The sequence below is a fragment of the Melospiza georgiana genome, chromosome 11 (genome assembly GCF_028018845.1).
Source record: "Melospiza georgiana isolate bMelGeo1 chromosome 11, bMelGeo1.pri, whole genome shotgun sequence".
Classification (NCBI taxonomy): domain Eukaryota; kingdom Metazoa; phylum Chordata; class Aves; order Passeriformes; family Passerellidae; genus Melospiza; species Melospiza georgiana.
The window spans coordinates 14,764,956-14,835,436 of NC_080440.1; the positions used below are offsets into that span (position 1 = coordinate 14,764,956).

Here is a 70,481-nt window from a genome sequence, read left to right on the forward strand (position 1 = left end):
TGGTGGCAACTAACTCTTCTCCTTTGCCTGTTTTAGATCCTCTACTACTATAACCCCAGCTTCAACAGAGCGCACCCCTGGCTGTCAGAAACGTGCAAGAGGAGATGTGTCCTTAAAGGAAGGGGCCTATATGCAGAACAGATGGAGGAAAGGCCCCTTTAGAAGCTCAGATGGTCAGCCCAAGCTTTGTGGAGAGGCAGATCTTGGCTCCACACAGGCGCCTGTTAGAGAGCAGTCAGTGTGCAGTCCATAGTGTCTAATTAATAGTACTGTTCCTAGAGATGAACAGAGTTGGAAGAAATTTGAGTTAGTATTAAACCACTGGAAGAATAAACCCTTCTCGGTTGTCCTGTGCTCTTTGCACAACCCCGGGGTGAGTTCCTATTTGGAACACTCACAGACCAAGCAGAAGCAACTCATCTCCCAGCAGCTGAACCACTTATTGGCAGTGAGCAGCCCAGCCTCAGCCCTGGAGAGCACGGCTTTGGGGTGCTCCCCTGGCTGCGATCCGGACACCGCCTCACCAGGCTCGGGAGCCATTCGGCCTCAGAGCAGCAGTGACAAAACGAGAGGGGTGGTGGGCACTGAACGAGAGCGGCACCAAGCCTGCCAGGGTAACGGCTGTAACAGCGCCGGAGGGGGCTTTCCCAACGCCCCCCAACGTCCTGAGCCCCCTGACGGGGCCGGCCGTGCTCGGAGCAGCCCGCTACCACACTCGGCCCTGAGGCGCTGCCGGGCTCCCGCCCCGGGCCCGCCACGGCGCCCTCAGCCGGGCCCGCCCCCGCCCGCCCCTCGCTGGGCGGGGCCGTTGCTACGGGGCGCGCGCGGCGCGGGAACCGAACGGCGGCCGCCGGGCGTCATGGCCGCCCTGTGCGAGGTGAGCGCCGGCCGGGCGGGAACGGAACGGACCAGCACAGCCCGTGTGGGGCTGCTGAGGCGGCACCGGGGCATCCCGCCGAGCGGGGGGGAGGCGGCGGCAGCTCTTGGGCCGCTGTGTCCCAGCCGGCAGGGATGTGACACTGCCCGGAAGAGTGGAAGGGGAAGGCAGGGCTGGTGCAGTGTCTGGTGCTGTGGGGGGCCCTGAGGCCGCGGTGGCGGTGGGAGGCAGTGCTGGGCTCGGAGGGGTTCATGCAGGTGGGGCTGTGGACAGAGGAGTTCGGGGAGCTTAATGCTGGGGTGTAGCCCTGGGTGTGGGGTGCTGTGCAGCCGGGGTTGGTCTGTGTGTGTTTGTTTGTGGAGAGCGGCACCTCCGGACTCTTGGAAGGGTTCTGGGTCTGCGGGGGGCCGGACTGAGCGGGGAGCGCTGCCTTGCTCTGGGTCTGGGTGCTGGGCTCTGGTCAAATCCTGAGTGTGGGATTGCCAGGGAGGCAGTGGCAATGTGTGAGAGCAAGGACTGAAGGCTGACCAGCCTGTCCTGAACGATTTTCAAGTGTTAAAAGCTCTTGTAATAGTTCTCTCAGGTCTTTGTTTTTTTTTTGCCTGGCCTCCGGCTTTTGTTGGCCTTTGCAGCAGGGTGCTGTGGGTGGGGTTAGGTGTCAGTCTGTTTTGCTGCAATTCTCATTTGTCCTGCCTGTTTCAACAGGTGTGTTAAATCTTGTGAGTTTGCCTCTTCTGTGCAAATAATGGCCTCTTGGCTACACCTGAGCTGAGATGAGCAGCTGTCAAAGCAAAGCTGAGCTTGGCTGCCTGCTCAGGTGATCATGGACATGGCTTATCTGTTCTACAGTCAGCTTTAGAGTCTCTGTGCCAGCAGCGTGTTGTAAAAGTGCATGAGGGATTTGTGCAGTCACTCAAGATCCAAGCTAATAACAGCTTGGATAATTTGCTTCTTTTAAAATTTATGGTATATGTGAGATTTGTGTTTTGTGTTGTGCAGTTGCCTGCACAATGGTTCTTGCCTCTGCCTGTTTTTTTGTGGGGTAAATATGTGGCTTGGTTCACTTCTTCTAGAAATAAAATGATTTTATTGTACAAAGATGGTTCTTAAATCTGTACTGTCTGAACATTCTTGTCTTCTAGGAAGATCCATCCCTGGAGAGGCACTTCAAAGGCCACAGAGATGCTGTCACTAGTGTGGACTTCAGTCGTGCTAAGAAACAATTGGGTAAATTGTGTTTTGGTGGCCAGAGGATAAAGAAAGAGCTGTTCTGCTTTAGTTAGATGGGAGGAAGAGTGGAAGTGACTGAGCTCTGCAACAGCAAAAGGTCCTGCTGCTGCTTCCTGCTAACAGCAAGTTGAGCACTGCTCCACTCGCCTTCCAAGCTTGTGTTTTTAGAATGTTGTGAAGAACTGCTGAGCTGACTTTGGTCAATGTTTTGCCACAAGGGAGAGGTGTTGGAGGGAGGTGTAGCCAGCGTGCTTTTAAGACACCAACTCAGTGGTCTTCTCTGCTTAATCTGAAGTGACATTTAACCTGCTGCAGCTAATGCCTTTGCCCATCAGAAAGTGAAGAGATAACCTTCATTTCCTGAGTGTGTGGACGATTTGCAACCTGTGGCTGTTGCATGTCGGGACTCTTGGAATTAAATTGTCAGTCCAAAGTAATGCATGGCCGGCCTTGTTTTCTTTGAATTACTAATGAAATTATATGCATGACAATAATGAAATCCACAGCTTGCAATAGACTGGTGAAACTTCAAGGGCAATGTATTGAGACTGCTGGAAGCTACGATGGAGAGCTGAGTGTGAAATGTAGTTTTTCTGTAATTGGAGGAGAGCTAATGCAAGTTTGGTTTTGTGTGGTTTTGTTTTTCCTTTTCTATTTCAGCGAGTGGCTCAATGGATTCGTGCCTGATGATCTGGAGCATGAAGCCTCAGATGAGAGCCTATCGCTTCTTGGGCCACAAAGATGCAGTGTTGTGTGTCCAGTTCTCACCCTCTGGTCACCTCGTGGCTTCAGGCTCTAGAGACAAAACAGTTCGTTTGTGGATCCCTAGTGTGTGAGTACCTGTCCCTTCTGCCTCTCTTTGTGTTTAACTGTGGCTTGGAATTTCTCCTTAGTGCTTTGTAGCAGTTCTCTGGCTATGGGTCAGGGATCTGTTGGAGGGAAAGAAGAACCACTGTGTCTTTGTCTTCTCTTCAGTCTGTGGATATGGAGCTCCTGGTGGTACAGTACATGCTGGAGGACAGATTTTGGACTGAGAGTTCCATAAACCTGTTGGATCTCTAAATACACTCTGCTTTGGATCTCTGAATATGTCTTGTGCTTATTAGCCAGAAAAATGCATCTTGCATTTATTTGGAAATGATGTGTAGAGAAAAATGAACACATTTGAATTGTCTTGCCTGGCTGAGTTAATGGCAGATTGCTCACAGCTGTACAGTATCAGGTGTGCTGAATTCGTGTGTGATGTGGCACTGGAATGGCCAGCTGGGCATGGGCCATTACAGGAGCAGTTGGGAGGTCGTTGCCTGCTTGGCTCTTGTTTGAATGAGCTGTGAAAACACCTCACTCTTTGCCTGCCTTGCAGCAAAGTACCTGGCAAGAGTACAGAACCAAAGTGTCTTCTTTTACATTGATCTTTTTGTGTTTAAATGGTTGCACAAATGAGCTGTGGCATTTTTCCCCTTTATAGGAAACATGGGTTGTTTCCTGTTGGATTGGCCTCCAGTATGGAACTGGAGCAACTGGTTTTAGCTGTGTATTCTGTACTGCTCATGAAGCATGAGCAACTTTGGGGTCGATCAATGTTTTTATCCTACTGTGGTCACATGCACTTCCCATAGAAGTGATGGTTGCTAGCGCTGCTCAGCATGCAGCAGCCCTGTGCTTTCAGGTACAGAAAACAAATGCATTTGCTGCCCTTTGTGCAGTTTTAAAGAGCTCTTCCCTTTTGTGTAGCAAGGGAGAATCGACTGTGTTCAAGGCTCACACAGGAACCGTGAGAAGTGTTCATTTCTCCAGCGATGGCCAGTCCTTAGTTACAGCTTCTGATGACAAAACCATCAAAGTGTGGACGGTTCACAGGCAGAAGTTTCTGTTCTCACTGAGTCAGCACATCAACTGGGTTCGCTGTGCCAGGTGAGTGCAGCCCTCTGACAGACAGAGATGGAGATTTATCCCTCAAAGCAGAGGCTCAGTGTCATGCTCTGGTGCAACACATTTCTGTTCAGGGTGGTTCACGTGTGTCTAGTGACTGAAATACATTGCTGACCTGCAGAGACATTCTTTGAGTATTTATCTGTACCCACGTTGTGTTTCTCCAGTAATCTGTCAAGCAGAGGCTTTCCTGCTTTGTGATTTGTTCTGTGTTTTGTTTTTATCTGGTAAGGAGAGTTCTGTGTCTTGAAGTTGCTAATAGGAAAAAAAAGGAGAGGTTTCTGCTGTTATTTCAGCTTAGTTTCTTTAGACTTGTCATGCCCCTTGTTAAAATGATCACCAGTGCTACCTCTAAAATGTTTTAAGTGCTGCCATGATAAGAACATTATTTCCTGATAACGGTTTCAGATTTGGTTTCAAGGAGTTATTTATGCATATGTGTATCTAGGCTAAAGCCATGGTTCCTCTGTAGGTGAAGAGTTCATTACAGTTGTGGAACATGGTGGTGGCAGTGGCTGGTAGCACTCTAGATGCCCACAGAAGAGCAGAAAGGATGTTTTTAAGTATGTCTGATGATCTGGAGTTAGGGACTCAAGTCCTGATTCTGTAATGTGTATACCTGTGAAGAGAGGTCTGGATCTGTCATGTATGTGATATTTTGAGATGGGAACTTAATATATTCTCCTAAGTCACTGGAATGGTGAAGGCTCTGCTGCAGCTGTTTTCTTGTGAGTGGCTGTGTTGCTCTGAACTCTTGTGGCAAAGGCAGGAATTGTTTTGCAACTTGAGGTACACTTAAATTGAAACAAGTAAGACACAAGATCTTAAGTCAGACTCAAGACTTTGCTGAGGGTTATTTTATGTGCTCATGGAGTTAGGGATAGTTTGAGTACTTAGGGCTTGCTTTTCCCTCAACTTAGTGATTGGATTTTCAGTATCACTGATGCCTCTGTGACTTTTTGAGAAGCTAGGTGTGTTTACCAACATGTCAAAACACCTGGCCAAATTCAGTCGACCCTGTACTCCTTTCATTTGATGGCTTTTGTTAATTGCTGTCACTCTTGCCTTAGATTCTCTCCTGATGGACGATTGATAGTGTCATCCAGTGATGATAAAACTGTCAAGCTGTGGGACAAAACCAGCAGAGAATGCATCCACTCCTTTTGTGAGCATGGAGGGTAAGTACCTGGTGGTGATGTCTGAAGGGGGGAATTCACCTGGGGAATTTACACCTGGTTTGTGAGGTTCAGAGGTCCCTGTCCTGGCAATTATAAAACTGCTTGAAAAACCATCAGCACCTCTTGCAAAAGCAGCCAGTGTGAGGGCCCAGTCCAGAATTGCCCTGGCCCCTTTGACTGCTCAGGGTTAGAACTGTGAGGGTTATATTTCAGTAACTGTCCAGCACATGAAGCCTCAGTTTCTTTGTGCTTATTTATTTTTGGAGATGCTTAAATTCCTTATCTCTTCTTTTATTTTGCTCTGAGTTGACGTAAATTAAAAGTGCAAAAGTGTACAGACAGAATGGCACTTGGATGCTTTGATTCATCTTCAAGTTTTTAAATAATGAGGTTATTCAAACCCTCCACTTTGCATTCAGAAAAATAGCTGTTAAATTTGGAATGTAGCAAAAGATAATTTACCCAGAAACATAAAACAAGTCCTCAGAGAACTGAGACTGGAATCTCCCTAATTCATTGCTGCACTGAATTTCTAGTGCAATATTTTCTTCTTTCTAGGTAATATACAGCGATGGTAAGACAAATTCAGACATTTATTTTTTTCAATGCTCTTAAGTATGTGTCTTGTCCAAACAACCTATTGAAATAGCTCAGTTTTTTTTCAGCACTTGCTACAAGAATAGTCAAAAGATAATTAATTTTATCCAATTTGTTTGGTGAGGAGTTATCTTTTCCTGAAGGGTCTGAAGCTTTTATTGTAATTATGTTTTCAAACTAAGAATTGATTGGATTCAGGTCCAGGAAGCAATTTGGCCTCAGCCTTGCTACTTTCCAAGGGGCAACATATGATTTCAGGCACAAATTCACTAAGTTCCATCTTAAATTTAATTAACAGAAGAAAAATCTCTGTTCAGTGTTGTACGCATCACTCTGGAAATAATGTTAATATAGTAGAAGACATATATTATGCAAACATTAAATGAAGGCTTGAAAATGTTGTTGTGACAGTTGGATCCATCAGATTTCAGGAGGTTTGTGTCTGCAGCTCCTACACCTGCAATGTGAACTACTGAAGATATGCTTAGGTAGGAGCCTGCAGTCTGGCTGGGGTTAGAAACAAGGTCTTAAGAGAAATTCAGCAAAATCAATATTCAGGTTATTTCCTCGTTTCTTTAATGCTCAGTGAGTCATGCTGTAGCACCCCTTGTTGAAGAGGCACTTTTGGTGTGCAGCAGTTGGGTTTGGTGCTGTTGCAGGTTTGTGAACCACGTGGATTTCCATCCCAGCGGTAACTGCATCGCCGCGGGCAGCACGGACAGCACCGTGAAGCTCTGGGACGTCAGGATGAACAGACTGCTGCAGCACTACCAAGGCAAGTCAACAGCTTACAGCAGCTGAACCTTTCCAGCTATTGATGCCAGTTGCTCTGAAATCCAAGGATTGTTTCTCCATCAGCTGCTGCTTTTCCAGAAAGGCACTGGGTTAGGCCTGCCAGCAGGAGCCTTTCTTCACCAGATGTCATGCTTTGCTTTGTGTTTAGCTCCAGAGCTAATCCTGAGGCTGTCCCACGTTACAGGTGGGCATGGGTCTTACCTGTGATGCCATTTGGCTCCTATTCACTGTTACTGAGAAGGTGCTGTGCAATAAAAAGGATGTGGCCTCTGCCTCTGAATAAGCCTATAGGAGGAGTCAGAATTGTATTCCAGCAATTCAGAATGTTAGGTTCTTTTATAAGAAAATCAGGAAAAGTTAACAAAAAGGAAAATCAAAATCAATCAATTGCAATTCTATACTATGATCCATGTTTATGGTTCCTTTTCCAAACTCTGTTTTTCAGCTTCCATAATTAGCTTTGATGATGCCAAATGACATCTCTTCCCATTACATGTTCTTGTCCCACTGATTGGTGCTGCTCTTTGGTAGATCTGGATAGGAAAAGGGTGCTTTCCCTTCCCTGCCAGCTTCTGTGAGACTGATTGACCTATTCTGTGCATTAGTTTCTTCAGCCAAGATGTGGCTTTTCTTTGCTAATAACAGTTTTTAAGGCTGCTGTGATATTTTAAAATGAATGCATTCTCTAGCACTGTTTTCAGTGTTGGTAGCTTATTAAACTTAATTTTGCTAACTTTTCCCTGAGGAACTGCTTCTGGCATGCTCATAAAGCAGATCAGAGACATGGGGCTGGAGCTTGGTGTGTCCTTTCTGCCCTCAACATAAGCTTTTGTGCATTCCTGCTGTGACAGCCTCCCAGCTTCAGGCATTGTTGTGGATCACAGTCACTCTCAGCTCTCTGATAGTTAGATATCTGTTAGATTTTGTTAACTTTTTGGTGACTTCCAATTCGTCAGTATTGAGCGTGCAACTTGTGTAATAAGTATTGTTAAATTGTGGCCCATATCAAGACTTGGAAATGCCTTCCTGAAGTCTTGTTGCTAAAATCAGTAGTGTTTTTTTAATACTTGGGCAGTGTCAGGTTGTCCTTTAACCTGCTTTATCAGCTTTTCAATGGTGGCAAGATCTGCAGTGCATGTTTCCAGCCACAGTATAACTTGGCTCAAAAGTTGTCTCTTCCTGCTTTCCACTTACTGCTATTAAATTGTCCAAATCTGATGTGGTTTAGGCTTGGCTGCCAGGTTTATTTTTTGCCTTACAATGACATATTTCCCTGGTATCCCACCCTTTCTGAATGGCATTTTAGTGTGACACCCTTGCTATTGAAGTGATCATTTTCCTGGGGCGAGTGTTATTTTTAACAGCTACTTTGTAAATCCTAACTGTGGATTAAACCTTTAACTAAAAATAGTAATAATAGCTGAAGAAACCTTAAATTGCAGTGGTGGTTTTTTGCAATCACTTCATGCACCTGTGGCTACAAACTGATGTGTTTGTAACATGTTCTGGGGATGTTTATAAATCCTGCCTTTCTGAGGGTTTATACATCTCTCATTTTGACTAAATCTGATTTAGTTTTGTGTCTCCCCTGTGAGGCTGCCACTCCTGTCCCACTAGATGGCATCTGTGCCTTCAGAATGTGCTGATGCTGCCTGATTGCCAGGGACTCCATTTTAAACATGGAGTTAATTGATGAGTGGCCCTGCCTCGGGCTCTTGCGTCTGAAGTTGGGCTGCTTTCCAGCACTGATTAGTCTTTTAGCAGCGTTGCTCTTGTTGCCAGCACTTGTTCCAACTGTGACATTTGTAAATGAAAGTTGGAAGTAGAGAGCAAGCTGCAAAACCTTTTGTATGGTGTGTTTTTCTTTGAGCCAAGCAAAGTATGCTCTGGTCACGTTTACTGTACAGGAGAACACACAGATGCTTTATTTGGTTCTCTGCTTGGCACTGACTCTTTTGTACAGCCCCTACAAAAATGGCCAGTGTTTACTGCCTGACATTTTTTCCCTGTCCAAAGCTGTGTGGGGGACACCTCTGTAGCAGGTCTATGGAAACAGCTCTAACCTGTTTTTTATTCCTATTTAAAAAGAATAATTGGTACTTCTATTCAGTTTGGATGGGACTGATGGTGGTTATCTGTTCAGTGGAGACTGTGGCTGTTTCAAATTCATCCTAATTTATCTACTTGCTGGTGTTACTGAGGGTTGCATTACATAAAAGAAATGCTGTGGGGCTTGGGACAGTTTTGAGCAGGCTGGGAGGACTCAGTTTTAGTATAAGTCCCCTAAGAGGCTCTTCTTACTTTGCTAGGGCTTGGCTGGCAGAAGGATGGGCTTGTAGCAATGAGTCACTGGGAGAGGCCACCTGGTGCTGCACTGGATTTCTTGCTCACAGCATGAAATCAAGTGAGGTGGCAGGATGTGTTGGCCCTTTTTGGAGAGGTGTTATGAATGGTCTTGTGGGAGGTATGAGCTGCCTTGACAGTAGAGATGAACTTTACTCTGAGTTTAGAAGAGCCAGTAACTCCTTGGGCACAGAAGCTGTGACTACTTGTGCAGCTACAGTCTGTGTGACTTTTTTCCATTATGGAAAGGATTTTTTGTGAAGCTGGAAATCCTTTATTTACCTTCTAGAACTTGGAAATGTGATACATTACTAATCTTGTCTATTTCTGATGTGATTCCTTTCAGGACTTTCCTTAGTTGACAAGATACGTTTACATTTATCTGAATATAGATTCTAAGGGGGTGAGGAATACTACAAATTCCTCAGAATAAGATTTTCAAGGGAAAAAGATATTTATCACTCTTTCATAAGAAAAAACTCCACACAGACCTTTTTTCCTTCAATAGGTAGCATGATACAGGGTAGGGGGTAGAGGAATATATAGCTGTGTGACAGAGACAGTATTTACCAAGAAGAAGAACAGTTTAGAAGTTACCTGTGTTAAGGTTTTCTTCTGTTTTGTAACAGTCTGGGTCAAGAAGAGTTGTTTTCAGAGCTTAGCTGAGGTATTTAGTGTTCCTGAGAATTTCAAAAGTAGAGACATTCTGTTTTACAGTTGAGCAAGGTTATTTCAGCTATCTGCTTCAAATCCACATATGCAAAAAATATTTGCTTCTAATGTACTTAAAATGGTATTTTAAGGGATTTCTTAATATGCAGTGTGGATTCAAAATGCACAGTAGACTCTCAACAGAATATAAATTTAGTTGGGTGTGATGTATCAGAAGTAGTAGATTTGAGATACCAGAACATTTGGAGGGCATATAGTATAATTAGGAATAATTGGATGGTTAAATCCCTCCTCAGGCATATTAATATTCTGCAGTGTCACATACACTCAGGAAGCTGGGCATATGTGAGGTACTGCATGTTCTCATAAATAAATATGTTCAATAGCCTGTTCTGCAAGAGTTTGGGGAGGGAAAAAAGTCATATATTAAATGTTTAATGTTACTGAACTTCAGTGAAGTTTGACTTTTTTCCTAGAACATTTTCTTTAGCTTTTTTCAGAATAAATCTTGGGCTTCATCTTCATGCAGGGAAAATGGCTTTATTGCAAGTTCACACTCTTGATAGTTTGGCTGTTTGTATTTGTTCTAAATTTTTGGCGAGACAAATAGGATGTCTGAGGAAATAATGCTTGTACTGGACCATTTTCAAGTTGCTCTTATTTCCTAGTTTCTCTTAACCCCAGTCCTGGCTAGAGTCAGATAGTAAACCAGAAGAAGTTGTGCAGTGTCAACTCTGAGTGTCTTCCATTGTAATTTCAGTCTTCTCAGTGTCCTGAGATGCAGATTTTAATCTAGAATGACTTAGGAGTGAGACCAGCAGCTCCACAGTAGCAAAGTACATCAATGTCCAGCACTTTCACAGAATCCTGTAGTTCACTTGCACATACAGTACATTTTTGGCTATACTGGAAGCTTTTGTAACATTAAATCTCTCAGAATAATTGGCAAAGCTTCCTTTTTCCTTTCAGTAAAGTAGTGCCTATTTTTACAAGAATTGAGTTACTGTTATTGTTCTCCAGTGCTTTGAAGAGTTTTTGTGGAATGTTTCCCCCATGATAATTTTCCTGTTAAATTTTATAACAGAAAATTGCAATGTGCTTGTGCTTTATTTTGTTTTTTTTTGCCTTGGGCTTATGTAAACTGGTCTTGGTGACTATTATACTTTTTTTTTCCATCCTTAGTGCACAGCTCTGTGGTCAACAGCCTTTCCTTTCATCCCTCTGGAAACTATCTGGTTACTGCTTCCAGTGATTCAACTCTGAAGATTCTGGACTTGTTAGAAGGAAGACTTCTCTATACTCTGCATGGTCACCAGGTGAGGCAAAGCCTTTTTTACAGTAATGTACAGACTCACAATAAACTGAGCAAATGCATGCTTGAGACTTTCATTCTTCGTGACCAGAAATTGTTTGAAAGCTTCCTTGTGTAAAATCATTATTATAATGCTAATAATCTTTGAGATCATCACTGTTTTGAGGGGAAGGAGGTGGAGGTGAGGCAGGAATGGAGAGAAGAGAAAGCAAGACTAAAAGTAAGTTCCAATACTGAGGATTCAAGTCTGAGGCAGAAGGAGCTCAGAGCAGCACCCTTGACTCTGACTGACCCTGTCAGCCTCCAGTGCAGCTCTGTCTCCCTCCCTCTAGAGCTGCAAATAACACTTGGCCCCCTGACACAGGTGTTCTGAAGATAAATGCTGTTCACCTGGCAGGAGACTCAAGAACAGTAGCAGTAAAATAGAGGATATCTATTTTGGGATTTGATTTGGGAACATCTTGTTAATGGACTGAATCATACAATTGAAGGTGATAAATGGTGCTAGTTGGTTAAGTTTAACTGATTGGCCTATTAGTATTATGCTGCTGGATGTGTTGCTTGTAAGGTTAACTTTATGAATGCTTGGAGCTCTCTTTCTGAATCTTAAATGAAAATAAATAGACTAATTTCATTGTCCATGCAGAGTGGAGTGTGAAAAAGCAGAACTGCCTTAAGGCATCCCTTTCCAAAGGGACAAAGAGAACAGAAATTCTTAACCCACTTGTGTCTCTTTTAAAGTGGGGGCTGAATTTTAAAGCATAAAAACTGTCAGGGAAAAACCTCAGCCTGAAGCTTTTTGGAGTTGGTGGGGATTGTTGTGGGCAATAATGGTATCTGTGTAAGCTGTAAATCTGATAATTCTGTCTTCTTGTGGCTTTGTTTAGTGACTGCCTTGTTTGATGTCTAAAAAGATCACGTTTCTTCTGTAACTTTTCTTTTGCTGTATATTAATAATATTTTTTTTGTGATATTAATGGAAAAAAATAGGAAAACCTTATGCTTAAATCTTTCATGAAGTAGAGCTTTGATTAAAATTGACCAAAGGGTTCAGCTGTTAAAAGAATGGGGAGGAGATAAATGCTGGTTATCCTAACATGTCAGTCTTGGCTGTATAAAACTGTTCTTGGAAGACTGGACTGAGTGGATATTCCTATCAGATAGGGGCTGCAAAGCTTCTGTTGCTTTAATCTTGTTTTCATATTTGTCTGTTGTGTTAATCTGCCAAGTGAGTTCTTGGGAAGAAGCTTCCTGGAAAAGGGTGAGTGTTAGAAGCATGGGAAATCTTTACACTTCCCCCCTTCCCTCAGGAAGGGATGTGCCTGGTTATGGTTCAGCAGCAGGCTGAACCTGCTTTCCATTTTTCTCCCATTTGAGCTGCTAGCTGTGCCTCACTGACTGCAGTAGCACACACACAAAAAAAGAGTTTAGCATTGAATGAGAGTCCAAACCTGATTATGGTGATGGAGATCTTCAGAATGAGCAATAGAAAGTCCCTTTAGGCTAATGTTGTACTTCACTCGAGGCTTTAAAAGAACAGTTTGTGGATCATCTATTCAAAAGCAGAATTAAAGCTCCCTGTTCTTCCTCCCTGCTGCTTCAGATCAATAAAAGTGTCTGCCTCTTTCTCCTGGGCATCTAAGTGGCATTGGAAAAGCTTTGCCTTTGGCACAGATGAAGAGTAGCTGCTGTTGTGGCATTTACAGCTTCTTCAGTTTGGAAACAAGTGCAAGTATTGAAGTGGCTGGTGGAGCTTTCTGGTTGCCTTTAAGGGTATTGCACTGAGATATCTGTGCCACCAGTCCTGCCTGGCATTCCCTGTCTGGCACGTGCTGTGTTGTTGTGGGGTGGTTCTTTTACTGCCTGATTGAACTTATACCTTGCTTTTCTGTTAAAAGCATATGGCAACCTGTGCTTCATTCCCACTTAGCCACTGTCAGTGGCTACAGGCTGTGCTGTCTCCAGGGGTGGATTCCTGAACTGGCTGCTTCTCCAGTCCCTTAATAATGAGGGACTTTTTTGTCCCTCTGTTATTACTGTGACTTGTGCCAGTATCCTCAAGAGGCTAAAAACAAAGTGGTGTGGACTTTTTGGTCATTAAATTAATTTGCCTTTTTAAGTGAGTGCTGCAGGTTAGTCACTGAATGGACAGCCTGTTCTGAGGATGTTCTTGAGTTGTGACTTTTTGAGGTTGTTCTGGTTGACACTTTGTTCCTGCTTTGACAGCTGGCTGCTGTTACATTGTTCTGGGAAGGCTGCATGCAAGTGGTCACTTAAAGGAAAAAAACCCGAGGTCTTTTAGACATTCTTTGACGCAACTGCTGGAGTGCCAGAAATTTGTTAGCAGCTGATTAGCTGTAGTTTACATGGGGAGGTTGGCCAAGTTTACATTGCTGTCTTTAATTAAAATGTAGCTGGCCCCTTGTAGCAGAAGGATCATTAGAGACAGAAGTTTGCAGTTTGGAGCTGACATCTTGCAGCTGCAAGATATCATTCTGTATTGTGCTGCATATTTTGGTTCTGGAGTGCTTCAAGCTGTGAAGTGCCCTTATCTAATTCCATACAGATGAGACACTGGCTTGGTATGTAAATCCACCTCTAGTACTGAATCATTGTTGAAGAACAGAATGTTTTGAGGCCTCAAAGCCACCCCAGAGAGTTGCTAGAGGAGAGCAGGTATGTACATGGTACTTGTCTGCCCTTTGGAGTGGTTTAATTAGAGCATTCCAGACTGACTTCCTTAGTAGAATGGAAGTCCTCAGTAAATATTTAGAAAACATCTCATGGTTATGTTCATAAATAGGAAGATAGAAAATGCAAAGTTACAATTCTTCAAGCAACCTTGACTTGAACTGTGAAGTAGCTACATTTTACCTACCTGGGCAACATCACTGACTAATGAGTGAGGTCTCCTGAGCAGGTGCACAGGAAACAAATGTGCTCCTTTACTGTCAGCCCTGCCTAGGTGGCATTAAACATCAGTGCAGGCCTGTTCTCTTTGAAGAGTGTGGGGACATCTCTGGGCTGCACAGAAGTCAAACAAGAAAGAAATGTGTGTTGCAAACAACAAGCAATTGACTTAGGCCAGCATTTCTGAGTCTTGAAAGGAAATATGAGTTCTCTGTCCTTGCCTTATATTTTTAGAGACTAAAACTTTCAGGAGTTAAAGCTGCTGAAGATTCAGCTGTAAGATGCCAGCATAAATTTGCCCTGTGTTAGTTGTAGCTCTTACTCCCTTGCTGAAGGAGGATGCAAACATATCAGTCTTGCTCAGGAATTTTTCAAAGCCCAGTGTACTGGGAATCCTTGGGGCTTCTTGTCATAGGTATTCCACCTGAAAACATCCTTGTCATTGCCACCTCTGTTCCCTGTGCTTTTCTTCTGGATTCCCTTCCCTTCTTCCTTTCCCATGTGACTTGCCCTCTTCTCCCATGCTTGAAGCAGCTGAAGCACTGTCAACAGTGGCAGTGACTGCTCTGTTTGTTCTTGGTTCTTTTATGCCTAGAGCTGATGATGCCAGGGCTGGGATCCCAGAGTGTGGTTACTGCTGGATTTGCTTCTCAGGCCTTGTCTCTTCTCATGTCTCCTGTTTCTCTCTGCACTAGTTAGTCTGTTCCTGGAGAGTTTGGCTGAATGTACTGGCTCCCACTTTTACATCTTCTTTTGTGGCAGTGGAAGAGGAAGCTCTCCTTTAATTCAAATATTTGCATCCTCTAGGTATGCCTTATTCCAACTCTTGGCATTTTCCTTGCTCTCTTACCTGGCTTTTCTCTACTATGCATTGGTTTCTTGCAGGACTGAAACAAAAAAAAGTAAAAATCTGCTAGTGTCCTTGACCCCACTTGTCTTTCTAGCTTCCTTCCACACTGCCTCTCCTTTCATAGTGCAGCCAGTGCATCATTAAACTGCTCTTCTCTGGTTTATCCCTGGACCCTCTCCAACCTGGCTGTTGTTTTTTTCTGTGAAGCTGAAATGTCAGCTCTGTTCCTAGCTGAAGCCTGAAAGTCTGGCCTCTCTTGACTTGCCTGTTGGTGTTGGCCCTGTTGTTGTTGAAGTGTTGTGCCTTCTGTGCCCAGCAGCTCTGGGAGAAGAAGAGGGTGTTCAAGAGGGATTTCTCTGTGATTGTCCACTCATTATTTATGGATGGTACACATTCATCTGCCTGAGTGCAGGTGTGACTCTGGGCTCCAGTCATATTTCTCCAGACTAACCTCTTGGCCTTTCTCTTAAGTATTTCTTTCAGAGACATCTATTTTTAGCTCTACCCTTGAAAGCTTTGTGTTCAGTGATGCTATTCCTGTTGTCTTATGTCACCCCTGTGTCAGTTGTTACTGATGCTATTAGCATCCTGCCAGTCACTTGGTGGTGTAATCTGTGTCCTGGCTTCAGATCTTGGTGATTAATGCATTCAAGTCATTCAGAATAGTCTCACCATCTATTTTGAAGGCCAAACATAATGTTTTATGTAAGCTGATCAACCTGGGCAATGCTAGGGCAACAAAGGCCTTGCATTCAGCAACCTCCTTTGTAGGAAGTGGGAAAATAGGCAGAAGGTGTAATCTCTATCTCTGCACATAAATGATGTAACTTGCTGGGCCTCACCTTTCTCACCTGTGCAAGCAGTTAGAAATGGGCTGTCACCTGGTGTTCCAGCTGCCCTGCCATGCAGATCTGACCTTGCCTGAGCTGTGTTCACTGGGAATGCTGCAGCAAACAATGAGGCTTGATGCTGTTATCATTCCTTTCTGTGGCTTCCTTTTTCTTTATGGTTGCTTTGCTCCATCCAGTATTTGGGCTATTTGTCCTTTTCAAGGCTTTCTGGTGCTTGCCTGGTAGTCTTTCATTAGAGGACATGAGTTAAATGTCAGTGGCCATGTTCTCACTCAACAATTTCAGTGGGTGACTTGTTGCTTTCTTCTGTATTTTCTTCAAAATTCCTGCAGCTCTCCCAGTATCACTGAAGCTGCTGTTATAATTTCAAACTCTACTGGATATGCACAAAATCTTGGCAGTCCTGGCATTGACCTGCTGAGGATTAAACAGAAATGTTCCTTACCACTGACTTGGGGTATGTCATTGCCCAACCCTTTCTTCCTGCAGCTTGCTGTCTAGTCTGAGGCAAGAAGCTGCTGGAATTTGGGGATTGGTGCTAGCAGCTTGTGTGGAGCACCTTGGGCCATGGGGGTTCAGGCTGGAAATTCTGAACCTCCAGGAAACACTAATAGAGGGCCATTTGATCCTGCTAAAGAAAATAAGATCCTTCTACAGATCCAGTAGAAGAAGGTTGCTGCATCCCACAAGTTCTAGTTATGTGGGAAATAAGCTTAAAATTCCCTCTACAACTTTTATAGAAGAATATGCAACTGCTACTTTTTGATACTTTTAAAGCAAGCAGTAAATTAACACAGGGGGGAAAAGGTTTCAATTCTTCATTCTCCAATCTCATTTCTGTTATCCAGACCTTCATCAGAAATCTGTTGGATTTCTGCTGTGCTTTCCTGGGACGAATGGAATTTAGGCTGTATCTAATAACTGCCAAGTGTAGCTTTTTAGTTTTGTTTGGTGTGTCAATATTAAATTGCAAGGGCATTTGGCAAACTGTTGCTACAGCAAACCTGTTGTATCTTGGAAGAGTTCTGGGAGTGTATGGAGCAGGAATACTTTTTCACTTAACTTATGTCAACAAATCTGTAGAGGATGTTGCGTCTGTAGACTTGTTTGTTCCCTTTCTTTCAATTTATAAAGGCACATTCAGTCTTTGATATAATTTTCTATTTTGGGAAGAATATGTTCTGTTGAACTTTTTTTCCCTTCATAATGCCATGACTTTGGAGTCAGTTCATTGCCTGTTTTGATGTGATTTGTGTTGTACTAGATTTTGTCTAAATAGACTGAAATATTTAGACTGATAAAAAATATTTTTAGGAAACACTGCTCCTTTCCAGTGTTCCCCACTTATGCTTGTTCCTGAACACTTTGTCTTAGAGTTAGGAGGACAGAAAAAAATTTGAGTGGTTTATTATAGTCCAAGAGCAGCTTCTGTATGCTCAACCTCTGTTATCTTGGAGCAATATTCACCACTGCAGGTTTCTGGCTGTGGGGTTGTTTCTACCATTTCTTACTGCTTGTCTTTCGCTTTTGCTTTTTTTTTTTTTAGAGCCTCCATTCCTGACACATGACTAGAGAGCTGAACACTGGGGTAGGTGGGTGGGAATAAAGGCAGAGCACAGTTTGTGTCAGCTGGTTGATGTCTCTGGTGTGAAATACCTACCCCTACAGTTACTGCTGTGTCAGGTGAGTGAGCTGAGTCACAGCAGGGACTGCGCCTGCGCCTTGGAGCTGCTGCTACTGGAGCACTCCTGGCAAGGCCTCTCTAGTGAGGTGTTGCTAGGGGAAGCCTCAAAGCATTTGGAAATCACTGTGTGTTAAATGATAATATGGAAACACCTTTATGTGTTTTAAGGAGGCTAAAACTGTTCACACTGGGATTGAGCCCAGCAAGGCTCTGGTTTTGCTGCCATAACCTTGTGCCAGCGTGTTTGGATGCCCACAAGACTGTGGGACACAGGTTGCAGTGACAGCTGGGTGCTTATTTCACATGCAGTCTTTGGGTATTTGTCTGTCTTCAGGATTTATTATGTTGAATTCACTTTTATAAAGAAGGCAAAGAAAGAGTGTGAGGTTTTCATGCAGTGTCCATTGGAAAGATGTGGACTCAGAGTTGTGTCTCCTTCCAACAGAGTAAGGAGAAGCTTCTTATTTGCCTTCTGAGATACATGGCCTTACTTGAAAGGGGGTAACTGCTTCTGTCAGGAGGTGGATGGTCACTTGGTGGAGGTTTCTGGTGGTTGTTGTGGCTTTTCTGCTTGTTTTTGGTGTTTTCTCAAGCCCTCCCCAGCCAGTCAGCTCCATAGGCAGCCTCTGGAAGTTCTCATTCTGACCTCTGCCCCTGCTGCTGAACATTGTGCAGAGGAATGTGTTCAGCAGCTGACATAAAACCCCAGGATCTGGGTTCTCAGCTGTTTACTCTGAGCAGAACAGTTTGTCTGTTGTGCCTGGGCTCTAACACACGTAGCAATTCCTCAGCTCTGTTTGACTGCAGCTCAGAGCTCCTGCCTCAGCCTGCCATGTGCATCCTCCTGTGTGCTTGCTGGAGGGTGGAAAACACATTGAAATAGGTGTGTGGTGTGGAAGGTGTGCTGTGGCACTCAGAAGTATTTAAAGTCTCTCAGAACTGAGTGTTTTAACCATGAGCCTTCAAAATGCAAGTCCTGTGCAGAGGTAATCCTGGATGCCTTAACTCTGGCATCTCTCCTGTCAGACTACGAAGAGAAAAGCAGTTCAAGCCAGCCTACTATACAAAAACCTCATAGTTTCAACACTTTTAATAAATGAACAGGAGTTTTAGAAATTGCTAATTCTAAAGTGAAGAGGGAATGTTTGACGGGAACAAGAAAAAGTCTGGTGATGTAAAAATTGGCTTGTTCCTGTCTCTGCCATAAATTGAAAAGTGGGTGTCTTAAACTGGGGTCAAAAGTGTGGGAAATGGTAAGTGCCAGCATGCTGAGCATCTTAATTATGGCCCATTTACCTGACAGGTAAGAGCTTTTCAAATTTTGCCTTTAGATTGCTGATGTCAAATGATAAATACCTTGTAAAGCTGTAATGAATGGAACATAACAATTCATTTTCTTTTCTCTTTTTTTTAAACCTGTCTTTTAAATGTGTTTGCAGGGCCCAGCTACCTGTGTAGCATTTTCAAGAGATGGAGACTTATTTGCCTCTGGAGGTTCTGATGAACAGGTACCTGATTAATTTCTAAGTTATAATCCAGATTCACATTTCCTTAAAAGCTGCTGCTTTTTGTTCTCTGTTGAACAATGGGGAAAGCAAAAGTGTAACTTTTATCTGGTATGTCTGAACCATGCTGAAGCAACTTCCTGTTTTATGAACAAAAAACTAGAGGTCAAACCCAATTTTTTTGCTGGTAATATAAGACATGTAGCCCAAGAAACCCATACTCAATTGCCAAACTGCAATCAGGCCCAGCCTGTGCTGCAAATATGTCCTGGTTTTAGCACTGTGAGTTGCCCTGCTGTAGACACAGACAGACTTCAGCCCAGAGCAGTGGTCTGAGTAAGGATCATCAGTCTTCAAAGGGCTGTGTTTGCTCCCAATCCCCAGGTTGGACCAGGTGGCAGTGCCCATCTCTAACAGCAGCTTTGTGAAGAGATAGATTTGTCAATTCATCAAGAACATCACTTTGTTTTTCCTGTTGTACAGTGGAATGGCGTTGTTGGTTGTCCATGAAACAGTGACAGAAAATTGCTTTTATTTTATGCAAAGCAGTGATGCAAATTTGTAAATGAAGAATAAGTGCTCCTTCTGCTAACCGGAGGAGCAGTCTGGATTCTTGGGTGTCTTTCAGACCTCTGAAATTGTTGATTGATTGCTCTTTAACTTTTTTAGACTTGTAAAGTCACTGCTGAGAGGTTTATTTCATGGATTTCCTCTTGATATGTTGGAGTGATTTATGTGTCAGAGGCCTCTTTTCTGAAATCAGTACTATGTTATGGATTTGGATTTAAGTTTGGTGTCCAGCTGACAAACTAGCTTAAGATCTCTAATGCTGGTATTGGTACTAACTCTCCTTTCCGTCTGAGTCTCATGATAAATGAATGACTGAGTTGGGCTGTGCTGAGCATGGTATTTAAAAATATTTGTGGTTTTAATGGTGTATTCTTCATGTTGCTTTGAAGTTCTTTTGGTCATTCTAGTTTAATGATGTTCTTGACCCAAAGCATGCTGAAAGAGATCACTTATCCATTGAGAACTCAGTTAAACTGTCTGTGTTTAGTAGCATATTTACAAACAACATCCTTAATTTAATCAATGGCAAAGCTTTCCTAGGGAAACTTCTTGTGAGTTTGCAGATTCTTCTCTGAAGGGTTGAAAAAAATGACCTATAAGCAAACTTAGATGGGAAATTTTAATGGAGGTAACTTTCTTCTGCAGGTCATGGTGTGGAAGACCAACTTTGATGCTGATTATGGTGAGGTAGTGAAACCCCAGAAATACTGCAGCAGTGTGGATGAGACCCATGGCACTGGGGTAGGTCAGCAACCAGTAATTGTGGAGAGTTCCTTTCCAGTACACTTGTGCAGCCTTGGAGTGGGACTCAGGTGGTTGAACTGTAGAATCATCTTTCTGTGCTGTTTATTTGAGCTGCTGTTTTTTAACTAACCTTGTATTGTTTGTTTTTGCTTAACTGTACTTACTTCATAGGGCAATTATATCTAATGATCTTAAAAGGAAGATAAACTTGATGCATGTATAAATGTGTTTTTTAGTAACAGCCACTGTTTAGGAATGTGTGGTTCATAGTGACACGAATGATAGTTCACCAAAAAAGCAGATGTAAGCAACAACTGAAGTTGGCTTTGCTAGCTGACATGAATCCTTCAGGCTGGTGTCAGTCCTGAAAATAGAATTCACAATATCTTTTCGCTGACAGTCAGCAAAGACAAAAAAAATTGCCTTGTGTAGGTGTCACACATGACAAATAGGTGACATATTGTACTGGAGCTTCTTTCCTCAATACCTGGAGACATTAGTTCATATCTGCTCCCTGAATCATGTGTTTAGACCTCTGAGTTCTGACTGTACCTGAGGATAAATCCAGCAGCTGAGCAATTCAGTGATGCACAGATCTGAGTGCAGCTTAGATCAGTGCATCAGATCTGGCTGTTACAAAAGTGACCCTTGAAAGCTGCTGCCCGTAAAAGCTGTGATTTTTGCACATGGTGGTGATTCATTTAAAGGTCTTTATTTTGTCTTGTCAATCTCTGGATATTTTTGAGACATTTGGGTATACTTATAGGGTTCTGCTGTATGTTATTACCATAGCTGGTTTTTAGTTAATCTTGTTCAGTGTGAGCTGTAAGCTGAAAGGCTTTCTGTGAACCAGGGGTCTGTGCATGAGTGGCATTGCCCAACTGAAGGCCAAACTTCAGGCAATGTCTGTTGCTCTGTGGCAGTGTCTTTGACCCATATCAGTTTAGATCTTTACTGGGGTACTACAGTTACCTCTCAAACACAATGGTGTTTTTATTTAATATGGCTTCAGTCCATTGCTGGAGATACTGGAATAGCCACAGTATTTTGGGATGAACAAGGTTGGAGTTTGCAGCTCTAAGCCTGGTGCCCTGCTATGTGGAGTGCTGTGTAAAGAAAGCAAACAAAACCTGAGGTTGGTTAATGTAGGTTAGTGGGAGAGCATGGGAGGAAACAGTCACATGAGGAAGGAGGTGAAAGTGTTTATTGGTCCTTGGCTGGTTTTAGCTAAATTTGACTTCTTCCTTTTCCTCCCCTCCTGTTCTAACTCCAAAGTTATGCAGGCTATGAAACTATCAGTCCAATGACCTCGTTGTTTATTAGCCTATTGAACTGGTCTAGCTTTGAACTCTATCTGCTTTAATTTAAAACATGGCATAGTGTAATACTGCGCTGAAATACAGCATAGATACATCCTTTCTGGGAGAAAAATAACACTTTTGGTTTGTAGCATGCTTAATGGCTTAAAAAAATGTAGACAAGGTATCAGCTAATGGGAAATGATGGTAAATTTACCCTCTCCTGTGCTGATGTATTGCCAGAGCATCTTATCTAGTAGTCTTTTAAAGAAAGGAAGAAAATGCCTGAGCTCTTCTAAAACTTAGTTTGTCATTATAAAACCTCTTAAGATGTCCGTTGAAGGGAGTTGCTGAACAAATCCCTTGAACAGTGCCTAACCACCTTGAACATCTGTCCCTCCAACACAAGTGTTCCCCTGTGGAGGAGAGTTTACCTGGCCAAAGATCCAGTAGATGCTGCTGGGAGCAGCTGTTTGTGTGCCCCTGACAGCAAATCTGTGTCACATGCTGGTGGCTGAAAGGGTTTGCTCTAGTGATGCTCTGAGCCTGTAGGAAACAAGGCTCTCTGTATTCTGAGGTGTCATGTGTTAGTTTGGCCCAGGTGCTGTGCATTTGCAGAGGCAGAACTGAATCCATGCTCAATCATGCAGCAGAAAGATATTTTGATTTGGGGTCCTAAATTACTTCCAAGGAGTTTTCTTAAACTGCCATCGAAATGCAAGCTTTGGCTTGGGCATGCAGCGTGGGAGGTGCAAAAACAGCTAGTACTATATCCTTGGATTATTAAGGCAGTTAAAATTGCTCAAGTTAGGAGGGGAAGAATAAATAATGTCCTCTGAGACATTTGAATACCCTAGGTTAAGATTAAATTTAGAATTGATCTGAAATGTTCTTTGCTGTTAAAAAGAAACTGATATCTGAAAATGGCTTCATTCTCTATTTTAAGTATAACCTGAGCATGAAGATCTTGGCTCCATAGTAACTTATACACTCATGTCAGTCTCCTCTTTTAAGTCGATGTCATGTCTTGTATCTTTTAGAAATAGATTGTGCTGGGCTCTTTAAGAGTACTACCACTCCTACAACCCACTGCAAGACTTAAATTTCACTGTATTTTAATTTCTTTCGTATTGAGCCAAATGCTTGCCTTTTTAATAGTGAATTGCTTATTTTGGTGGGTTTTGGGTAGGTGAGATAGTTGTTTTCTGTCAAATTCAGACTTGAAGCTGCCACCTGCAGATCCTGATTTCATGCCAAGGTCACCTTTTCCTTCAATGACAAGTGAACCTACTCCTCCTTTCTCTACTGCTGTGTTAGTGTGCCAGGATTCTGCCTATTGAATAATCTTTAGATTTTGCAGACATTGCAGGATTTTAATTACATTTAAAATAGGCATATGGGTTATTTAGTTTTGGTACCCCTAAAATACATGAACACTATTCTTGACACATCTTGAATCTGTTTCCACTCTTAAGTCTATGAGAATATTTTTCCAAGGAAAGCTTGTACTGCTGTGTAGCTGTATAATTTTTTTTGTTAAGCATTGTGAAGGCACAGATACTAATGAAAACAGTGGCTGTATAAAACCAGTATCTGGTTTCTCATGGAGAGAGGCTGACTAACATGCAAGAAAGAATAACTGAATACAGACATCAAAACTAGTTTGTCATCAAGTTGAATAGGAAGGAAAAACAATCCTAAATAAGCTGTGGGATAAGAATCATGAAATATTGTAAAGGTTGGTGAGCTTAAAACCAAACTTGCTCCAAACCAATTTTCACTTTCCTATGCAGAGGGAGACTGGAGCCTTTAGAAGATTCTGGTTTCTCAGGCAGTTGGTTTTAGTTCAGGATGAATCAGGCTATTGGACATGTTTGTAACAATGGACAGAAACTTCAAAGTTGCTCTGCCTACCTGCTTGTGTTTTCTGTAAATACAGAGGCTTGGGAGATGCAGCTTGCTTTGGAAGGAGAACTGATCTGTGCAAGGACTAATGCAAATGAGAGAAGGACACATGGGCAGAATTGCAGCCATGGCTGGTGTGAAAGCAGAGATGTGAAAGCGTGATAAACAACTGAAGCTGTCAGAAGTGAATTCTAAGTATGTTAGCATAGATGTGAGACTGTAAATGTTAGATCAGAAGTAGTAGCTCTGCAATAAATGCTTGCTCTTAAATTATAGGCTAACAATTGTTGCTTTAAAGTGTTGCATAATAACCTTGAAACCCAAAGCTCAGGGCAAGCACTCCTGGTGTGTGCAGTGGGAAGCTGATGGGAAGAAAGGAAGTCTTGCAGTCCTGTGCCTTTATCCTCTGACTGTGCTTCCTTTGATCTAGAATCTAATTGGTAAATTTATGCTTTATGCTACAATATTGAGTGGTGAGGACCTAAAAGAAAGTCAGAATGAGAGAAAGGGTTGTGTAGGTGATTTCAAAAATACAAGCTTGTATAATTATCTGGGGTCAGGAACTGTAAGCATTTAGGTCTGTCTGGATGAAGAGTTGTTTAGCATCAGATCAGAGGGTGTGTTCACTGTTCTTATAGGTTATGAAAACATTCAACATAGGATTTATTTTTTTTCCAGAGAGGGAAGATAATGTGCTTTATGTTGGAGGTTTGGTGGTGGACTTTTGTTCTTTCTACAGGTACAAGGAAAGCTTTGCAGGTGTAGCTGCAGCTGATGTGAGTGTGCAAGAACACTTGTTTCATTATGGAACAGATTTGCTGCTGTTGTTACTAATTCCAGGAAGGCTGTGTATGGTAAAGTGTCACAGCAAATGCTGAATGGCTGATGTCACACGGACAGTTAGACAGTGCTTGGGTGTTTATCTAAGCTTGTTTATCTAAACACTGCAAATGGTGAATAAAAGCATTGTAGTATAAGCTAAGTAGGTAGACAGTTTTTTTAATAAAATATTATGGAAATATGCATTGATATATAGATCTTTTTGCTCAGATATAAACATAAACCTTCTGGCATGTTGTAACTGTGCACAATGTTACTTTGCAAAGGAGGAGGCTTATGTGAGGAGAGTTTAGCCTCAACATCCATATATAACTTTCTAATGAAAAATACCTTAAAACTTGCTTGTGCTGAGACAGACGGACTCAGAAAGAGGTAATCCCTTGGTAGGGCAATTTGGGAGACATGGCCAGAAGTAGGAACTGTCCTCTGACGTTCTCTTGGCAAAAAACTGTCCTCTTGACATTGTCTTCTGAAATTCAGGAACACAAATGTTTTAAATATCCTTAGCTCTTACAGAGTTAAGTGGCTGACCTTCACAAAGGAAGGCTTGGTAAGAGCAGCATTTCAGCAGAAAGGACTTGGAAACAAGCAGCCTGTGACTCTTCAAATGTGTCTTTGAGTTAAGACAGACATTTAGGTTATTTTGATGCTGCTGAGTTTAGAGCTTTCTCCAGGCCTTGGACTGTACTTATTTCTTCAATGGTGAATTATCCCAAATGGTCCTGTTGGATAGAATTGGAGGCAAATTCCAGAAAATGTGATGTGATTATAAAGTTGTCTGAAGTCCATCACTGAATGTCCAGAGCTGACTCCACCTCTCTCCTTTGCTGCTTGGGTTTGTTTGGTGACCTCGGGTGCCTCCAGTGCTCAGCCCATGGTCTCATGCTGACTGCAGCAGTTCATCCTGTCAGCTTGTCCTTGTGTAAACAAATTCCTTCTCAATTACTCACAGGCCAGATGTGCCTCTTTTTTTGACCTTTTGGCTCCAAATTGGTAACTGTATCTAATTTTGGCATTTGTTAATACTTATGAATCCTGTTGTACCTTTTTTTTTTTTTACTTCCTGTGAAATTCCTTCCTGGGAATCAGTTTGATTGCATAGAGCTGCAGCTCTTTGCAATGGGATGTGAATGTGGGTTTTTGTTTGCACCTTCTCCACCCCCTTCTGTTTATGTAACTTTAAGCATTATAAGGAAGACACACATTATATCCTGTGTTCAAGAGCGGGGATCCAATCTTCAGTCCGTGGTGAAGATGTGGTCTGCAAAATGATGATTTTTCCCCATCTGCTATCACCTTACTTTTCTGAGGATTCCCACTCCAGGAACTTAGGCTGGTGCACAATTGCCTTCCTCCTGGGATAGGTAGGTAGATTGTTTACTTAAAAGAAAAACTATGATGGGTACTCAAGGTGTTTCCACTGTTCTCTATCCTACCTGGCTGTCCAAGCAGAAACTTTGTAGGGTTGAGCAGCAGCCTTGCTGTGATTGATCGCAGGAGTTCTTCCCTATGTCCTTCTCAAGCAGGGTGGTTGCAGATGATTACCCATAGCTGCCTCTCCTTTTATTAAAGGAAACCCACTTATCTAAGCCTGTTTGGAGATGTGACTTTGTAATTGGTTTGTGAGGGAACAAATCTTAAACAGGAACAGAGAAAAAGAGATTGAGAGCAGCCCTGAAGAGAAAGACTTGAGGATGTTGCTTGACAAGAAGCCTGACTTGACCCAGCAATGTGCACTTGCAGCCCAGAAAGCCAAATGTGCCTTGAGCTGCATCCAAAGCCCTGTGGGCAGCAGGCTGAGGGAGCTGATCCTGCCCCTCTGCTGTGCTCAGGTGAGACCCCACCTGCAGCCCCCAAAGTGACAAAAATGTGTTGGGGTGGGTCCAGAGGAGGCCATGGGGATGATCAGAGGGCTGCAGTACGTCTGCTGTGGAGACAGGCTGAGACACTTGGGATTGTTTAGCCTGGAGAAGACTCCAGGGAGACCTTAGAGCCCCTTCAGGTACCTGAGGGGGGACTACAAGAGGAGCTGGAGAGGGATAAGGGCATGGAGTGACAGGAGGAGTGTCTTGGTGAAGAACTGGGAGAGAGGAAAAGGCAGCACCCTCAGCTTGGCTGTGCAAGGAGCCTGAATGACTGCAGCAACCTGCAGCAGCTTTGCCTGGTAGTGGATGGAGCAGCTGTGCTGCTACAACTGTTTTCCCTTGTGCTCTGGTTTGACAAGATTTCTTCAAGAAATAAGAGGATCAGCTTTGAATTTCTGTCATCTTACTGTGAATAGATTTGTTCTTAGACTCTGGAACAATAAGACAAGTCCTGACAAGTCATTATTGGTCAGAATAAAAATTGCCTTTTAAGTTGAGCATCTCAGGCTAATTAATGTAAATTCTCCCACTTAGGTTGCTGCTGTATGAGGTTTGTTTTAATGCTTGAGTCATAATTCAAAGAAGTGAGATGGAGGCAAGATTTTAAAGTTTTTTTCAAGCTGCAGTTTTGTGCCAGCTTGGAGATGGATGAAGTTAGCTTAAGCTTTAAAAGTTCCTAAGATCTCAAACTTTTCTGCTAAAATTCAAACTTCAAGGAGTAAGAACAAGTGCATGTGTTGTAGTGTGTCTGTGTCTGGATTTACATATACATGGCATGCATTTTTATACATGTATATAAGTAACAAAATAGGTATGCACATGATTTGTATGTTACACAGTGTGTATATACCTAATTCAGTGGAAAAAGAAAAATTATTCTGATGAAGGGAACGAGCTGGAAGCTGTTGTTCCCATTTCAGCAGATCACTTGCCTTGGAGGCTGATGCTTTTAGTGTAAAAGAACCTGTAGCTGGACAACCCAAGGCTGAGAATAAACACTTTTTTTCAATGTTTGGCTGCCTTTACTTGGGATTTTTTTTCCAAAATCAGGACCAGAAAGAAGCAGTTCAATTCTTGGTGGCACTTCTTGCAAGTGGTTTTCATTCTTAGGTTTTTGTTCCTATCATGGCTTGTTTCCACACAAAACTGTTCTGTTGAAGTTTTTGTTGTTGTTATTCTCCAGGAGCAGTGTTAGACAGTTGAACATCACCTATGCAACAAAGCTTAATTATTCCATACTGAATTCTGAAAGACCTCTTCCTATTTCCTAAAGAAACTCTAGGACTGATGGGAGGGGAAAATTGATTAAGGGAGATAAAATGCAGGAAACATAAATCTAAAATGTTGAAGTCCACCCTTAGCTTTTCCTTCTCAAGAAATACAGGCTTGCTTTATTTTTTTTAACAGTTGGCAGTCATTAAGTTTTATCTGTGACTGGGCTTTCAGTGTCTGGCATTACTATTTCTTATTTCACTCCTGACATGAATGCTGTTTGTGCTTTTGGAAATGCAATATGTGCCAAGCTCCCATTTGTCTTCAGTGTTACCTTGAAGCTGATGGTACTACTGTCTTGATTAAAAAGTGACACAGACTATAGGGTAAGTAAACTGGACCAATAGACACTGAACCACAGAGCAAGGTCACTGAAATGTGGGAATAGCTTTTCCCTTCTGGTGAGGACCTGTTCTTGGTTGGAGATGGCCAGACAGGGTCACTTGCAGAGATAGGATGCTGATATTTCTGCAAGCAAATCCAAATTTCAGTCCAAGTGCAGCCTCCTCTGTATGGACAGGCTGTTTTGTACATTTCTGAGTCCCTCAGCTGGGCACCAGCTCTTCCCCTGTTTGTGTCCTTCTGGGCATTCTGGTCAGCAGGGCTGGATGCTCTGCTGCTGTTTCACTTAAATACACGAGCCTGCTTCTGCCTCCTCCTGCCAGTGCCTCACTTAGGCTTTGGCACAGCAGTGCCTGGGCATTTAAATGCCTTTGAGATGTCCATATTAACTCTTATTTCTTCCTGAGTTTATCAGGAACTTAATATTTATTGGCCTATGGTGAAATATGGCTGCTACAGTTGAGGTGCCAAATTTTAGTGGTTTTTTAGGAACACCAGTAGGGAGGAGGGTTCTGCGTAAATGATTGCATCAAACCCAAGGTACTGTTTGTCTGAAGCAAAAATAAAAGTAAGTAATGTTCTTTTCACCTGCCTTCTCTTTCCTCTCTCTCCCTCCCAAATTCTCTGCCTTATTGCAGCTTGAATTCTGACATAAGAGTTGAGCATAGATGAATGGTCATATAAACTGTTTCAGAAAGCTAATTTAACCTGTGTCCTAAATTGAGTTGTTACCCTATGCTGGTCTGGACAGTAGATGGGGAGTAATGCAAGTCTTGAAGAATGTGATGGCTCCAGAAATTTCAGTGCTGCCTTGAAGAGGGGATGCCTTTCCAGGCTAGAGAAATGTGCCTGTGCTCAGTCAGTGGTACTTTGTGTGCAGCAGGGAGGACTGAGGTACTTCCCAGCTTTTCATGAGCCTTTCTGTCTAGCACGGTGTGCTCCATCTGACCTTCCTGTGGAGCTTACCTTGGAGCTGATGTGCTTCCACTGGATGTCACTGTTGCTCTGTGGGAACACATTAAAGTGTTTTACCTGTAGTGAAAATGACTTCTCAGAGTAGACTTTTAAAGGTATTTCTCTTTTTTTGGATTAGTAGAATTGGGGTTCAGATGAACTGCATACAGCACCTTTGAGGATTTTCTGCTGCTTTGTTTTTTGGGGAATTTTTTCAGCTAAGATAATGAATTTGATTGCACTAGGGAATTTTAATACATTGAAGGTCTGTGTTGAATTGAACATGTTGGATGTATGTGTTGTTTAAGGAGTGTGCTGTCTTTCTAGATACTTGAAAATTAATTCTTGGCAACATCATACTGTCTTAAAAAAACCCCACCAAAACACAAGCCTCTCAAAAGAGTAAATTATTTACTCTTAATTAATTGGAAGGGACTTAAAGGTAGAGCTGAACCTACCCCCTTCACACCACTCAATTCTTCCCATCCAGTGGAGAGAGGTAAGGAAAAGGGAGAAGAAATACTTCTTCTGGACCGAATTATAAGAATCCTACATTTTATTAGTGGGTGTAAAACTGAGGTAGGTGGTTATTGTATCAATATATCTTCTGAGGATCACCATTTAAGGAGCAAAATGGCATTTTTAGTTGTCTCCTGCAGTTTCCTACAGATGCACATGTGGTGTTTAGCTCATACCTGCCCCCCAAGCCCTGATCAGCACTCCAACTGCTGGCCAGGATGCTGTTTAGCCAGAAGAATTTTCATAAGGGGCTCACTAAGAGACCTCTGGAATGAAGGCTGATTAATTTTCCCCTTCCCCCAAGTAGTTGCCTTGTGCTGTCTTTAAGTGGTTGCTATAAATAAATCACTTCTGTTTTCCCTTTGTCACTGAGATCTTTATTGTATTCTGAAACTGCTCATCTCTTCTTCCTTTAATGTTCAGCTGCTCCTTGCTCTGCTCCCAGGGTGTAATACACAGATGTTGTAATAAGATATTTAATGGCAGACACATTTGTTTGGTTGTGCCAAATAAATTGTACACTTGAACTCTGACTGAAATGAATCAAACCTCTGCAGCAGTGCCATTGTTTCTGGTGCCTGTCCCCAGCATTCAGCTGGCACTTCACCCACAGGTGAGTCAGATGAGAGCACAGGTGTCACTGCCTGTAATCATAATGGTCATTGGTACTGAGACTGACACAATTTTGTATTTTTGCAATGTTTTTCTAAACCTGTTAGAATTTAAATTCCTGATGGCTGGCTCAGATTATATAAATTGTCTTTAGAAGGGCTCCTGGAGTCTCTCTAAGGCTGTATGTTTCTAAGGGTTTTCTTGTTCATTCTTGGGAACAGCAGCTGATTTAGTCTACTTTTACAATATTTTAAAATTGCCTGCAATTTGGTTCTTCCTCAGGTAGGTGCACACTTCCCAGAACTGAGTGGTCAAAGACCTTGGTCAGCTGGAAGGCTCCCTTTGGGAAGTGGCTGCTGTGACCCAGTGGTTATTTGCTGGCTGGCTGTGTCCCTGCTTTAGACACAGGCACTCACTCAGAACCTCACTGCTGAAGGCTGCAGCTGTGGCATTTCTTGGTGGGCAGCAAGGAGCCTGTGCTGTTTGAAATGGGACAGTATGCCATGTTGTCATGCTTCTGTTTTTAAATGCAGATGGATTTCTGTTCTTGGGGCTGTTGGCTTCAGGAGCCCCCATGGCCTTTGGGAGGTGGCTTTTTGTGGGAGTGGGACATAGCTTGTGAGGTGAGCAGCAGAACATGGCATCTGACAGCTCTGCCTTGAACCTGACATGATCAGGGAGCACCTAACCCCTAAAGCATCAGTGTGGGAACATTTCTGCAGTATTGCCTTTGCCAGGCTCTTACACTTTGTGAACTGTAACAAAGAGAATATAGACTCAGAGTTCAACCCCAAAGCTTTTTATGAAAAGCTGTCTGACATATGCTATAAAGATAGATGGAGAAAATCTGTTGCTACAGTCATTTTTCTGCTCTGTGAGTCAGCTTGTTCTAATGGGTTTTGAAGAGGATAGCTCATCATCATTTGGGGTTTTTAAGTGCAGGTTGTATGCAGTGTTAGCTCACTAAAATTTCTGCTGTGCCATGATTGACTGGCCTGAAGTTACATCATCAGCATAAGCTAGTCAGCCTTAAAATAGAAAGAAAATGTTTTTTTAATGCTAGTTACCTATTGAAAAGCAGTGGTTTGTGGGTTTAGTTTGTTTTCACTTTTAAATTTAAGCAGCAAATAGGAGGTTTTTAAGACTGGATTGATCTCATCTCTGCAAGAACCTATTTTAGTTGATTAAATCAATGCATCAGTGAGCAGTGTGTGGCTCTTTGGCTTCCTGCAGCACAGGAGTAGCTGGAGTGTGGCTCCCATGCTGTGTGACCTGGAGTGTGGGCTGTGTTGGCCAGGGGCCTGTAGACAATCCCAATTATTCAAGCAGGTGGGAGGGAGGAAATGAGCAGAAGCTGGTGTGGCTGGTACCACCTGATCCCCAGCTGCCCCCTGGCCTGTGGGGGAGCACAGTGAGCCCTGTGGAGCAGCTGTCACTGAAACCTTCCCCTTCTTTCCTGCTCCCTGTGCAGAACTGGCCATGTGAGGCTTGGCTTAGCTGTAGGAGGGTGGTTTGGTGGGCAGGGTCTGCAAGAATGGTCAGCTGCTTGCAGTTGGTGGCCAGCAGCAAGGCTTTCTCCTGTCAAAGCTGCTGCAGCCTCCTCTTATTTCTTCTTCTCTTGCTCACCCCCTCCAGTCTCCACCTTCTCTAGGTACTTAATTTCTGCTCCTTGTACTACTTATTGCATATTTTGCCTGTGTTGTTGAGCTGGATCTCAGCTTTGGGAGCCTTTATGTGGCCTCCATCACAGCACAAGGGTTTTTATGTATATTTTTTAAATAATATATGAATTTTTTTGTATGCATGTATATATCTTCATGATGTACTGAACAGTTTGGTGGTTCAAGTTATGTGAGCTGGTCTTGTTGCAGTTTATTTGCACATCTGCACACATCTGGCATCAAATACAGAAAGAAGCAGGTAAATCAGTAGTGTGCTGGTGAGAAATGCATGCCTGCTGTTGCATAGGAGAGAAGAAACAGAGGCAAATGTTTGTTTCTACTTAGAAAAAGTACATGTGGAAGAACTTCTGGAGACTGTTTTTCAATCTGTCAGAATTCCTTGCTTTGTTGATTTGTAAACTTGGTGTGAGTAATAAGTGCAGGGGATGGAGCTGCACCAGGCACTGGGCTATGGAGAAGTGTTTTGAGAGCTGTGATCTTGGCTTTCAATTCAAATTCTGTCCATTAGTGTAAATTGAGAAACTGAAGTCTGCAGTTGCTTAACCAGTTGGCTACCTCCTTTAGCTAAACCTCTTTGTACTGCTTCTACTGGCAATATTGCAGGTAAACAATGCAAATAGTGTTTGTTCTACAAGAAAGATACCATTCTGAAAGAAAAGGAAAGAAGAATAGGTTCTTTAGTAGAGATGTATTTGTGTTTTTCAAACTTAATTTATTCTGAATGAAATATTCAAGCTTGCATAACTAAAACAGTTGAAACTTCAAAGTAAACTTGTTCTTAATCTCGTTGAGGAGGAAAACCAGTTTGAGATATAAACAAAATTAAAATTACTTAATCAAAACAGTTCCAATGCATACTGGGACATCTTGCTTCTGCTGAACTTAACTATGGTACAGTGTCTTTGCCTTCTTTCAAGTATCAAACATGGAGAGAGGCTTTAACTTCACTGTTGGAGTGAAATAATCAGACTCCTCTGGGTTAGCTTACTTAATTCCTGTCATTGAGATGTAGTGCTTCCCTAAGCAGCTCCAGTAAGTCTTCACTTACCTGTAGTCTGTGCCTGTGTGCCACAAGAGCACACCAAAGTTCTTTGCACATAGAAAACTTCAATCTTGTAGGATTGCTTCAAGATTTTTATCTAAGGTTTGCCTTTCCTGGTGGGAGTTTAAAAACAAACAAAAGCACACACAAAACCCCCCAGAAAACAACAAAACCACCCTCCACCTGAAGCAGGCAGACAAGTCAGCAGAAGCTTTTCCTTTTCCAGCTGTGGCAAGAACAATTCTTTTCCTCCTTTGCCTGTTTTTAGTAGCATAGACTGTCCCAGCATAAACTGTCCTTTACTGCTTACCCTCCATGGAGCAGCAATCCCTGTGCAGTTATTTGCATTGCAATAGCAGATCATGTCTGTTTGTTTTTCTAGCAGTCAGAAATGGATGGTGGCATTCATCATAAGAAAACAAAAACTCAGGATTCTGTTAGAACCCATGAGCAGCAAGAGGAGGAGAACAGTCTTGCAAATACCCTGGAGCATATTATGGGACAGCTGGATGTTCTGACTCAGGTATGACTTGCTTTTTAATTTGTTATTGATAAAGGTACTTTTGACTGAAAGAACTTGGAATGTTTTGCAATAGTTTCATTGAATAATAATATGCTAGTTCAAAACCTCTGCTCTTTAGTAGTATTTTGATAAGTCTTTCATCATCTGCTTCTCAGTTTCTCTCTATCAGTTCCCTCACAGTGACTTCCACCTCAGGCCCTGTTCTTCCCCAGTTTCTTTGTGCTGCAGTGTGGTAGAGGCTGCTGGAGCAGCTCTGATAGACTGTGCTGTCAGCCAGGGTTTATCTGAGGTGATTCCTAAAGGAGTGGTTGGCAGAACAACTCTGTTTTGGTGAATAATCTGTGTCTCTCTTGCCTCCTCCGTTATACCACAGCCCATAGGTGAACTCTGTTCAGATCCTGCTCCTTTCCCCCACCCTGCAGTCACCTACACAGTCCAATCTCTGCAGAATCCTCCTCCCATCAACAAGTCTGGGCCCTTCTGTGCCTCCTTGCTGGAACATGTTTTTCACCTACAGCTACAAACAACTAATCCCTTGCTAAAGCATTAACAAACAGTTCTTTCTTGGAGTCAATAAGCAATGTTTGAAGAGAACCAGCCATGAATGGTGATCATCACAGAATGTGTTTACTTAATAAGAATTTGGGGATAGAAGTGTTTTTGATTATCTAAACTGGTCATTGTAGAGAAATACTGTTTCTAGTGGGCTGGACCTGAATCTCATTGTGTTTTTTTGAGCTATGTGAGGAGCAGGGAGAAAGTATGGAATGGCAGACATTGGAGGTCTCCTGTAGCTGGGACTGTGGTGGTAGGATGGAAAAATCTGTTGGGAGGGTTTTTCTGTGAGTTTCAATTCTGTTTCTGAGGAAGAACAAGTAGGTCTTAAACTCTTGGTGTTGAACATACTGATTAGTAGTCTGAGTTAGCTCTCTGCTCTTGAGAGAGTTAACTTGTCAAAGTACTTGTCAAAGAGTGTAAGATGATGGGTTGGAGGGCCCATCAGGAGACTGAAGGCTGTTTTAGGGATTAAAAACATGCCACAACTACAAGCAGTCTAAAATAGTGTAGGATGAAACCCAAAAGGTATTTAAGTTCACTTGGCAGAAATGCAAAAAAGCACTTTTGATCTTTAAAACACTGAACAGTGGAGGAGGGGAGGGAAATCTTGTGTGACACTGGGCCCTCATACTTGTGAGTAAAAAGCAACCCAATGTATACACAAAATATTTTAATGCTGTTTTTACGTCTCCCTAGCAAGCTTGGAATGTGATTGTTATCTTTCATTACATTAATCACATCCACATTTCTGGTGATGGATGTGTAATGGCTCCTTTTCAACTTCATAGGTGTTTAGAGGAGGCAAATATTGCAGTAAACAGTACGTGTGGGATTTAACCTAAATATAAGCAATGCAAATATCTCTGTCGAAGATATTGTGTAACTGTAGAAAATTCTAAATGTTGTTTTAAACCTAGCAGAAAGAGAAATTGAGATCAGTGGGGGAGGAATAAATTAGTAAGTTATAGGATAAAATTGGAAATAGCCCTGAAATAGCAAAAAACCAAAAAGCTGCCTTGAGTAACTGTGTTCTTCAACCTTTTACCTTTTTTGTAGCATTTTTACCATCTTTGAAGCACTTCATTTCCCATTGGTTCTACTCTGTGTATGTTGTATTAACACCATTTTAAAGCATTTGTACAGGTAGGTGTTCCTGACGTGCTGCTCTCATGCCAAGGTTTTGATGTGTAGAAGCAACACAAACTGCCACCAAAGAAACTTTATTAGCAAATGAGCCTGGAAGAATTCCTCATTCCTGGACTAAGGCACCTCAGAGAGGAGGGATGTGGGCAGTAGCAAGGCAGATATGGAGGGCATTGACTTGCATGTCTGAACTTTGGCTTTTCCACCTTGGGCTGGTGGGAGAAGGGAGTGCAGCTCCAGCAGAGCCACTGTTACCCCTCTCTGATGCAGCTGGATGTGCTCTGGTAGGAGCTGTGTGTGCAGAGATCCAAGGGAACTGGAAGCAGGGCCTGGTGTGGGGCTGGTTGTCATTTCAAGGCATTTCTGCCAAAGCACAAATGGGTGCTGCTCCCTGCAGGCAGCAGATTCAAACCAGTGTGTGTGTGTGGCAGCTTTGGGCCTGATGGCTTCTTTGTGAAAGGAGGACACCACTGCTTCTTCACAGCAGAAAGCTTTCATAAACAACACTTAACAGGTGTCACTGTTTTCTCTTCTTGGAGAAGGGCTGAAGATACTCCTAGTGCTCTGTTAAAATCATAATTCCTGAGTTTTGTGTATTTCAGGAGAACTCTAAGGGCATAAACAGAGCCATCCACTTGAAGGGAAAGAGCATGATTTCCAGCAATGATACAGCCATCCATGGGCTTCTCAGAAATTTTAATCTGTTAGCTCCATGGGAGCTTGGATTCATTTCTGATGTGGTACCTTGAGTTCCTGTGTTCATTGTTGTTGTAGATGCAAGGCTGTGTTGCCATCATGTAAAGTTCTGGTGGGGGAAAGTTAAAGTTGTGATAAACCAGTTGGGGAAATTATGCAGATCTAAGCCAAATTTAATTTCCTAATATTTTTTTCTGTAACTCTCATTTCAAGGTTTAAACCTGGTATCATGTAGAAGTGGGAAGGAGAGAAAATCCTTCCAATTTCTGCTGAAAGAGGTGATAGTAAGACATCAGCTGTGGGCTGTCATCTCTTGCCAGCACACAGCTTTGTTCTAGCTGCACACTTGAAGCTGCATCACCAATTATTAGTACCTTCCCTCTGCTGGCAGTAGATTTCCAGATGAAATGAGGTGTCATGTGCTTTGAGTGAGATTGTTTTTGTTCAATTCAGAGGTCTCTTCCAGCCAGTCACCAATCACTGAGGCTGTGGAGGTGCTGTGCCCTGCACAGGAGGATACACTGAAGCAGAACTTGCTCCTTCAGCTGGGCACTTCAGTTCTTATCAGAGAGAGAGAGATCAAAAGAATCCAGTGGCTGTTGTGTATCACAACTAGCAGTAACCATGAGAGTGAATAGAAGCTTTACTAGGCTTCATTCTTATATTGTTGATGTGATTCAATTCTTTAAAGTTTTGGCAACTTTCTTTCAACTGGTCTTTAATTCAATGAAACCTTTTTCCCTCCTCCTCCCCAAAGCTCTTTCAGGATCTCTTTCATTTTACTTGTAAGAAACTGGGCTAATGTGACCTGACAGGGTCTTCATATTTTTTCCTAAGAGCAGTTTGTGTTTGGCCTTACATGGCTCTTTTTCAGGAGAGTAGCATATGCTTAATAATTCTGCTGCCTTGAAGAGTGAAGTTGAGACCTGGACATAAGCCAGTTGTTCCAGTAGTTTTGGATTACTTAGATGCCCTGGTTCCCCTCTGTAGGAAAGCAGGCAATTCACATCTGGCAAAGGAATGAGGAAGATGAGAATAATCAATGTATGATACTGATGCTTTGCTCCTCCCTTTCCTGCAGCTTATTCTCTTGTCAGTGTCTCGGTGTTTAAAAATCTCTACTGGCATTTCAGAGATATGAAAATGCAAACTGTTCATCTGTTTATTTGTTTATATTGAGGACTGGACCTCAGTATCTCTGAAGGGTTGGGGTGAATATTTAAGTTTAAGGGGAAAACAAGGTGATTTTTCTCTCTTGGATAACCTGGCACAGAAAAGTGTATTTTGGCTGAAACAAAAATGTAGCAGATATCAAAGATTTGCTTGGTTCAGGTGCATTTCCTGCATTTAGAGCTGAGCTGCCCTTCTGCAAAGATCATCTGTGAGTAACTGTCTTGGCTGCATTTGCAGTGATCATCTTCCAACAGTTTAATGTACTCTTGTCCTCACTCCAAACACCTCCAGCTGCTGTGTTCACTGTTCATCTGTGGGCAGCAGGCACTGAGGCAAAAGCTGCTGGTTTTATGTGGCAAGGAAGATGTCTTCTCCAAAAGAAGAGTTCAGAACCAGGTTAGCATAAAAATTCATAAATAGCTGTGATAATCCACCCACAGGAAATGGCTTTATATGCTTCCCCAAACTAATCTTGCAGTGAAGCTGGGAGAAAACAACACAGTGAAATGGAGAAGACTTGATAAATCTGTAAAATAATCCAAAGCCTGAATTGAAGGACAATCTAGCTCATGTGAGATTAAAGGATTATTTCACTCCAGAAAAGATTGCAGGCGGAGAAAGAATTTTTCTAAATTATTTTTTAGCATAAAAAAAGACTTGGACACAAGTAGGCTGCTTTTTAATTAAAGCTGAAAATGTTTGTGTGTCCAGTGCTTAGTAATGAAAGCGAGTTAAATCAAATTTTTACTCCTTTTTTGAGATGTGGTCTCAAGCCTATGTTGGTGAGGGATGAATGTGGTCTCACTTTGGAGAGGCACTGAATGTAAATTAGTAAAATATATGCTTTATGACTTCAAGCAGTTTCAAATCAAGAAGAAATATTTGGCAGTGGTGGGGGGGATCATGTCCCAAGTGCTTCTATCTTTGCTGTTCACAAATATCTTGGTTTCTGTAGTGCTCTCAATACCTGAACACCAATGGACCCAATATACAGGAAAAAAACTGCAAGTAATTTTTATTCCAAGAGAACTAGTTTGAAATCTGAAGCACTAATAAAAAAGTTCTCATCTGAAAATCTGTGGAGTGTCAGATGAGCCTGGTTTTTAAATCTGAATTTAAAAGACATAGAGGCTATTTCTTGTGAATTAGACCCATCTCTTAGAGATTCAGTAGCTTTGATCTCTCACTCAAAACAAATTAAGTACCCTGCTTATTGCCAGTCCTCTGTGTCATTCAGCAGAGCAACATTTTTTTCCCTCCTGAAATTTACTTCCAAAATACGCTTTTATAAAATCTTGATGCAAATACACTTTTCTCCTTTCTAAGATTGCACTCTGAGGGCTGTTGCTGTGTTAGCAGGGCACCCTCTGAAGGCTGGCTCTTCAGAAGTGCTCATCCTCTCCCTGGACGGTCACAGGACCTTCACCTTCCATTTTCCCTCAATGGGAAGGAATATTAAACACCTCCCACAATTTGTTTTCACAAGCAGCCTTTGAAGATGAATATAAGTTGTTATTCAGCTATTGGTACCAGCAGCTGAGTTCATTTAGGTGGGAGATTTGCATCCTCTCAGAGGCTGGGGATGGATATGGGAAGGCTTTGATGTCTTTGTGGTTGGGCAAGACCTCTGGTCATTCAGAGTTCTAACCTCTGTACTGTTGCTGTCATGGTGCATGTTTGGACATTTTGCTGTAGCTCGTTCTGGCTGGCTGTGTTTTTTTGTGGAAGTGGGAGTCTGCTGACTCCTTTTGCTGTGCTGGCCCAGCCCCAGAGGTCTGGGGGCTCTGCAGCAAGGAGGCTGCACTGAAGCCATCAGCCATTCCCTTGTAGAAACGTGCAGGATGTGATGCAAGTGCCATCAGTTCAGCTTTGGCTGAGCAGCTGTCAAGACTAAAGCAACAGCAATATGTGATGAAACATTTCTACTCAGAGGGCTGTAAATGGAAAGACACAGTTGCAAGGGGCTTGTGTGCCTTGTGTCTCCACCCTGTGTGGATGAAACTGGCAGAGCCTGTGGCTCATTTTTGTACCTGGGGTTTATTTAATACAAAAGACAACCTTTTCTGTACCCCAGGGTCCCTTTGGTCACTGTGATACTGGTACTGATCATGCTGCTTGCTCTGGCAAATACTGGAATTTTTGTGTATGCTTGTGTGGTTTTCCTACTGTAAAAAGCACAGTGAGCACTGCAAGTGATCACTTGTTGCTGTGCTGAGTACCACTGCAGGGGATTTGTGCATTACACCAAAGTTGCTCCCATAATTTAGTGAAAGGGTTGGTAAACTGTAGTTCAGGTAATTCTGCAGAAAGTGGGTTGTGCTGGGAGGTGGAAGGAGAGGTGGCAGCTGAGAATGATAGAATGGTTTGTTTGGAAGGGACCTTGAAGTTCATCTAGTTCCAGCTCTGCTGCCAGGTTGGGTTGCTCCCAGCCCCATCCAGCCTGGCCTTGAGCACTGCCAGGGATGGGGCAGCCACAGCTTCCATGGACAGCCTGGCCAGGGCCTCAGCACCCTCATTTTAATTCTAAGGGAAGGGTAGCTGAGCACTGGCTTTGAGTTTTCTCAGTAACCATTTCCCTCTTGTAGTGCTTCAGGCTGCTAAACAGAAAATTCTTTACTTTTCAAGTGTCCTCAGTAGTGGATGTCTGAATGGTGGATGAAGAGAGCTGGTGGGACTATGAACTCTCATGCCCTGCACTAGAGAGCAGACAAGGAGGTTGTTTAGCAACACAACTTGAGCAGATCCTGATGAGGCCAGCCTAGTGCTGGCATCTGTCCTTCTGCAGGCATTGTCATGTGTTCCTAATGCATGTGACCCCACATGTGAGGGTGAGCCTTGGATGGATGTGCAAAACCTGCACTGAGGGCTCTGTGGGACTTCCTGACTCAAGTCTGTGCAGCAGCCCTGACCAAGATGTTCCTGGCCAGCCACATTTGAAGCAAGTTACAAAGTAAACCCAGGAAGGTTCATGGTGTTGAATTAGAGAATGGGATAGTGCTGAGTCTTCACTCATTAACTCAGCCTGGTTTTAAATAGTCTGTGCAAATAGGCTTTGTGAGAGTCCACATTAGAGTCTGCCTTCAAAACCATTCAGATGGTGAGGGGCTACAGACCTGGTTTTAAATGTTTGGGGTAGCACATCTTGTTTTAGTCTGAGCACATGAGGAGTTATCATTTGTGTTAGAAATCACCCCACATCTTATTTTAAACCAAAACCCACTCTGAGGTTAAGGCTTTGACCACTGGAGTAAGGCTGGTCCTTGCAGGCATTTGTTTGCTACATAAAGTGTTAATTCTGTGAAAGCTTCATGCCTTGTTCTACTGTGAGATGAGACTTCTCTCCTCACTCAGTCTGAGCTGCCAGCTCTTCTGAGAATGCTTCAGAGGTGCAGAAGGTGTAGCTGGCTTGGGTGCCATCTCAAAGCTGATAAATTCCAATTTGCACCGAGGAGAGCAGCCCAGCTCTCTCTAGGTGTGCTTGGTAAGAGCAGGGATCTGCTCTGGGGGTCCAGGTGCAGCTGCTGGGCTGAGGGGCACTGGCTGCAGGTTGGGGCAAAGCCCAGCAGGGGATGGGAGGAGGAGAAGCTGTTCTTGCCAGACAGGTTTGTGCTTGAACTCTCTGCGTAAGTTCTGCCATGAGCCTTTCAATCTTGCAGCTGCAGTTTGGAGTTGTAAGCTGTGATGAGTGGTGGGAGTTAAGGTTTTTTTTCCTCCTGTAAAAGGTAGGGAGGGCTACCCCATTGCAAACCCTCCCATGTAGTTTATTTCACTCATTGCATTAGTTTAGAGAAAGGGCTCCCAAGCTTGATTTACCTCCCTGCCCCTTGGATGCTAAGGCAGCATTTTTATGATGCAGTTCACATGTACTTCCTGGCCATGTTTGGGAGTAAAGTGGGCTCTGAAATAGCTAATTTTAGGGAAAATCACCTGAAGTTACAGCAGGGTGTCTTTGAAAACACACCTGCACTGGCCATGCTTTTTACAGAGGGCAGAGCTCTCTAACCTGCAACTCCAGTTCAAATGTGACAAGTCCCATTCTGTAAATCTATGGGCAATCTGTAGTCTTCAATGGACCTTTTAAAAACCATCAATCCCTAAGTTCTGCCTTGTACTCACACAGTGGAGTGGAGAAAGTGTGGGTGCAGAAACTTACAAACTTCTGCATTTGTTGTGTGCTTATTGTGGGTGATTATTTTTTTATAAATTGAAAAGAAAATGCTGTCTTCATAAATTAACATGTCAGATAGGGAAGAAAAATCTGAAGAGGCAGAAGTAATGTTTTTTCTTTGAGCTGTTTGATATGTTAGTGCTCTGCAAAATGTTTTAGCATATGCTTAGAAAAAACAGTGGAGCAAACTTATGAGAATCTTTTTAAGTAAAGCTAGGAAACTACTTCTGCTTCCTTTGAGATCAGTGGAGAGAGGGATTTTCTGCTATGAAGAAACAGGAATAGAAGTGCAAGTGTCCTATTTTTCCTGCACAGAGCCAAGAACACATCTGTGGTGCAGTCAGTGTGCAGGATCATATCCCTTGTAGGTTCAGCCAAGCTGTTGTTACTTTTCTGAGGAACTGCTGTGTTTTTTGGGAGAGTTTCCTGATTATTGATGGTCAGTCAGGCAGTTCTGTCCCCTGTGCTATTCCATGGCTAGCTCAGAGCCACTGTGGCTGCATACTGGAAAGGCCCTTTGGCCTTGCAGAGAATGTCCCTGAGCAGGCTGAGCTGAGCATTAGTTATTGCATTAGTTATTCCTTGCCTGCCTTGCCCCCAGCTCCAGGCTGAGTCCTGCTTTGGCCCATCTGGCTGGCTGGGTCTCTCCTCCCAGGGGCTCCTCTGCTGCTCCAGAGCCTTGCTGGTGACCTCTGCTCCCTGGCTCTGGACTCCTGTTCGGGTTTCCTTCCATGCTGGTGGAACTGGTTTCTTTTGGCATTCAATTAGCACCTGGTTCTCCTTATCTGTCCTCCTCAAAAGCCCCTCCAGGGCTGCTGCAGAAGCTTCAGCCCTAAGGCCAGTGGCTTTTGAGCTATCTCTGCTGCTTAAGAGGGACTAAGGAAGACATACCATGAGAGCACCTTGGAGCAGCATCCCAAATCATTGTTATTTGGGCTGTAAAAGTAACATGGAGGAATGCCATAAGGGACCTGTCTTCAGGTAAGCAAGCATGACTGCTGGGTGCCTCAGTTCAGGTGTCCTGGGGGAGGATGGGACTGAATATTCCCCAGAATTTTTAACTAAATTGGAGGCAACTTTTTATTTATCCATAGCTTCTCATTAATGTTTCCAAACAGAAGATTGGTTTTTTTCAATGTTGAGTCTGTGAAGATAAATGAAGACCAATGTTGCCAGAAGTGTTGGTAGAAGTGATTTAGGTTTTCTGTGAAAAATTCCTGTATTCTGTTCTGGTGCCCATAGTAATACTCAGTATATTACTGCAATGTCAAAAACACTCCTTAAAAAATAAATAGCTTGGTCTTTTTTTCTTGTTTAAGCCTAAGCTGTTGTCCTTCTGCCAGTTTGAGCCAGGACTTCAATAAATTATCCAGCATTTACTCCCTGGCGTGTGATGGAGACATGCACTGAGTTCCTGACACACCAGGAAGCCCAGATCCTGTCTCAGAGTGCAGACTGGGCTCTGTGAATCCTCACTGGATCTGGCTAACAGTGTTCTCCTCCTTGGCTTAGCTGCTGGTTTGTTATCTTTGAGAAGCCATAGCAAAAGCATGCAGGAGTTGAATGGGTGCAGTTTCATTTGCCTCCTGAGAATGACTTGCTTTATAAATAGCAGCATGGAAATATTGTAAAACTTTCAGCTGCTAATAAAGGAGCTGTTCTGTGCAAGTTGCAATATAGCACTTATAGCAACTGGGCAGTATTTGTGCTTTCCCTTACCTTCCCAGGATATCAGATGCCCTGGCTATTTATATTCATCATATATTCAAGTCTAAATGGACTAGAGTCATTGATTCCTACTTTGTTCTTCCTGAATTTAATTTCTGACTGCTACTTTTCCACTTTTAGTTTCCAAAAAATACTTACTGCAAGTTTCTGCTTATACTTACGTGCAATTTCCATTCCAATAAACATTTTCCTTACAGCTTTCTCACAAATTCAACACTCTGTGAAAGCTGCTTTGCTTGTGTCTCATGGTGCTGTGTGTAACAGCTCTTAACTCCTATTGACAGGATCATGGTGGCAGTAAATCATGGAACAGAGGAGCCACAAGTGATCTGGGCATTGCTTCTGGCAGGGCAGTGTGACTGGGCCTTTAATTCAGCTGATTATCTTTCTAAAGGAAATTTGATGCAATGTTTCGTTCTCTCTCTTTTTATTGGAGTGTTGAGTTACTAGTTCATTTTTCAGATGGAAAAGCCAGGATCCCTACTGGTTTTCATTCTCTGTCTGGTTGCTTAAAGGGTGAGATCTTTGCTGTAAACCCTTGGTAGACATTTGGCCTGCTGTGTTCTGCCCTTGGTGGCTTTGTCCTGGTCTCCAAGACAGTCACTAGGCAATGGCATGGCTGGATGTGGAAAAGATTAAGTCCTCTCTCCTTTGAATAGATGGGAGGGCTCCTGCTGGCTCTGAGGCACCTGGATGTTACCTGCTGGCACCACAGTGTTTCTTCTGGTTCTCTGTGTGCTTCAGTTCCTGTGCCTCTAAGGGATGGAAGTAGAGGAGGAAAAAACTTAAATGCAGCTGGTGCTGTAGCCCATGAAATATTTGGGCAATGCAGGGTTTATTCTTTCAGGTGAAGCTTTCTACAGCTGCAGCAGAGCTCTTGTGCCTTGTCACAGGTCAGAAATAAGAAATATATTAGAAATAAGCTTTGAACTGTGTTTAGGGAGGAGAGGAAGGTGCATTATGATGCACTGAACAACCTCAAGCCCTTTGTGACTTCCTTGATGTAGTCTTGCAAGATGGCTTTGCCTTATGCCTGCTGTTTTTACCATGTCTGTTTTCTCTTCTCCCCCACGACTTGTCTCATTCCCCAAATCATTTTACAGCAGACTTTTCTTAGTCTCAAGTGGCCTTAGCCAAGCTATTTCCTCTCTTTGTGCTTTCGTTTCCCCAGCTGTAAAATGGGGATAATGAGACCTGCTTGCTTTTGTCAGGCACTTAGAGATGTGCTTACGAAATGTGCTATTAAAAGGCTTTCTATGTATAACTGCTATACAAACAGCAGTTGGCCAAGTTTATTTGAATTACTTCATTAAAGTCCAAGGTTCTGAGCATCCTTTGTTTTTAGCAGAGGATGTTATTTATGCAGTAAAAATGCCCAAAATGTGAAGCTATCGATTGTTGCTGATAAGTTTATGGATATTAAAGCATTAAATCATCACCACCCATTATCAGCCATTCTGGTGTCTCTGGAAGCTGAAAGTGGTTGTGCATAGCTGGGGCCCTTGATTATCTTGGAGTGATCAATAAAAGGTTTTCAGCAGAAGCTTTTATTGCCACGTGGTTAAAATGTTCTTCCTGTGCATCCTGTACATGATGACTTCAGCTCCAGGAGAAAGAGAGCAATCCTTTGCAGGGTAAGTGGATTACACAATGAAATGTAGGCATTATGTTGAGGGAGATATTGCCACTTTTGGAGTGGAGTTTTTCCCCTCCATCTCCTGCTGTATTGTCTTGGGCTGGGAAGGTTTTCTTGCCTGTCATGGTGCTTGTCCAGCAAGTTTTGAGTGTTTTAATTACAGCAGACCCATGATGTTGAGGGAAGGGAGGAGATGGTTGGCAGCAAAGAGATAAAATCAGAGCCATAACTGAGTAAAATTGTTTAAAATTTGTGTCTCGTTAGCAGAAATGTGTCTGGTGGCTCTCCAGTGCCTGGTGCCTCATGAACCTGTCCAGGAAAGGAAATGCAGAGCCAGTGCTGAAATGGGTGCTTGGTGTTGTCTGCAGAAGGGCTTTGTGCCCACTGTCTGCTATTGCTCCTCTCTGAAGTCATGCAGGGCTCTGCCCTCCTGGAATACTGACACTGGAGTTCCAGCCTCAAAATATTCCTGTGAATTTAGCATTTTATTGGGAGTGCAGTGTGTCTTTGTCAGTAGCTCAAGAGCAGCTTTCACTTTTGTTTTGCAGACAGTTTCCATCCTGGAGCAGAGGCTGACACTCACTGAAGACAAGCTGAAGGAATGTCTTGAGACTCAGCAGAAAATCATTCAGAACAGAACAAACTGATTTCCTGAGATCAGACAGGAGCTGAAGGAGTTGGGAGGTTTGAGGTTGTGTGTGTTCCTAACAGACTGTGTGTGACTTGCTTTTACAATTTTGAGCACAATCTATTTTTCAATTGGAATGTATAGTTACTGTATCTGTAAATAGCTTTGTTACTTCACTAAAATAAAAGCAATATTTTATTCCTAAGTGTGGGTAACAATTGTGATCTCTTGTGCTTTCCAGAAGTCCAGCAGCCAGCATGTGGACTGAAGGTCACATCTCTCCTGTCTCTTGTCCTACTAAGTTACAAGTGTGTAAGCACCTTGGAGTTGCCAGATGCCTGGCCCAGGCTGTACTAGGCCAGTTGCTGAGGCATGTGCTGCCTGAAGGTGAGGAGCAAAGTGCTCTCAGGATATCTGGGGCAGTGGTATCTGCTTTCACCTCTGCTCTAGGACCATATTGAGCTTTCACCTCTGCTCTAGAACCATATCAAGCAGGTGAGGTCCTGTGCAACTGGCACCTGGAAGGGTTTGTCTCAGCCAAGTCTCACACAGCAAATCTGACACAGCAGCTGAGCCCCTGGGTGATATTTGTGCAGAGGTGATTAAATCTGTCACATTCAACCTGCTCCCATTTGCAACAGGAAAAATGATTGAGGCTGGAACAGAGGCCCCAGCGTGTCAGATGCAGGATGATTTCCAAGGAGATTTTGCTTCATCTTTGCTTCTTAAATTAAAGACAGGGCAAAGGGACAGGAAGTGGAATGTTTTCTCCATCATGGAACTCCCCTCTTCTCATACTGGACTGCCTTTAATTTTTGGTCATTTTGCAGATGTTTTCACTATTGAGTAGCTCATCACTGGCACCTTCCTCCCCTCATTGCTCCTCCTGACTGTTCTGGGGCTTGAGCAGCTGCTCAGTATGTAGCTGCACAAGAATTTGGACTTCTGGGAGATCCTGTCTGCAACACCTCTTCTGCTAACACATACTGGTGGTCTCCTTTCCTGCAATAAACTCTGACCCACATTCCTGGAGAAACTTGAGCACCCCAGGGTTACCTTCCTCAGCACTGTCTGTCTGAGCTCTGCAGGCAGGGAGGCTGCCTCAGTCCCTGCCCTTGGTGGTACCTCGTGCCATCTCCATGTGTGTTGTGGCACTCTGGATGCTTCCCTGAGGACAGGCTGGCATCCTTACTTCACATGGGGTTTAGCTGGTTTCAAGGCCAGGCCTTGTGGTTTTGGCTTTGGGATGGTTTCAGGTGTTGCACCTGGTTTTGTTGCAGGCTATGTTGGCTGGGACAGTTCCTTGGTGGTGTTAATGCTCCTCATCCCACAGGTTGTATTTTCCTGCCAGCCACTAGGAAGCTTCTGGTCTCTTTCCCTCCTGGTCCTTTGTACATCTCTAAGAGCCCCTTGCTGGCATGATCACAATATTTCACTCCTTATTTGTGGGAGGCTGAGAGCTTTCTCATTTCCATGCTTGGTTGATGATGAGTTTCTCTCTGCTCTGCCACAGACTTTGTTTTCTGTTTCCAGGCTCTGAGTCTGATAAATCATTACTTTCCCTTAATGGAATCAATTCAGTGGTGATACTCTGTGCTCTTGCTCTAAGCTTTCAGTGGCTTTTTGCTGAGAGCCTGACATCATTTTCATTGAAATGAGCTTGTGTGGTGATGCAGATGGGTGGGGAGGAGGGGACTCAAAGATGCTGTGGCCAATTTGCTGCTGGAAAAACAGCTGTTCCTGCCCTGATCTGCTGCCACTGAAACAATGACATAAATCTGTTGCAAGAGCCTAAACTTTCAACGTGATCCTCAGTATTGTGGACTGGCCTTTGGGATTGGGGTGTGAAGGGGAAAATTGAAACATTCCTATATCAGTTTTTAAGCTCAGGTAGAGCGTGGTGCTAATAATGCCAAAGTTGTGGATTTGATCCCTGTGTGGGCCATTCACTTGGAAGTTCAATTCAATAATCCTTGTGGGTTCCTTCCAACTCAGAATATTCTGAGATTTACTTTAAAAATAGCCTTTGCATCCTTTTAATGTGTAGCTTCTAATGTCTTAGAGACACAGAAGCAACTGTATGTAGTATTTTAGAGAGGATGGCAGTACAAGTAACACATTTCATGTGTGTCCAGAGGTGCCCGCATTTGGGCACTTTTGATACACAGATGCTTTTCAGATGTTCTGAGTGAATCCATTTGAAAGATGTAAGTGTGCTTCTGAAACAGGTTAAATGCTCAAGTGCTGAGGACAAGTGAAATATAGGGTGTTGTGTTTTAACCCCAGTTGGCAGCTGATCCCCATCCAGCCCCTCACCTCAATGGGATGGGGAAGAGAATCAGAAGATTAAAGAAAACTTGTGGATTGAGATAAAGACAGTTGATCAGGTAAAGCAAAATGTGGAATTCATTCACCACTTCCAATGGGCAGGCAGGTGTTCAGCCATCCCCAGGACAGCAGGGCTCCATCACATGTAATGATGACTTGGGAGGACAAATGCCAGCACTGTGGATGCCCTCCCTTTCTCTCTCTTTCCTCAGCTTTATATGCTGAGCATGATGCCACATGGTTGGAGTATCCCTTGGGTCAGCTGGGCTCAGATGTCCTGGTTGTCCCCTCCCAACTCTGTCCCTCAGCCTCCTCTCTTGGGGTGGGGTGAGAAGCGGAAGGGACCTTGGCTCTGTGTAAGCACTGCTCAGCAGCAAATAGAGCATCCCTGAATTATCAGCTCTGTTACCAGCACTAATCTGAAACAGCCCTATAGGAGCTGCTGGGTAAAAACATAAACTCTATCCCAATCAAAAGCAGCAGATTGGGAAAATTGCTTTTCTTACCTTCTGTTCCATGTTGTTGTAGTGGTAACCCTGGGATGGCAGTGGGGAGTCAGAAGGAGAGGCAATCTTACAACCTGTATATGATTTAGGAGGCAAGAAAAAGATTCTGACAATATTAACTACCTCCTTTATCCTAAATCTCAGCAACTTCATTTTCCCCCTTACAACCCTCCTACCTGGAATAGGACTTAAAATGTACCAGCACTTCAGAAGGCTGGCTATTGCTTGAGAGGCAGGCAAGGCTTGGAAACTACAAGACTGACATTTTAATCCTTGGGCTTAGATTGAACAACAGCTTAAAAAAAAAATCTTGAGGAGCCCAAATCCTGTTGTCTGTCTTGTTCTGAGGCTCTTTATCCCCGAAGCAGCACAGGTTTTGAGTGCTAAGGAGAGAGTAGCCTCTGGAGTGAGTTAAACCCACTTTTACACTCATGATCTTTTTTTTTTTTTTTTTTAATGTAGGCACATCTGCAGTGTCCCATTTGTGAAGCTGCTAACTCAGGGAGCAGTGGAGCAGCCAAGTGAGGAGCAGCCTGTGGCTTGTCCTTAGGCTGCCATGGCTTCTGCACTGCTCGAGGACAAATCCTGCCTGGCAAACCTCATGAGCTCTGTGCAGGAGGAGCCCACCAAGAGTTAAGGATTTTGTTTTGGATCTCCAAGGCACGGTGGAAGCCAAGTTCTTAAAAAAGTAGTTTAATTTGTTGCCATTACATTTGCCAGACATATGACCTCACTAAACTTTCAGCAAGGGTTCTTTGTGCTGAGATTGGCCCCTGGGGAGCCTGGTGCTGCTGCAAATGGCTTTGGCTGCTGTGAGCATGGAGCATGTTAAACATAACCGTGATCTGTGAAAAAGTAAGAATCTTCAAGCAGTGCCCACTTTCCTTCCTGTCTGGGAGCTGGAGTTGGACAGATACAACAGCAGAGCTTTACTGAATAGGCAGAAACAGCAGAGCACTGTGGTTCTGACTCTCCTGGCCAGGAAATGCAATGGCCAGGAGCATCCTCTGCCCACAGGCTCGTCACTGGACATGGGTGCTGCCAACTAACCAGGAAATAAAATCCAACTATGATCTAAGTAGCTGGGCTAAAACTAGCCAGCCTTGTGGTACAAATCACTTATTATATAACCTCCTTAAAGAGCTGCTTTTGAACGAAGTCTTTTTTGAAACACGAGTGAGTAGGAGGGGAGGGAAGCGAATCGTTTTACAAAGGTTTGTCACTCTGACGTGAGAGCAGGGCTGTGTTTCTTCTCTTGCTTTTAGAAATGGTTGGTTTGCAAGTGCTTCTCAAGTGGCAGGACCTGATCACTGGTAGTTTTGGGAAGGAAATAAGCTGGGAAAGAAGATTCTTGTATTGATACTCTTCTGTGTATTTGACCTGTGGATTTAGTGTGCTGTAGGAAGTTTTACGTGTGTCTCAGGGAAAGCTGGGATTTGCAGCTCTACAACAGAGCTGTCACTGCAGGCAGACATCACTCTTCAGTCCCCCTGTTCTCCTTGTCAGAGGAGATGTCTATAAATTCCTTCCTCTGTTGAGGTACAGGTTCCATGAAAGAAGAGTTTGTCAGAGATTTGAATGTGGGGCGTCAGTGAAAAGAGTGATGGGCTTGCAGGGCACAGGTCTCTGGCATCCCTTCTTTTCTCCCTGTCTCCTTGTAGCACAGCAGCCAGTGCTGCTGGTAAACGTGTGCTGAGAGCCTTTGTGCTGCACTGCACAAGTGGTGGCTGTCACCTCAGGTGGAGTTTGAAGTTACCTGGTATCAATTCTGAGCAAAGGTGAGGGTATATGGTTAAACCAGCAAGATGGGAGAGAGTGCTGTGGGGTGGTTTCTGGTGGGGGTGAGCACTGTGAACACCTGGACATGTTCTGGCAGAGGGTCATTTTCTGCTTAGCTGTAGCTGAGACAGGCCAGGTGACCACTGCTCCAGGCCAGGAATTTGCCATCTGCAAGGAAGTCTTTCCCCAGTGACCACCTTTAGATTTCTTTATACTCACTCCAGCCCTTCCTCCCTGATAATGCAATACAGCTGGAAACACACCGCTCTGTTGTCACAAAAATGCTGGGCTTGAACCAGTGCTGTCACCCAGTGCCAAAAAGCTGTCACCCCTGTTCTCCCTGGCTGTTCCTGCTCCCTGCAGGCACCTTCCATGCAGCTCATAACTTACTGCTGCCTTCCAGAGATGAGGCAAGCTGAGGATACAGTGGTGCTCTGTGTGGCAAGAGGATTTTTCTGCAAATTTCCAGTGAGGAATGCTGCTGTGGCCGATCCTGCTTTCTGCAAGAGCTTGTGGCTGTGTGGAGCATGTGCCACTGGTGGTAGCTGTTCTTGCAGCTGGTGACTGAAGGGGTTAAGCTGAGCAGCTGCCTGCATGGAGCTCCTGCTTCCCTCTGGGGTGGCTGCTCCTGGCAGGGATTCCCTCCTCATGTTTTCACAGCCAGAGCTGAGCCTTGGTGTGCTGCAATCTTCCAACTGCAGGAAGGGCTTTGCCTGTTGCAGCTGAAATGAGCACCTTGGAGTGTGCTGGGCACCATGGGATCCTCTGGCAGCGTGGGCAGGGGACACGGGGGGCATTGCTGTTCCCCTTGTGTGAGTCCCCTCTGCCACAAGGGCTCTGCCTGTCCCCTGTTACACCTGGTCCATGAGGTGACCAGGGCTAACTGAGATGGTTTTCATCCTGTGACAGCCTAGGAATATCCTTTTCCTTTTGTTCTTCTAGGCTGTGGTTACTTCAGGAGACACTGTTCTTTTCATTCTGGGAGCAGTAGGTGTTGATTTCTGTGTTAGAGTCTTCTAATGCAGGCCTCTGTCTGGAAAAGTTTCTCATTGCATGTTGGATTCCCTAGGCTGGGAGCTTTTTAGAGGAGTTAGGGATGAAGATTTTGGCTTTTGGCACTTGTCCCCTGTGGACACCAGTCAGTAGAACCAAGGCAGAGGTAGCTGTGGTGTTGCAGAAACTCCTTGGGTGCTCCTGGAGTGAGAAAGGCAGGCTTCAAGATCATGTTTGTGAAGCAGGATCCCCAAGGTGACCTGTTTGACTCTGGCCCTATCTCTGTGCTGTTAAGTTAATTAACAAATAACTCTAATGCCACTTGATCTCTTGCTTAAAGATCAATGCTCGCCTGCTGGGCTATTTTTTCTTTGTAGCTCCTCTTTGTTTCTTAAGGGAGAGATTATTTGACCTGTGTATTTGTGTGATGTGTTTCTTTCTTTTACTCTATTATTTATGAAATCAATAGGTCTTAAAAAGGAGCTCTTACCACAAAGTGTCTGGAGCAAGGTGTGCTGAGGAGAAAGTGAAAACCTGCCTGCTGGCCAGCCTTTCCCATCTCCCATGCTGGAGAGAAGAGGAGCTCACCTGAGCACAAAGGGGTGGATTGTCCATGAAAATGCCTTAACAGCAGCCCAGGTGATGGGGGCAGAAGCAGAAATTCTTGCCTGAGTACCTGCAGGTCACACAGTGGAGCAGGGCCAGAAATAAGGGTGGGCCATGACATTTGGTCTTTTAAATTTGGCAGCCCAGGTGGAAGGTGGGGGCGTATGGTCCATGCTCTGTGCTGCAGAGGATGCTGAAAATTCTTGGGATACCTTTGGGAGGAGCTGTTGGTGGTGTTGAGCAGGCTCAGAGTGCTCTGCAGACATTGCAGTTGTGGTGAGGGAAAGAAAAGCTGAGCAAGTGTCTGTGTCTGGTCCCTCTCCCACCCTTTGATAGTGATGGACTTGTTTTCCCTGCCTCCTGTGCTCCCTCCCCAAGGGTCAGCAGTGCATTTTGGAGGTTGTGTTGTTTGCTGCAATTCCCCCACTCTGCCTCTCCTCACTGTGTGCTGCCTTCATTGCCAGCTCTCACAGGAGAAGTGAAGATGAAAGACAGCAGAGATAATTATATTTAATAGCAATGAAAATCGGTGTGGTGATTGAGGGGCTGCTTTCCTTCCTGCTCTCCCACCTATTGAAGTTGGGAGGCAGCTTTGAAATCTCACATGGTCATTTGGCCAGCCCTGTACCAGGCTCCACTGTGGCACCAGAGGGGAGGGGAAAGCCAGGTGGCATCTGTGTTGTCTGGATTTTCCAGCCTGGCCCAGGAAGACAGGAAAGTCTTTTCTCCCCTCACTTAAATAAAAAGCCCCTTTGCCCCTTCTACAAAGTGCCTCTTCCCTATCCCCAGCAGGTTGGCTCACCTGCCTTTTGGATGCAAATACTTGCTAATTTCCAAGTTGGGAAAGGAGCAGCAGAAAGCTAATGAAAGTCAGCTGAAGTCCTCTTTCCTTAATCCACCCCAGCAGTTCACAGTCTTGATCAAAGAGCTGTGGGATCAGCTGCCACTCATCCTGCAGGTAGCTGCTGTGGCCCTGTCCTGGGAGCCAGGCTCTGGGAGAAGGTGCTGGAATGCCAAATGGTGAATCTCCAGCAGACACTGGAAAGGTTTTCCCTGTCTTTGAGACTGGCATGAAATGGATGCTGTGCTATCTCAGGTGTTCAGAGAGCTCAAGACTGAGTGAGTGACAAAGGGACTGTGACTCCCATGGTTGGAGCCAGTGGCAAGGCAGTGCAGCCACCAAGCCCAGGGGCAAGAGCATGCAGTGGCCTTGGCAGAAACCTCTTTAAAAGCATGACTGGAATTCTTATCCCAGCATTTATTTGATGTCCTGGGACCCCTTCTTACCCTTCATCAGCTTCCCACCATCCTGCACCAAACGCTGCTCACTGCGAGTGTTGTCCCCCAGGCTCTGCAGCCAGAGTGCAGGATGTGGCAGTGACCCAAATTATTCCTGATGTGTGGCTTACTCCCCTCTCCTGTGGCTATCTGTAACCTGCCTCCATCCTCCTGAAACCCTCCTGCCTGCACAGACCATGACACTTTCCTTTCCTGCCCACCAGGGAGATGCTGGATCTGGCTCCACCTCCTCCCCAGGTATTTCTGCTTTGTGATTTTTGTTTGCCTCTCCTTTCCTGTAGCCTCTCAAGAAGCCTGGCCTGACTGAGAACTGTGTGCACTGTTTCTTATCCTACCCTGGCAGTCATGGGCTTCTGCAGGCTCCACACCTGAGGTCCCCCAGTTGGTGGGTTTTCCAAAACCCTTTTCTAAAGGATTTCAGGGCCAGTCCTGTGAGATAACACAGGGCTGGAGGGAAAAACATGTGCTACTTGAGTGTACTGGTATGTGTGTGAGTTACACTACATCCAGGAGTCTGGGACAGTGTGGGAACAGTCTTTTTCTCCAGCTGGTGATCCTTCCTGGAGCCCCACCACATCCTTGCTGGGAGGTTTCTCTGCTCTCCTGTCTGGTGGAAGCTGTCACATAGGTGGGATGTCTCGTAATGCCAGCATGGCACAGACATCCTTGGGATCTTTGCTGGAGACCTGTGAGGTGTGAGAGGCCATACTCCAGCCACCCTTCCTGGACAGGGATCCTGACTCTCTGGGAGGTGCAGTGACTTGTTTCAGACCATGGCACTTGCCTGCAGTGCTTGTGCTGTGGCCTCCAGCTGGAGCATGGTGAGGCAGGTTTGGTTGCAGCTGCCTGGGTGCTGCTGGCAGTGGGAGTGTGGTGTGGCTGGAGCATCCAGCTGTGGTGCCACAGCCTCAGCTGGCCCTTGCAGCCTGTGTGGGGCTCAGCTTTGCAGCTGCAGTGGCTGAGCCAAGATCAGCACCTGTGTTTCTGTTTCTTTTGGCTGTCCTGTGGGACACTTGTGGCTTTGCCTGCTGGAAGGCACACCAGAGTTTGGGTGCTGGGTAGGGATGTGGTGTTGCAGCAAAAGTTTGGTTTGGCTCTGAGCTCCCTGTCCTGAGCTGGAGCTGATGATTGACCCTGGAGGCCCCTGGAGACCTGGGCCTTTTTCTCCATAGACAGGGATAATATTGCTATGAAAGGGGTGGTGTGGAAGTCAAAGCTAAGTGGTACCAGAGTTACTGATAAAAAACCTGCTGGTGGGGAAAGCTACAGGAAAACCCACTGTGGTGATGTTCTCCCCTCTGTTGTTACAGTCCAGGAGGTGGAAATGTCAGTCAAAACAAAGGCTGCTGAGGGTGAACCAGTCTCTTTGGAGATTGCAGAGCAGCATCCTAAAGACATGTCCTCACAGTTCCTGCATCCCTCACCTGTGTCTGTGCTTGGCTGAGGAAATAGCTCATGGTTGTGTTGAAATGTGTTTGGTTGGGTGACAGCCCAGGTGCAGAGCTCTGGGTGCTCTTTCATTTCCTGTGCATCTTGCAGCTCATCTCTTGAGTGCTTTCTCAAGAGGCTTTCTTGTCTTCCACACCAAACCTCCTCCCTTGTTGACTCTTCACAGGATGGTTTCTACACTTGGATTTTGTGTCTTAATTCTTTCTCTTTGTCTCCTGAGGGTTTCATGCCTGTTAGGCTCACTGGAGATCTCTGAGAAGGAAGGGATCCTTCTCTCCTTTTTTCTTCCCTGCAGACTGCATCTCTTGACAAAAGGCCCTTCTCCCTATTGTGTTGTGCTGAGTGACCAGAGTGTGTCCCTGCTTCAAGTCCATTTTCTTGGCTCTCCCTCGATATGCTCAGAATTTGCTGATAGGATTTGCAGTTCCTGAGAACCACATCTTTCATCAAGCATCAGGATTGGAACAGACTATCACCACCACTTTGAGACTGGTTTCCTTGGTCGTGGGCTTCAGGTGCAAATCCCAAAATTAGGGTTTCCTTCCCAAAGGCTTGCAGAGTGCAAGAGAAAGCATCTGTTGTCCAGCAGATGCCATACATAGTGTGTTACTGATAACCACAGTGATATCCTGCAGTGTGAACTCGCCTCTCAAAGCTGACCCAGGGAGCTTGTGCTGTGAGATAAGGCTGTGCTGGATGGGATCTGCCCTGGCTGGCTGTGTTACACCTTCATTGCACAAAGAGGGTTGCTCAGGCAGCGTTACATCTTTCCCTAATGTGTTTGGGGTGATACCTGCACTTTCACCATGGCCCAGGGTGGCTCAGGGCATGAGGAGAGGCTGCTGCAATAGGCAGAGGAAGGAGCCAGAGATGAGGCTCCTGCTGCTTAAGCTGGCTGCTATGGAGTAGGAGGATTTCAGAAAAAATCCACACGATTTGGACGTGCCCAACACTTCCCTGAGCTTGTGAGCTTGACCAGGCAGCCCAGCTGCCCCCACCCTGTGCCCTGTGGGGCTGTGCAGCTGAGGGAAGCTGGGGAGGTCGTGTCCTCCCCCAGCCACAGGGGAGGATTAGCTCCCTAAACCATGCCAAGACAATAAGCTGCAGATCAAAGCTGATGAGGTTGGCCAGGCTGTGTGCACTTCATCTGCCCTTCATCACCCATGGATCCTGCCTGGGGGTCACCCAGCCTGGGGGAACAGTGCTTTGGTGGTCTCTGTGCAGATTGTGGGGACAGATTAGGCTGCATGGGAGGCATAATCAGGAGATTATCATACCTTCTCTTATCTTAAATGCCATCTCTTATCATACCTTCTCTTGTCTTAAATGCCATCTCTTATCTAAATGCCCTCAGTTGTGCCTTCTGCAACAAAAGCTTACAGGTCTGAGTTTACCAGGTGGTTGCTGTGGTGTGGCTGGGTGAGCAGCAGATGCCTGCCTGTGAAGGGAAGCTTGCAATATCTTGTCTTTGGTGCATGATGCTTGTGGAAAGCCTCTGGGCTGGCTGACCTGGAGTCTCTGTACTGCTCTAGAGAGTGAGGTTTCATGTTGTGGAGCTGAAAATGATGAATGAAGGCTGGGGAGTGTGGGCCTCCAGCTTTACACCAGTTTTCTGGAACAGAACATCTGCACTGTTAGGAAACACTTAACTGGTGTAAACCCTTTTTGAAGGAACTGGGTTTTACTGCAGCAAGACTCTCCTCAGTCCAGGGCAAATGCTTGCTCTTCTCAAAGCCCATCCAGTGTTTCTGCACAAGCTCATTTTGTGTGGGCTCTTTCAGAGGTTTGACAGTTATTAAATCTTACAAACCAGGTCAGTAAAACTCCTGCTTGGCTCCCAGGCTGAAGGAGCTGGTGTCACTGGAGGCAGTGCTGAGTGGGCCATGGTTTTGTACCTTCCATCAGGAACCAGGTGGGTCTAGGAGAAATGCTGACTGCCTTTCTTGAGGTGCTGGAGAGCTGAGGTAGAGCTGACAGCTCTGGGAAATGTGTCATACCTGTTGCAGGTGTTCAGGAAGTGTTTGAAGTGCATGCTGCACACAGAACTGTCCCTCTGCCCAGGACCCAGGTGGGTTGTGAGCTGTGCCAGGGTACACAGTCATGGGCAAGGATGGACAAGTACCTTGGTGGAAATAGTGACACTATTGCATTCTCTGATGAGTTGGCTTTCCTAATTTCCCACTCCAATTTTGACACGTGTGGATAGAAAAACAACTGTGAATATTTTCCCATAAAAATTGCCTTTGTTTTCCAGCACACTCCAGATCTGATAGAAATGTTTTGGGGTGGGAGGGATTAATTGCCCTTAGCACAAACTCATTTTGCAATGCAGGTGTAAGGTGTAATGGCACATCCTTCATCAGGAACTTGGAGCCTCATTGCTCTCGTAGAGGTAATTCTGAGTTTTTTTCCTGTTACACAGATCCCATAGATGTTTCCATATACTCAGTTGTGTTGTGGAGGAGGAATCAAGCAGCAATTTTCTGGTTTTCATTCATGCTTCGAGACCTCTGGGGTCTTTGAGGGAAAAAAATGACACTTTTCTTTTATGACTGAAAGAAAATTTATTGTCCTGTTTGAAATTGCTTGTTTCTTATTGCTTAGTTGTTTTTAGTCTTCCAAGGGACAAGTGGTTATGATTTCCCTGCTGTTGTTGAAATATGATAGACTTCTCATTGGGTAGCATTGGGGAAAATTTTCTTTACCAAAAGTGGAAATTTTGGGAGTCAATTTAGTGCTTCAGCAGGAGTCATTCTGCAACACCAGCAAATGGCCTTTGCTGCCAGCCAGCATCTACTGACTTGCTGTGAGTGAAGCTGGGTGAACGATTCAGGTGAACAGCAATTCTGCAAAAAAATGTCACTTCCTTTACCCTGAGCCCATCACAGATTTAGGCTGACTTTGGTCAGGGCAGTGCTGGGATTTTTGCTGCTCCTCTGTGCTCAAAGCACTCCCTTGGAACTGCATCCAGGTGCAACCTCCTCTTGCTTCTGGAAAGATCTGAATCCATTTTGCCCAGTTCCTAAATCCTATCACCTTGTTTTATTCAGTATTTTTTCAGTCATGTAAGAAGCTGCTCAGTTTGTCCTGTGTTGAAGCTCATGGAGATGGGGGAAGATAAGTCTTAAATGATCATTGGCATTGGGACATCAGAGCTAATTTCTAAGGCTTCAGGGAGGAAAAGGCTCTCTAAATCACACCCCCTGGCACCCTGATGTTCCCTGCTTGGCTGGGGACACCTGCATGCTTCCCCCCTGGCCTTGGATGACAAAATGACTCCTTGAGGTTTGTGGTGTCCCCTTCCAGGTGTTGTGGTCCTTCACCACAAGCCTTGGAGGGCTGCTGTGACCCTTGGGTTCAAGAGGAAATCAAGGAGAATTCAGCAACTTTTGTGCCCCTGGAAAATATTTTCAAATATTTGCCCTGGACTGAAGAGCAGGGGAAAAGTGACCAAATAAATTGGAATCCTCCAGAGCAGAAATGTCTGAGGCACAGCAGCTCTTCAGAGCAACAAAGCAATTGAGCTGGACTCCCTTTCCTCACACACAGACCTTCCACTGAGGCTCTCCAGGGAACAGACCTGAGGTCTAATTCCAGAGATCTGGGCTGGAGGACCTGGCCCTGGGGACAAGTGCAGCGAGGATGTTGTCTCTCCTGCTGGGTGTTGGGATGTGATGATGCAGCCCTGTGTAGGTGTGAAATGTCAGCGTGAATGTTTACCCAGGGTGCCTGACGTGATGTGCAAGGACCTGCCTGTCATTTTGGACCATCTGTTTCTTGCTGTGGAGGTGTCTCTTGCCTTTCCTGGTGTCTTCCTCAGCCTGGTTCTTCTCTTTCCAGTCATGGTCCTTTACTGCAGGTGTTGCTCTCTCCCTCTTCCTGGTCTTCTATCCTAAGCCTGCTCTGCAGCCTTCTTCCCACCAACATCCTGGTGCTGGGTTTGGGTTTTTGTGGTGGATTTGATTCCCCTTTTGTGAACTTGTTTTTCCCCATTTAAATGGCTCTTGCTGTCTCTCCCTCCCCTTGGCATGGAAGAGACACACTCAGGCTCTGCCTGTCTGACTTGCACTTGCTCAAGCCCTGGGGACTGCAGAGCTTGTCCTGACGTGATCCTGCAGCAGTGGAGAACACCTGTAACACAGGGGAGAGAGATTCACTGCTGGAGTAACCAGGGAAATGGGAAATGCCTGCCTGACTGCCTTGGAGCCCTTCTGTGCCTCTCCCAAAAGACTCTGCTCAGGGAAAAGCTCCCCTGGTTGTTTCCCCTCCCTGTCCAGGGCTTGGCAGCACTGTAGGACAGTGTGCTTGTGCATCTGTGGGTGATTCTTACCCTGACCCCACACAGTGGGTCCCTGATGCAGGGGGAAGGGGCCATGTGCCCACTGCAGCCTCATGTCAAGTGGGATGTGACTGTAGTCAGTTCTGCCTTGTTTTTGGTGTCAGGGAAGGGATCATCCCTTTATCCCCCACCTCTGAGACAGGAGTTTTGTTCTGCTGGGGGAGTGCCTTTCTCTGAGGGAAAAGGGAAGAGCGGGGAGGAACAATGCCAGGAAGATCTGATCCTGTCATTTCCCTCCCAGCCCTGTGTAGGCCTGGGCACTGTCTGCCCCAGCCACCACCACAGCTTTTGGGTGGGCACAGGGTGTCCTGTGCCTTGGCATCTCTCCTCTGGCCATGTGGTTTCTCCTTGCATTGTGGTTTCTCTTCCCAGGGCAGATGATGAATGAAGGAGAGCAGTTCCCAGGACATCTCTCCTGGGTAGCCCTCTATGGTGCTATGGTGATTTATTTTGCAGGATTGATGTGTTGTGCACTTCTCTCTGGCTGATTCAAGCAAACACACACAAATAACTCTGCTTTTATCTGCCCAGGTCCAGACCCTGCTCAAAGCCTCCTCCTGGCATGACTCACTCCTGGGCAATCCCTGGAGAAAATAGATGTGGTAATTCAGTTGCAGGTCCCATCCTTTTCTCACGGCCCTGTGGTCAGCTGGCTTTGTCAGATGTGCTCCAGGTGGCTGACAGGAGAGCAAGGTGCTCTGAGCAGGAGCCTTGCATCAGCCAAGTGTCTTTTCCTGCCTCTCCTGTCCTCCCAGAGGGATCCTGCTGGTTGTCAGGGTACTTGTCCCACAGCCACTTTGGGACACTTTCTGTCAGCTGTGACACTTTGGCTCTGGTAGAGGTGTAAACTGGGTTCTTGATCCATTGAGTAATTCATATGAAGTAATTAATAAAAAATGTGCACTGTCACTTTGGTTGATGTCCTGGCCTTTGTTGGTTTCTGTGAGGGTAAATTTTGTTCACTGAAAATTTTGTTGTTTTTACAGAATGCCTTTTAATCATCTTGTTTTCCTTTCTCCTATTTTGCCTTTCTATGTCCTCCTTTTTAATCCTAAAGTAAAACCTCATCATAAACTAAAATCCATATTTTAGGAAAAACCAACACATAAAATCGAAGGAGGAAGCTGGAATCCAATTTGATGAATAATAAATAATCCTGGACTCAGAAAAGCCTCAGCTATTTTTCTCAAAGCATCCAGTGCACGACTGGCTTGATTGGCTGCTATAAATATTGGCCAGGTTCTTTCAACCCTTGGGAAGGTAAGTGAGAGGCCAGTGCCAGGTTTGGGATGATGAAAGGGCCAGAGGAAGGGGCAGATGTGTAACTGTGAGCAGGGAGCCCAGCCCCAGTGTGGGCTGGCAGCTCAGAGCCCTGTGCTTGATGTGGGATCTCCCTTTGCCACAGCTCCAGCACCAGCCTGGGCCAGAAATTGCACTGATTCCAGCATGGCAGGGTGCTGGCTGCCTCTAGCATGGCAGGATGATGGCTCTGGCTCCATCCAGCATGGCAGGGTGCTGGAAACCTTCCTGCCCACACAAAGAGCTGAACCTTGGTGACAGGCACTGGGTGCACCCTGACATCTCCACGCTGCTTGAGGCTCAGGGGTTTGGAGAGCTGACACTCCTCACACAGCCTGGAGTGATGGAGCAGTTGGACATCAGCTTGGGGATGTCCTTCCTTCCTTCCTAGGGCCTTAGAGGAGCATTTTTGCCTTGTCAAGACCCACTTGTGACAACTGGAGCTTTGTCCTCTCTCTGTCTTCAGTGAGTCAAGTTTTTATTCTGCTTTCCTTCACAATCTGCATAGGGCCATAGAATGGTTTGGGTTGGCATAGGCCTTAAAGATCATTGAGTTCCACTTCCATGCCTTGGAGATGAGCTTTTCTAGATGACACCTTTCACTAGATGAGCTTGCTCAAAGCTCCTGTGCAATCTTGAACATGGAGCCCTTTCTGCTTGACATGCTGGCAACTCCTAAACTCACAGGACTTGTCTGCCTCTCATCTTTCCATGCTTACAGAGCCCTTGCTGCTGTTCAGCTCCAGCACAGCTGGCCTCTGTCCTGCCCCCTGGGGCAGGTTGCTGCAGGATTGAGTGTGGGCCCTTCTGGCACAGCCTGAGCCTGGACTTGTCCCCAGCCCTGCCTAGCACAGGGCTTGAGCACAGCCCTGAAGGAGGAGATAAGAACAGCCTTTGTGTGTCCGACTGGAGCATCTCCTGTTTCCAGCAGCAATTGTGAGGGATGCCAAGAGCCTAGAAGAAGAATCAGGGGCATGTGTGGACCCATCCTTCCCTGGCAGGCAGCCCTTGGCAAGCCATTGCTTAAATTCTGCTTCCCCTGGCAAAGATGGTTTCCATCATGCTTGAGAGAGGATGGCTTCTCCAGGAATTGATAGCCTCTGTTATTATCACAGCTGCAGCTTGTCCTCCAGGCTCTGTGGAACACCCCCATCACCAAGGCTGCTGTTCCTGACCTCAGGGGCTGCACCTTGCAGGTTCTGGCCTGAGGAGCGTGCATCAGGCTGGGCTATGTCCTGCTTTTCACTGCAAGGACTTTGTCTTCCTGTGGTGGCCCATGGCACACCTGCACAGGGCTGGCTTGACTGGCCAAGTCACTGAGGAGACCAAGTCCTTGAGCACAGTCACCTGAAGAACAAGAAACATTTGGAGATGTTTTCCCCTTGACTTTATAACTTTCCAGTGGAGCTCATGACAAAGAAAGAGCTGCATTGCTGCCACCATGAGTGTCAGGTGGCCTCTGGTGTACTTGCCATTGGTGCTACCCTCAGTTTCCTGGTCTGAGGGGCTTTCACTGCTGTTGGTTGGGCGATTTTTTAGCAAGTTGCCAAGGGGGATTCTCCAGCAGCACTGCCTCGAGGATCCTGGCTGTGGTCCCTGCCTGTGCTGGCCGTGCTGCAGTCGGATCCAGTAGCATCGTGTCCATTTCCATGGCAACAGCACGTGCGTGACCATAATAAAGTCAGATTACAGCTCCTTCCCTGTGTGTGTGGGCAGGAAAGGAGTTTTCTGAGGTAAGAGCTCAAATGACTTGCAAAGGAGCATTTTGGCTGGGTAAAGGCAGACTTTCCAGTGGCTAGGGAGGCTGTTTGTGCAATGCTGGAAATGCTAATGAAGATTGTGTGAATTTTCTGGGATATTTTTTTGCTCTTCCAAGCAGATTTCATGCACACATGTAGTAGGAGCTAAATTTAAGGGGTGATTGTCCAGAAAGGGCTACAGAACAGGTCTCTGAAGCTTTCTTGTCCCACAGGGTAATAACATGGGCTGTGCATTTTCTCAGAAGTGGCTTTAATGCTGTGGGATTCAGTCTCAGCTTGGAGCCTGCTGCTGTTTGTCATGGGCTGAATGCCAACAGCTGTGGGGAGAGCTCACACACAGCCCTTGAATTTATTCTGTGAAGAGCAGGAGCTGGGCAGGACTCTCTGCTTGGCCAGTGGTGAAGGTGGTCTCCTCTGGAGATGTGGTGTAGTCCCAAGGGGTCCATTTGGTACCTCTGGAGGTCTCTTCCACATGAGGCCATGACAGGGCTGTTGGTAGGTCGCTGGTGCTGGTTGATGTGGTTTGGGCTGTTGGTTGGTTGCTCTCCAGCACTGTCAGCACCCGGGCTGAGTTTGCAGGGATCTGAAATGGTGAGTCCTTTGACCCCAGCACTGCAGTTCCAGCACTTTGGTAAAAAAGCAGGAACCCTTTTAATGTGGTCAAACCTGGCTTTCCTTGTCCAGTTCAACTACAACTAGTGAAGTGAGATTCCTGAGCGGGCTCAGGGGCTCAGGAGTGTCATTTCTACTTCAGTATTGAGCCATGCACAGGACCAGCAGGATTTAGGCACCACATGGGTTTTGGAGCACCAGGCATCTGAGCTGTGCTGGGTATGCTGGTGTGGGAAGGACTCCAAGGAACCTTGCTGCATTCTCAGAGTGCCAGGTGTATCTTGGTGAGGTTTCTGTGGTGGCTCCTCGCTCAGTCTCATGGGGTAACATCAAAGGAGCTGCCAGGGGAAACAGAGACCAAGGTAATGCCTCATCATGGGAGAGCTTTGAAAGCCCTGGCCAAGGGAAACCTGCCTGATGGGCTCCAGTGGGGCTGGCAAAGCTGGCTCTTCCCAGCTCAGTGTGTGGGGCTGTGTGACAACTGTGCATGGATGGGACTGTGGGACACTGCCCTGGTGGCTGCTTACAACAGAAAATGGGGCAGTGCTGGGGCAGGTACTGCAGCCTGAGGAAGCTCCCAGAAGGTTCTAGGGAGGGGTTTGGTTGTGGGTTAGAAAAGGTCAGGCCCCAGGTACTGTCAAATGTCACAGAGGTTCAGCACCACAAACATCCTGTGGGTTTGTGTTTCCCCTTCCCATGGCAGCCACGGCCTCTGCTGTGGCCCCCAAGAAGTGGCTGGGAGCTGACAGTGTCTTCTGGAGGTGGCACCCGGGTGGCACCCACTGACTCAGCCAGTGGGTGTGAAACCAGGGGCTGGCTTTAGCACCAGCCCTGCCAGAGGGATCTCAGCAGTTTCAAAGCATCCTCGCTGCTCAGCCCGGCTTGGCTCCCTTTCAGCAGCCTCTTGCTTGAGCACCAAATTCCTCCTCGGGAAGTGCAATATTCATGAAGGAGACACGTTAATTAGCAAGCTGTCTGCTCCCTGCTTTGGCATGTGAGTAGGTGGTGTTACCTCTGGAATTAGGTTGAAATCCGTTTGGTATTTAGGTGCATTTGATTTGCAAGAGCTTGTAGGCCCCTTAAAGAGCACCTCTAAAGCACGTTGAGCTACACACAACTTTCATGTGATGTGTTTTCTTTCTGTCACTCTGGGACATGCAAGGACACCTCATTGCCAAGCTGGTGTCCCCTGGGCAGCTGAACAAACTGTGGGCAGCTGACTGCCGGCATTCAGGACAGATCCACTCATTCCTGAGTGCATCCTCTCTTGCTGGCACAGCAGCCAGCAGGTCAAGAGATGTGTGCTTATCTCAGACTTGGTCGTGGAAGTTGCTCAGAGGAGGCTGATTCTCAAATTGCACTGTGTTTGGAAGTCAAATGAGCAAACCCCAGCTCTGCAGCTCCACAGCAGCCGTGTGTGGCTTTGCTGTCCCCAGCCTGGAGAAAAGTTACTGTCTCTGGCTGGCAGTTTTGAGCCCCAAAGGAGTTGTGTTGCAGCCTCTTATTGAACCCCAAGGGCATGGAAGGGAACACAAAATGGTAAAAACACCATCAAACCCAATTAGTTCCAAATCAATTCCTGGCTATTGCCACCACCATCACTGCTCCAGTGCTAGTATGTTGTCTTCAAGTATCAGTAAGTTTTGGCAACTTCTCTTGGGCATGAGAAGCCAGAATCTGTGGAATGGAGATTTTTTTTTTCCTGAATCTTTTTAAGATATCTCCCTGTTCTGCTGTATTCTAGGAGTAAGAAGGTAGAAAGTGAAGATGCTAAAAAAGACTAAAAATCTTGTGTGTTGTAATTGAGAAATAAGATTTTCTTCCCTTTTGTAAATGATTTTCAGTGGTTTCAGTATTCTCTTTTGCTTTCTGTCATAGCAAAAAAATGAGAGGAAAAAATGGAAGCAGTCATGAAAAGACCAAGTGTTTTTAATTTTCTGGTCAATCTCTTAAGAACTTTAAAGAAATGGCTCGTGCTAGTTTTTGGAAAAAGGCAGAGAAATTCCAGTTTCTGCCTGTCATTTTTTCCTCCCCACTTGAAATAATTCATCCAGGCCTAAATTAAACCGTTTGATTTGGAAACTGGGGCAGAAGGTGAGTGTTTGTGGGTGTGTTGGCAGGGGCACTCTGAGCAGAGAAAAGCTTTTGGAAGGGCAGGATGCAGCCCCAGCACTGCAGGGTGAGCTATACTGGGACTGCCTTTGGTGGAACCACGGCGGGTGCTGCTGGGGTGGACGAGGAGGTGAAGACGCCAGCCCAGAAAATCTTTAAATACTGCAACACAGGAGCTCAGCCCCCACTCCTGTTAATTTGGGAACCACTCCCAGCTGCTCTCTCTGGCTCTGAGGGATGCCCTGCTCCCAGGGTCAGCAGCCTGGGCACCCAGCACCCCCCAGGGCAGCTCCCTGCCCTCTCTGCCTGGGTGTGTGCTGAGCACCAAAGAGAGTGGAGGAGAAACCCTTGCTGCAGTGAGGGGTGAGTGCCTCCTTTGCTATTGGAGCCCCTCTGGAAGGTGTTCATCACTAATGCCTTCTTTCTCTCGTTTAAATGAAGGTTTCTGCATCCCCCTGCATTCCTGCTCTGCACCACATGAGTCTCTGCTCCAGGCTCTTGTCCTTGGGGTGGGCAGAGGCTTTGCTGAGCCCATGGACTCCTGGTTGTCCCCAGCATCAGGCTTGAGACAGACTGAGCTGGGTGAGTGGTTTCCTTCCTGCTTTCCCTGAGCCTTTTCCCAGCAGTGTCACCCAGCCCACTGAACAGGAGCCCTGGGGGCTGCTGCTCCATGGCAGTGCCCTCCTTTGGGTGCACCCAGCTGCACTCTGTGAGCAGCCAGGATTCCTTCTGGGTGCCTCTGGAAGCAAAGCCTGCAGCAGGGCACTGCTGCTGTGCCCCCTGAGGATGGCAGGGAGGAGAAGGCTGTTGGTAGAGAATGGCTTCACAGAGCCACTCTGGGAGCTGGTCACCCCTCCTCAGTGAGGGCTGCTGGAAGGGAGCCCAGGAGAGCCCTGCCAAGGATGTCTTCATCCTCACACCCCAATGCAGGCAGTGTTTGCAAATGCTGAGGGGATGCTGCTCCACCAGGGGCCAGCCAGGGATGATGGTGTAGCTTTGGGTGCCTCTGCTCATAGGCCCAAGGGCCTCGAGGTGTGTTTTGGCTTGTGGGGCACAGTGGGGGCTTGGATGGCCCTGGAGGAGGTGACAGGAGGACGTTGGCTGTTTGGCCATGAACCCAGGGTGGCTGTACTGAGCCCCACAGTCCTGTGAGGGATTTCCCCATTTACAGTCACAGTGTTGTTCTCCAGCTGTACCTGAAGCACAAAGGGGGATCTCCTAATGCAGCACAACTTTTATGGGCTGAATTGATTGCTGGTGAAATACCCAAGCCTCAGTATGCTATGAGATATCCCTGCTTCCCACCATCACCTCAGCACTGCAGAAACACTCCAGTCCTGGTGCAAGGGCTGCATGTGGCCAGAGCCCATCCACTGTGTATTGTCCAGGACTCTCTTTGCTTTGGCAAGAGTGAGAAGCAGGTTCATTGGAAAGATCTCCACTGGAGTACCAAAAATGCTTTAAAATGATCTGTTTTGCATTGAGAAGGCGTAGAAATGCAGAATGGATAGTCCTTGTAAGCTGCCCCACCTGAAACACCAAAGGATGGAAGTAATTAATGAATTAATTTCACTGTCCCCATTGGGAAGGTGCTGGCCACAGCCCTGGGAAGCAGTTGATGGGGATGGGGAAGGCAGCTGCCTCTCTTGCTTTGATCCAAAGCAGTGTGAGCACCTGGCTAGGAATGTGGGGTCATGCTGGCATCTTGCAGTGCCAGGGCCTGAGATGAGACATGGCTTCTCTTTGAAGTCAGCAGCAACAATCTCTGAAAATAATATTAATTAAACAAAGGCAAAACAAAAAGCAGGACCTACTCCTCTCTGCTCCCCCACTGGGAAGGTATGACAAAGCCTTTCCTGTGTTTGGGTTGGTGCTCAAAAAAGAGGAGGGAAGATTTCTAGCAGCCTATCTCCTTGGTAATGGGCCCATTTCAATCCTGTGGTTAATTATATTAAATAATTATGGTATTTAGCTCACTTACCCTGTGCCTTTTCACACCCTGGGTGACTGTGGGATGGTAAGTACCAGACAGAGCAGTGAGGAGTCCCATGCCCAGCCTCAGCTCTGTGTGCCAGCCCTCTCCCAGTGCTGGTGGGTTCAGAGGTGCCAGGCTCATGGGGGCTGCACAGAGCACCTGGAGCAGGGGGTGATGCAGGGGCAGCACCCAGAGCACTCTGGAAGCTCTGGTACCCAGGGCCAGGAGCTGTTCCTTCTTGCTGTGTAATGAGACACTGCCACACCTGTGCAAATTTCCCCATAGCCTGGGGCTTGGGTGGAAACCTGTGGGATCATTAAATCAGGAGCTACTTGAAGATGGAAGGTATGAAATCCACACATGAAATGGTGGCCATGTCTAGGCCATCCAGAGCTGGCTGGTGCAGGAAGCCCAGCTGAGCTTGTGCTCCATGGTGCAGAGTGTTTGGGGCTGGCCTGGCAAGGCCAGGATGTCCCCTGGCACGAGGAGGCAGCAGCAAGCTCAGGTGGTGCCTGTAGGGACAGGACCCAAGGGAGATGGAGGAAGGGGTGGGTGGGTCTGGGATGCAGAGCTGGTCCTGCTCTGTTTGGGCCATGGTTCATGCCCTTTCAGAAAGGTTCTGCTCAACTCCTCTGCATTTGTGCTTCCTTCTTCCCCTGGACTGGGATCCCAAGGAATTGGGAAGGAAGCTGGGAGAGAGAAAAAGGCTTTTGGTTTGAAATGCCTTGATGTGTTTGGGAGCTTCCTCAGTGCTTTGCTGCACACACCCCAGTGGGAGCTCCAAGCAGCTCCCTGCTTATGTGGGTCCCCAGGGAATTCTGTCTTGCTCCCCCACCTTCCCTTCCCAGGCACTGATTCCTGGGAGCTGGGGCTGTGCTCTGGAGTCTAATAATGCAATATCTGTTCCTTTGGTAGTCAAGACTGCAGGGTAGCAAGCTGATCCCACACCTCATCTTCATTCTACAGCTCAGTGATGGATCTCACCTCTGGGCAAGGGGGTGGATCATAACATGGAAGCCACACTTTTTCCTTGGAGACTTGTGCAGAGCTGGAGCAGCTCCAAGCACAGCTCCCAGGCTTGCTGCCTGCTCCATGCCAGGCTGCAGTGCTACAGGGGCTGACAGGCATCCAGGTTTAACTGGAGGAGCTGCAGCACTTCTGGGGTGAGCAAAGAAGGTGCAGGCAAGTTGTTTTCCTCCTGTTCCACTGCACATTGCCTTCCACACCTGTGCAGTGTGAGGGATGTTTCCCCTGCCTTTGCATGGCACCAGGCTGGTCTGTAAATCCCTGTGAGTCCTCTGCATGGGGACAAATGCAAATGCTCCATCAGCCGTGGCCTCCCCAGGTGACATTCAGCATGTGCTTCCCTGTGCTCTGACTGCCTCCCTGCAGCCTCAGCTCAGAAGCACCACTCAGGCTTTAGCATCTGCTCTCTTGAGCTTTGCAGCCCTGAAATGCAAATTATCTTCATCACATGTTATGTGCTGCTGACTGTGGGATGTGCCCAAATATTGAGTAACTTCCCAAGCTGAGCCTAACTGCAGCCAATGGGATCTCGGGCTGTTTCTTTCCATTTGGGTCATGAAGAGAATTTGGATAGGTAATTAAAAGAGGTGCTGCCCTCCCCAAACAGCTGGTGGGAGAGGAAACTGCCAGGAGAGAGCTGGGTTGGAGGTTGGCTTGAAGAAAGATAAAGTGAAATTCTACTGGAGATGTCACACTGGGTCCGAAGATACCTTAAATATTTTGGAGAGGACCAAGACTGATGCTAGATGGTAGTAAATTGCTACTAGGGGAGGGGACATTTGGGAACCAAAACTCCAACTCTAGAGCCTGATTTTGGGTTCCTCTTTCTTACACATGGGACCTGCCTCTCCCAACAGGATGGATTGCACACCTGCTGTATCCCCCTTCCCAAAGCAGCCCTGGGCAGCTCCCATGAGATCCCTTTAAAGCCAGCCCTGCTTGGCCCTTGTGTCCAGTTGAACAGCATGACCCAATCCTTGCCCATGGGGAAGCCTTGTTTGACTGTGGAGGTAATGAGCTGATGGGAACACAAGAGCTGATAGTTTCAAGTAACTGCAACTTAACCTCGCTGCATAAAGGGTCATTGTCCTGCCACAGAAATCCTCTGTCTGGGAGAGCACAGCTGCAGGGGAAATAAATGCTCTTCTTTTTTTCCTTTTTATTTCTCTTTTTGCTGTTTGTTTGTTTAAACCCAGGGCCCTTGGGTCAGTTTGCTCTGGTTGGCTGCACACAGTGCCGGTGGGATGTGGGTGCTGAGCTCTGCCCAGGGGGCTGGGGCTCCCTCAGTGACTGCGGGGCAAATTCCCTTTAATCCAGGGAATTAAACCCCAGGCAAAGCCATTGATGGCCATGCTTTAGCTGAGATCCAGGCCAAATCCTGTTTCCATTGAAGCTAAATGGGAGCTTTAGCTGCTGGTTTCAGAGGGATCAGGGCTAGGACCTGCTGCCAGGTGTTGAGCACATCTGCCCTACTGACCTCAGCAGGATGGGCTGCCCTGCCCAGGGATGGGTTCTGGCTTCCTGTGTGCTGCAATGATCTCAGAGTACTTAGGGTGACAGTGGGCACTCAAGCTGTGCTTTGCCTCCCCTCTACAGGTCCTGACACCAAAACAACTGTGACAGGTTGACAAGGTTCTGACAGCCTTGCTCCATTTGAGCCATCTCCAGCTGCTGATTCGTCATTTGCCTTCTCAAAACCATCTCCTGATATGGAAGCTCATCACTGCCTGTAACCAGCAGGAACACCAGGTCCTGCAGCATCTGTTTTGGACATCAAGGCAAGTGGGCCTGGGACAGCTTTATCTGGGGAAGAACACTACTGATGTTTACTACTGGTGTTGTACTAGAACTGCTGCTTGCCTGCTGCTGCCAGGAGAAGCACTCCCAGACAGGCTGACCTTCCAAGGTGTGTTATAAATGGAGAGAAAACCCAGGCAGTTTTGAATACATGTATATGAGTGGTTATTTTGGACAGAAACTGCTGGTGCTGGGTGCTGGGAGCTGCAGGAGCAGCCTCCTCCATCAGTGCTGCATCTCCAGCTCAGGGCTGGAGAGAGCTGGCTCAAGGCTGTGTTGCCCAACACACAGAGCCATGTTGTTCTTCCAGCAGTTCGGTCTGTGTGAAGGTAAGAGGCAGAGGGGTTATTTTGTTTACTTAGTTTTATTTTTTAAAAGCTTCCTATATTTTTTAAATTCCTCACCCACACAAATCCACGGGGCGAACAAACAAGGTCTTAGTCCAGCTGGTTTTGGGTGCACTTAGAAATCCCCACGGGGATTTTCATCTGGCAGGGCTGGGATCCTCTCTTCCCGGTCACAGCTAACATAAAAACATTTCTACTGATTCGTTGCACTTATTTATTTGTCCAAACACACAGCAGCCCAAGCCTGTGTTTGTGTGTGTACTCAAACGTCTTCCAAAAGCCACTCCTACCACCCCTGCAAAATAGTTGGAGGGTGACACAAGAGTGATAAACATCTGGCCATGGGAATGCTCTGGAGTGAATGGAGTTGTGAATGGGGACCAGTGGCACTGGAGTGGTGGTGATTGCACTCCACATGAGACCAGAATAAGCCAGGCTTGATGCCCCTGTGTCCCAAGGTGACCCTGAGCACCCAGCTCAGGAAAGTCCCTTGCTCAAGGAAGAGGCTTCAGTAGATGCTTCATCCAAACTTTTCTGCTGGCACGGATCGAGGCTGGATTTGTGATTTCATTGTTCACACTGAAATCTGTGCTTAGTGTTGACTCATAGAGGGAAGCAGAGGTTTGTGATCTGTGGCAGGAATCAGCTGTCTTGTTGGTCAAAGCTTCCAGCTTGATGATGGGGTATTTGTTGGAAGATGTAAGAAATTCTACTGCTTGGGACTGAAATAATGTCACTTAATTGCTAAGAGACTGGGAAAGCCTCAGAGATTGAGTCTATACCAACTGCTGGCTCACATGCTGGTGAAATCCTGCTGTTGTAAGTATATTCTTAGACAAATGTGATTTTTGTGCTCTGTAAAAGCAAACTTTTATTATTTTTTATTATTTTTCAAACATTGCCTCTACAAGCTACTCACGCTTCTCCAAGAAAATATCTTTGCCATTACTACTAAGTAGGTGCTTTTTAGAAACTTTGGAAAAATGAACTTTGAAATGAAATCCAGAAACAATTAAATCATCCAGTTCTGAAATATTTTTAACCATAAGTTATTTTCTCTGGTTTATGGGTGTCTTCCCCATTCTCTTCTGGAATGCTTTGGGTTTTGCTTAAAAACACTGCAGCAGTGGGAAATGGTTTTGACAGAAGATCCAGCCCTTTTTTTTTGCATGTCCTCAGCACAGAGGCAACAACTATTAGAAGAAAACCCCAAATATTTTCTGCCTGACGTGTTTCTCATCTGCCACTGTGGTGGGCACTGGGAAATGCAGGAATGCTCTGCCCAGCTGCTGGCAGTGCCCTGAACCTGCCACTTGCTCTTCTTTCCCAGGGCAGCACAAACTGACCCTCCAAGCTCAACAGAAGTTTCATGGTCCAGCTTTTAAGGCCCACACATGCCACAGCCCAGCTTGGCTCTGAGCCCTTGGAGGGGCTGGTGGGGGCCTCCATGCACCACCTGGTCCTGCACCTTGTGTCTCTCCTAGCCCTCATCCACAGGACGTGTGCAGCTCTCTTAGGAATTGCTGGAGTCCCAGCACCCCACCGCTTTTTGACCTGAGTCTCCAGCCCTTCTGTGCTTCCCTTCTTCTCTCTGCTGCCCATAATGAGAGGCAGATCTGG

At 45.5% G+C, this 70,481-nt stretch overlaps 1 protein-coding gene across 2 annotated transcripts; it reads left to right on the plus strand.

Annotated features, from left to right (window-relative positions):
• Positions 1-829: 829 nt before the first annotated feature.
• On the plus strand, positions 830-44,839 carry POC1A (POC1 centriolar protein A). 2 transcript variants are annotated; one of them, XM_058031952.1, is made up of 11 exons: positions 830-877; positions 2,020-2,104; positions 2,768-2,939; positions 3,842-4,021; positions 5,110-5,217; positions 6,474-6,589; positions 10,807-10,940; positions 18,671-18,739; positions 19,952-20,047; positions 32,764-32,904; positions 44,555-44,839. In XM_058031952.1, exons 1-11 carry the CDS (start codon positions 860-862, stop codon positions 44,651-44,653), a joined length of 1,218 nt encoding a protein of 405 aa, XP_057887935.1. In that variant the 5' UTR covers positions 830-859; the 3' UTR covers positions 44,654-44,839. The 2 variants fall into 2 exon arrangements, with proteins under 2 accessions (XP_057887935.1, XP_057887936.1); XM_058031953.1 differs by having other exon boundaries at positions 32,767-32,904; positions 44,555-44,824.
• Positions 44,840-70,481: the final 25,642 nt, after the last annotated feature.

Coding starts and splice junctions, on each gene's coding strand:
- POC1A (XM_058031952.1), top strand. Junction 2,105..2,767: donor TCGTGCTAAGAAACAATTGG/GTAAATTGTGTT, acceptor TTTCTATTTCAG/CGAGTGGCTCAATGGATTCG. Junction 10,941..18,670: donor ATACTCTGCATGGTCACCAG/GTGAGGCAAAGC, acceptor ATGTGTTTGCAG/GGCCCAGCTACCTGTGTAGC.